The 60948-nt window shown below is 38.8% G+C and overlaps 4 protein-coding genes across 6 annotated transcripts; 2 read left to right on the top strand and 2 right to left on the bottom strand.

Annotated features, from left to right (window-relative positions):
* Positions 1 to 38042: 38042 nt before the first annotated feature.
* rxfp3.3b (relaxin family peptide receptor 3.3b) lies at positions 38043 to 39425 on the top strand. Its single transcript, XM_072673767.1, has one exon. It carries the CDS (start codon positions 38155 to 38157, stop codon positions 39346 to 39348), a length of 1194 nt encoding a protein of 397 aa, XP_072529868.1. The 5' UTR covers positions 38043 to 38154; the 3' UTR covers positions 39349 to 39425.
* Positions 39426 to 41213: 1788 nt separating this feature from the next.
* calml4b (calmodulin-like 4b) lies at positions 41214 to 46175 on the bottom strand. Of its 2 annotated transcripts, XM_072672240.1 has the most exons (5): positions 46128 to 46175; positions 46014 to 46044; positions 45212 to 45352; positions 44342 to 44530; positions 41214 to 41460 (listed from the first exon to the last, which is right to left on the bottom strand). In XM_072672240.1, the coding sequence occupies exons 1-5, from the start codon at positions 46128 to 46130 to the stop codon at positions 41363 to 41365; spliced, it is 462 nt and encodes a 153-aa protein (XP_072528341.1). In that variant the 5' UTR covers positions 46131 to 46175; the 3' UTR covers positions 41214 to 41362. The 2 variants fall into 2 exon arrangements, with proteins under 2 accessions (XP_072528341.1, XP_072528340.1); XM_072672239.1 differs by lacking the exons at positions 46014 to 46044; positions 46128 to 46175 and having other exon boundaries at positions 45212 to 45972.
* A 2562-nt stretch (positions 46176 to 48737) lies between these two features.
* Positions 48738 to 57530, bottom strand: cln6b (CLN6 transmembrane ER protein b). Of its 2 annotated transcripts, none has more exons than XM_072672238.1 (7): positions 57435 to 57530; positions 53888 to 54008; positions 53159 to 53257; positions 51610 to 51798; positions 51410 to 51465; positions 49886 to 50008; positions 48738 to 49059 (listed from the first exon to the last, which is right to left on the bottom strand). In XM_072672238.1, exons 2-7 carry the CDS (start codon positions 53888 to 53890, stop codon positions 48789 to 48791), a joined length of 741 nt encoding a protein of 246 aa, XP_072528339.1. In that variant the 5' UTR covers positions 53891 to 54008; positions 57435 to 57530; the 3' UTR covers positions 48738 to 48788. The 2 variants fall into 2 exon arrangements, with proteins under 2 accessions (XP_072528339.1, XP_072528338.1); XM_072672237.1 differs by lacking the exon at positions 57435 to 57530 and adding an exon at positions 55325 to 56149.
* Positions 56351 to 60459, top strand: fem1b (fem-1 homolog b). Its single transcript, XM_072672236.1, has 2 exons — positions 56351 to 57580; positions 57673 to 60459. Exons 1-2 carry the CDS (start codon positions 57333 to 57335, stop codon positions 59306 to 59308), a joined length of 1884 nt encoding a protein of 627 aa, XP_072528337.1. The 5' UTR covers positions 56351 to 57332; the 3' UTR covers positions 59309 to 60459.
* Positions 60460 to 60948: the final 489 nt, after the last annotated feature.

A 60948-nucleotide genomic window follows, 5' to 3' on the forward strand; every position in this document is an offset into this window, starting at 1 on the left:
GACCTTCTGTGGTCACCTGCCCACCCAGCTTGACCTGCACACCTCCACAACCAAGAATCGTGCAGAGAAAATCACTGCCGACCTAACCCTGTCCCTGACCATTACCCGTTTCAGCTCCTCCCCTCAGGCACACACTTATTTTATTGACACTTCTTTATTTTATTATACAATAAGACAGAATTGACTGCTGCACTCAGCACTTTTTTACCAATGCAAATGTGTGCATTAATTTGAGATGACACATCCGTGGCCAATAAAGCCTGATTCTGATTCGGGGGAGCAGAGAACAGAGTCACTGTTTGGAACCATTGTCACTGTTTCCATCTTTATGGCCAATCCCCCTACCCCCTCTCTCTTATTTTCCATTCTTTCTGTTTCTTTTCCCCTTATTTCTATCTCTCATGATCTCATTATCCCTTTCATTATTATTATTTCTGTTCTTCCCCTATTTCTTTATCTTTTCCCTATATCCCCATATCCTTTTCTCCTTTCTTTATCCCCTTTTTTCTCTAATCTCTCTTTCCTTTTCCAGTCATTTCTGTTTTCCCCTTCTCCTCTCTCTCTCTCTCTCTCTCTCTCTCTCTCTCTGTCCCTCTGTCCCTCATTTTCCCGTTCTCTCTGTTTCTCTCCTCCTCTTTCCTATCTCTCTCTCTTACGTTATCAGTCTTTCTATTCTCTTCATTCTTTCCCTTCTCTTTCTCACAATCTCTCTTTCCTTCTTTTTCAATTCTTTTAGTGTCTCTCCCCTTCTTTCTCATTCTTTCTATTATCTTATATACCTCAATATCCATTTCTCATATTCCACATTCCTCACCATTTTTTTTCCTTTTCAATTTCTTCTATTCTCTATACTCTTGCCCTCTCTGGTCTTTTTTTCCCCATCATTTTATTCTGCCTGTATTTACCTTCTCTCTCTCTCTCTTGTTCCCTTCTTTCTATTGCCCCCCCCCCCTTTTTTTTCTTGAGGGGCAAAATAACATGAACTAGAATGAACCGGAAGACTTAAACATGAACTAAAGAAGTGAATTAATTAAACAAAACCACCAATTCAGACAAAAGCAGATAATCTGCAGAAATGTGCACACAAACACAAGTCCTGATAAAGATGCAGAGAAGCTACACACACACTGAGGAAAGTGTATTCATTGCAATTCAGTTCAGTTCACTCAACAGTTTGTCAGTGTTTTTTTTACTATAAGGTCACTAGCTTGGACGCTGGAGAAGCTTAATTCTATTTTCACTGAGTCATTTCTCCTGGAAGATTGCCTTGGATCATTTTCCTAGCTGAAGATCAAACAACAGTTTCCTTTTAGCCGTCTGCCAGAGATGGACAGATTTTGCTCTAAAATGTCCTAGTGCTTACCCAGTGCTTAACAGATGGCATGTGTCCTAATGTTGCTATAGGAGCTTTGTTGACATTTATAACTTTTTAGTGTTTGTGTCCAAAACACACTGGCTTTGGATCTGAGAATGCATAAACTTTCACATAAACATTACATAGGTTCACTTAACTTAAAAAACCTGCTTACCTATTAACTTAAGCTTTGTTGAACCAATACAAATGTTGAATGCACTTAAAGTAGTAAACACTGCTAGTTTCTAAACAACTACTAGTCTTTTAGCTTGCTAATTGAGCTTTTTGTTAACTTTAAGTTAACTTAAAATCATACAGAATTTATCAACTTCACAATAAAAAACATTTCTTTTTTAATGCATTGACTAACATTTCAACTAACAAAACCATACAATAACACCAGTTTGCCAACAGCAACTTAGCCTTATACAATCAAGAGCAATAATTAAACAATAAAACATATTATGAAAGTATAATAAAGAGAAGGTAGCCTACAGGGAATGACAACACGCTGTAAGTAAAAGGGGAAGACACACCCAATAGGCAAATAGATAGAGCCAAGAAACAATTGGAAATATGTAAATACGTTTTAGTCAATGAGGTTCTATTGCACAAACTGTAAAGGGCACAATATTTTATTGAAGCAGCACAGAAACTTCAACACGAGAGAAATTATTTAATTTAACCTCAGGACATTAAAGAAAACTTAAGCCTTGTTAAGCAACTATAAAGGTTTAAGCCTAATGTAATTAAGGTGCTAAACATTTAATTGAATTACTTAACACATTAATTTAGGTTTTTGAGGTAACTTAAAATCATACTGAACATCAAAAAATGTTCAGTATGACAGTATAGTCTTACCATAGTAATAAACTGAACATTTAATTTGTCCATTAACCAAAACATAAAACAGTATAAAAGTATACCCAAGAGAAGGTTGTTTATGGGGATCCACAATACCCTGAACGTGAGTAAATATAAATATATATATAATGATCAAATTCAGCATCAGTTTTTTAATGTGTTCCATTTAGTAGCTCACATGAGCCAATCATTATCCAGTTACATGTACCAATGACAACAAACTTCAAGACAAATAATTGAATATTTGCTTATCTAAAATAGTTGTGCAACATATGGGACAGGCCTAGTTTGATATGCACCAGACTTTCTTATGACTTACAACAAATTGTGGAATTTCAGTGAATATTGCCAAGGTATATATAAACCTCACAAAAAACAATCGACCAGGAGGAAAAAAAAGGCAATTTCACACACATGACCTAAAACAAAACATCTCAAGCTAATCACTCCCCTACAACTATCAAACCAACTACACCAGAACACAAAATACAAACAGGTTAATACAAAATAACAATGCTTAACACAACTACTACTAACAGTCTTTTCGTAGTAACTACATACAAATTCTAAACTGACCCCATAGGATCATGGGAGCACATGGGAGTAAAATCAGTCACACTACACTACTATTCATTATACAGACATGTTGCATTTTTTAACTAGTGGCATGGTGTGCTCAGTTGTAAATGGGGGACAGAGCTAAGTTTGCTCAGTGTGCATCTGTGGCTTTCTCAACCAGCGGCCTACTTCAAACCCGCCATCTAGTTGGTCAATAGAAGTGGTTGAGAGGTGGCTGAGCTGCCACTGATGGCTGCATGTGAGCCTGGTCACTGTTATAAGATTGTGACTAGTACTGTCCTATCAAATTAACTAGTTTCATTTGTTGTTTCATATTTTTTTTCAATAATTTTAACTATACTGTTAATGCTGTAATGCTGGAGTAAGCACTAGGGATAAGGGTGACTTCCTTGTAGTTCTCAACACTGAGGCATGGCAGCTAGTCAAAACACAAAGTACAATACAGAGATAAAAGCATTGGGAAATCTGTTCATTTATTGTTTCTTCCTAAATAGAAGTATCAAAAAACTGTGAAATAATCCAATGACTGTCAAGGAAAAAAAAGCTAAATCATGAAAAAACAATACATTTATAGAAGTTTTAAATAGATGTTCTACTGAGAAACTCAATTATTTTACATATTTTTCTGATTTCTTGCAATCAAACACCTTCATAAAACAGAAAACACTAAAAGCTCTGCAGGTAAATACCATTATTTAATATTATTATTATTGGCATATTTCATCATTCAGATCACATTCAGAATTATTATGATCAAGCATCTTCAATAAAGTTAATAATATCAAATGTATTATCTGTCAAACACTAACAGAATAATTCTGAGGTAGCATAGCGAACACAAACACACAGCCAAATTAAAATCTCAAAATACTGTGTATAAAGACCCCCAAGTGTAGGTAGCCCCAGGGGAATGACAGCGAGTGTCAGTGACTGGAGAGCACGCCCTGTATGCAAATAGATGGTGCCAGTAGCCAATGGGAAAGACATAAGTTGTAGTCAGTATTGCACAAACAGCACAGCTGACTCTGTAATGTGTACTTGTTGAGAATATCATAAACTCATTTAAACATTTGCCACTAACCGACTGGCAGATGCTACTTGGCTTATAGGTTACAATCAGATGCCAGTCAGCCAGTGGATGTTATCAACCAAGTGGCAGACACCAATGAAATGCATTCTCATGACATTGGAAAAGCATGTCTATAGCTATGAGTAACAACTGCAGTTTTGATCACAACAGCTATGTCAAACATTAAGTTACTATATTACCAATAACTAGAGTAAGACAGTACAGCAATCAGTATCAAGTGACTAAGCAGAAAGAGCCAAGAGCAGAGAGCAAAAAAAAAAGAAAAATATATATATAAACCCAGCAGCTGTGCAGGGTACAGCTCTCAGCTTAGGTAACAACATGATGGTAATAACTCAAATACATCCATCCAACCAAACAGATTGTTGCATTAGAAAAATGTTATAACCAATAGATTGTATAAAATAAAAATCTATTCATATTTCAGATGGGATTTCTTCAACCAGTGGCATGACATGCTTAGTTGGAATTGGACAGAACTACGTTTGCTCAGCGTGTGTCTGTGGCTTTTTCAACCACTATCATTTTGAGATGATAGTGGTTGGGAGGTGGCTGAGCCACTAACAGCTCCTGATTACATTGCTTACTTGCTCATTATAAGAAAAATGGCCCAATGATTGGCAGCAAAGCAACAAGCTCAATGCTGGAGAGGCTTTCTGTTCTTCTAGCCTATGCTTATTATTAGCCATGGTGCCAATAGATTGATGTTCTTCTCAGAGTCCTGTTTTATTAGCAATGTTTAGTTATTAAGATTAAACAAGCTGTGAATGCACATTTTTGAACACCTGTTTCAGCAGTGAATGCAACCTAAAGAAGCTTAGCATATTCATTACCACTGCTGGCAGCTGCCACTTGGCTTGTAGGTTACTCTCTGATGCCAGTTAGTCAGTAGACCTTGCCAACCAAGTGTCAGGTGCTCAACATATGGATTCTTATATCACATTCATAGCAAAAACAACTCCAGTTTCACTTACAACAGTGTCATATGTCATATACGTTACTACATTACCTATAACTACACTTTTACAGTGCTTCTTGTCAACTGACCAAGAAGAAAGAGCTGAGGGCAGACAGCAAAAACCACTGGTACATACAGTCATCTGCAACTTTATCGAATACAATAACAACTGCATTAAGTCAGCTCTGATGCTATATCTCAGCTTAGTTTACAGTGGGGAAAAAAGTATTTAGTCAGTCACCAATTGTGCAAGTTCTCCCACTTAAAAAAAATGAGAGAGGCCTGTAATTGACATAATATGTAGACCTCAACTATGAGAGACAAAATGAGAAAAAAAATTCTGAAAATCACATTGTCTGATTTTTAAAGAATTTATTTGCAAATAATGGTGGAAAATAAGTATTTGGTCACCTACAAACAAGCAAGATTTCTGGCTGTCACAGACCTGTAACTTATTCTTTAAGAGGCTTCTCTGTCCTCCACTCATTACCTGTATTAATGGCACCTGTTTGAACTCGTTAACAGTATAAAAGACACCTGCCCACAGTCACACTCCAAACTTCACTATGGTGAAGACCAAAAAGCTGTCGAAGGACCCCAGAAACAAAATTGTAGACCTGCACCAGGCTGGGAAGACTGAATCTGCAATAGACAAGCAGCTTGGTGTGCAGAAATCTACTGTGGGAGCAATAATCAGAAAATGGGAGACCTACAAGACCACTGTTAAGCTCCCTCGATCAGGGGCTCCACGCAAGATCTCAGCCTGTGGGGTCAAAATGATCACAAGAACGGTGAGCAAAAATCCTAGAACCACATGGGGGGACCTAGTGAATGACCTGGAGAAAGCTGGGACCAACGTTACAAAGGCTACCGTCAGTAATACACCAAGCCGCCAGGGACTCAGATCTTGCAGTGCCAGACGTGCTCCCCTGCTTAAGCCAGTACATATCCGGGCGCATCTGAAGTTTGCTAGAGAGCATTTGGATGTTCCGGAAGAGTATTGGGAGAATGTCTTATGGTCAGATGAAACCAAAGTAGAACTGTTTGGTACAAACACAACTCCCAAAGAACACCATACCAACTGTGAAGCATGGGGGTGGCAACATCATGCTTTGGGGCTGTTTCTCTGCAAAGGGACTAGGACGACTGGTCCGTGTACATGAAAGAATGAATGGGGCCATGTATTGTGAGATTTTGAGTGCAAACCTCCTTCCATCAGCAAGGGCATTGAAGATGAAACGTGGCTGGGTCTTTCAGCATGACAATGATCCCAAGCACACTGCCAGGGCAACAAAGGAGTGGCTTCGTAAGAAGCATTTCAAGATCCTGGAGTGGCCTAGCCAGTCTCCAGATCTCAACCCCATAGAAAACCTTTGGAGGGAGTTGAAAGTCTGTGTTGCCCGCCGACAGCCCCAAAACATCACTGCTCTAGAGGAGAACGGTGTGTGCCAACCTTGTGAAGAAAACATTTGACCTCTGTCATTGCCAACAAAGGATAAATAACAAAGTATTGAGATGAACTTTTGTTATTGACCAAATGCTTATTTTCCACCATTATTTGCAAATAAATTCTTTAAAATGTGAAAAATGTGATTTTTTGATTTTTTTCCCCTCATTGGGTTTAGTAACACATGTTTATCAACCAGTGGCCTACTTCAAACCCGCCATCTAGTTGTTCAATAGTAGTGGCTGAGAGGTGGCTGACCAGTAAAAGGTCTTGAGTGGTTTGTTAACAGCAGTCTCTGAGTCTGGTTATTTTTGTATGGCACAAGTAAGTTTACTCAACATAAACATTTTAAGTGATGAATAAGTAAAGCCTGTTTTGCCCAAATAAAGTCTAAGACAACTGTGTTTGAGGTTTTAAACTTTGATTGTAAGGACATCTGAAACCCATTAGTTAGAATAACTCATCATTCCTGAAACTGTAATTAAAATTTCTGAGTTGATCCAAAATCTCAGTTTCATTCATATCTTTTAAAATTTAATTTCACTAATATTACATCTGTATCAGAAAAAGCTGACAAGCTGACGTTGTCCTACAGTAATGCTGAAGTAAACACTACAGAAAAGGGTAATATCCTCTTCCAGTTTACAAAACTGAGGCCTAGTAGTTAGCTTATAAAAAAAATACACTATGGCTGCGTCCAGAAACTTTTGATACTCCTCTTCTCCTCCTCCTTCTTTCATACTGCTCCTCTCTTATTCTGCATTTGTTTGTTTCAACATAAAAAATGATAATTAATAAATTGTCCAAAAAAAGCTAAATTAATGTCAAAATCTGTAGAAAAACAATACATTTATTGAAATATTCATAAAATTTGTTCTACAGAGAAAAATATTTTACAGACTGTCCCTGAATTATTAAATATCTTTAAAAAATTGAAAACACTAAAATATCTGCAGAGAAATAATCTGCCAAACACTAACTGAATAACTCAATTACCTACAACAAAAACTCCTGACAGAAAATGAAAGACCGTAGCCCTGTAGAAATGACAACACATTGCCGGAGAGTGCCAGTGACTGGAGAACACGCCTTGTATGCAAATTGGAGGAGCCAGTAGCCAATGGGAAAAATGTAAGTTTGCTTTAGGGCTTTAGGGCTTTCACCATCATGATGTAAACTGAGCTGAACTATAACCTCTAAACCTTACTAAAACTTTGAAAGAGTGATGTGTACAATGAGGCTGAAAATGATTAGCTTCTGTTTGGCTGTACAGACTGTAATTTGGTTTAAGAAGATAGAAATGTTTAAGTCGTAAAGTCTCTCCCAAATGGTTTATTAATTCAACAATGGCATCATATCAGTATCAGTCAACGCACAAAGTAGATGAATCATATTGGCTTTAGAACATAAAAAGTTGATCAGTGCATCCCTACAGAAGTTACTATATTACCAATCATTTCAGAAATGTTGGCAAAACAGTGCTTTAACCAATATAAAGTGAATAAACAAAAAACAGTCAAGTGCAAGCAGCAAAAACCCATGGTACATTTACATTTACATTTACATTTATGGCATTTAGCAGACGCTTTTGTCCAGAGCGACTTCCAGGGTTACTCGTATTACAGAGGTGGGGCTATGTAGTGTTAGGAGTCTGGCCCAAGGACTCTTATTGGTGTAGCACAGCAGAGTCACCCAGACCGGGAATCGAACCCTAGTCTCCCACATGGTGTGGTAGCTCACTAGCAGGTAGTGGTGTTATCTGTTGCGCCACACCAACCACCAACCAACATACAGTTACCATTGATTAAAGCTAATAATTGATTATGCACACTTTTAACCTTTCTGTATATATTAAATCTAATAAAAAATATATATTTGAGAGACTATAGCTCAGCGTATTTGACATCATGAAAGTAATAACCCAAAGATGTCCATCCAACAAACCACACCAACCCATTTATTTAAATAAAATAACTCTGCTTAACTAAACTACGACTTCTGCTAGTATTCCTTATTAACTAAGTACAACAAATCCTCAACAAGCCCCAAAGCATCATGGTAGCACTCCTAGGCCACAAATTCATGACGTCACAGTGTGGATTGATCAGTTCTGTCCTCCAACTTGTTGCCACTAATAAACTGATTTCAGGCAGGGGTGGGTTCAGTAAGACATGTTAATCTGCTCCTAAAAGCCAACATTCCTTGTTGTGTTAAAAGCTTATAGCTCAGTTTAATTGGCATTATGACAGTGATTATTCCAAACCCCCTCCCTGCAAACACGCAAACCAAATAGAGTATGAAAACACACTCAAGAGAAGGAAGATTTAGTAGAATGACAATACACTAACGGTGAGTAGGGTATGGTGGCAGTAGCTAATGGAAAAGACCAAAGGTTGTACTGCACAAAGAAACCGAACAGGTCAGTGTACATAATTAAAACAGCACAGCTGACTCTGTAATGTGTGTACATGTTGAGAATATCATGAACTCAAAAATCCCTTAAATCATCAAACCAGACACACCAGAACATCTCTTACAACACAAGTTAATACAAAATAACAATGCTAACTAAATACGAATTCCAAACAACCCCCAAAGCATCATGGGAGAACGTCTGCCACAATATGAGGTCACAGTCTGGGTTAATTAACTAAGTAGTCACCAATTCCAATCAAACCCTCCATGCTGATTTGCTGCCACTAACAAATGGCACTAACCGACTGGCAGCTAACACTTATAGGTTTATCAGGCTTATAGGTTACCATCCAGTGCCAGTCAGTCAGTGGATTTTACAGAACAAGTGGCAAGTGCCAATCAAATGCATTCTTGTGATATTTGAAAAGAACAGCTATAGCAATGAACAACAACTGCAATTTTAAACATGACAGCTACACCAAACATTAAGTTACTATATTATAACTCCAATAAATCAGTGCATTAATGCATAACCCAAAGGATCCAAGGGCAAAAACAAGCAGTAACATACATTGGCCTAGACACTAATCATTCTTTTCTCAAATCTTATTGCATATAACAAAGCAAAAGTTTCATGACAGACTATTGCTCAACTTAGTTAACATCAAGATGCTAAAGACATCCATCTAACCAACCACCGCTTAACACAAATTAACACAAAATAACAATGCTTAACTACTAACAGTCCTTTCTACTAACTACTAACAGTCCTTTCTTATTAACTAAATTCAAATCCCCAACAAGCCCCAAAGCATCATGGGAGCACTCATAGTCCTCAAAATCATGACGTCACAGAATGGGTCACTTAACTCAGTTCGGGCCTCTAACTCCAATCAAACCCTCCATGCTGATTTGTTGCCACTAATAAATTGATTATAGGCAGGGTTTGGGCTCCTCACTAAGTTAAAAGTTTATAGATCAGTTTAGTTAATGATAGTCATTACTCCAAAATCTCCAAAACACCCCACCAACCACACCAGGTTGTTATTTTTAATATGAATATATATATTTATAAGGAAGAGAATACAGATTCCTATTGAGAGATGCTAAAGATCCATAAAAACCCATTTTCAAAAACAGTCTTTTTTCAGCTGTGATATAATTACTTAATTCTTCTAGTAGTGTACATCATTATAGTCTGTCTGAAATACTTCCAGTTTCCAGAAAAACTGCTACACTACAAAATGCGACTGTATATATAACAGTCCATTCATAATACGGACAAGTTGCATTTCTTCAACCAGTGACAAGTTTGCTCAGTGTGTATCTTCCAGACCTGCAGGACATATACCGGTCCCACTGCCTGAGAAAAATCCAGGCGATCCAGTTGGACTGTAGCCACCCAGCACACGGCCTGTTCACCTAACTGTTTCTACCCACAAGCCATCAGGTTCCTTGTGAACCTTTCACCCACACCACTGCACTCAGACACTTTATTATTAATACTATATATATCACTGCTATGGACAACATCACTAAGTCACTTTATACAACAGGAATAGACATAAACATACATATTTATATTTAGCTCCACTCTCACTCTGACTATACCTGTCTCATAAGAATTTCTACAGATCCCTCCTGTCTTTGTATATTCTGTATTTTGTGTATATTTTGTTTGTATTTTGTATTTATTTAAAATATTTTTATATAACTTTATTTTAATATGTTTAGTATGTATATAGTTTTGTCCTCCTGTAGAGCATCAACCTGAGCCTCACCACAAGCATTTCAATGCATAAATGTCCTGACATGTTGTGCAAATGACAAATAAACCTGAAACCTGAAACTTGAAACTTGAAACTTGAAACACTTACATATCTCTATAACAAACATGGTTCTTTATGAACCCAATTGTTTCTAGCAATTCTCATTATTTCATAATGTTACAACAAATGGATTGGTAAAAATGCCCCAAAATGACTTGGAATGAAGACTTTTTACATTGACTCCAAGTTATTTTCCATCATGTAAGGAACCCTTTTTTCAGAATGGCCTGTAAACTACTGGCTTATTGAAACTGTTAAACTTACAATGTAACACACAACTACATACTTCACCCCTTTGTTATGTACATTTAATTCTTTACCTAGGTCTTGATTTTTTATTATATACATATATTATTGCAGTGGAAATGTAGCAAACTGCTCTCTAGTAGAAGGCTGTGTTTTGCCAGATTCTGAACTAAGATCGAACAGTTAGATCCACAAGAAGGATCAATTGAAGATGATAGAGAGCTCTTAGTAAGAAATGACCATTTTTGATCATAGTAAAATTGACTCTACCTCATCTAAGATTGATTTCTCAGAAATATATGAGAGCACAAATAATGGGTAATAGTACTGCAACACAAGGTGAGATTCAATCTGAATGCCGTGTGCTGATCACTAAGAAATTCTCAATAAAAGTGTTACTTTTCTATGATAAATCCCAATGCCCATATTAAGGCCTCTTTATCTTGGATATATTATATATATTATTGTTGTAGAAAAAAGACAAACAGCTCTCTAGTAATATGCAGTGTCCTGCTAGATTCTGAACTAAACCTGAACAATTAGATCCACAACAAGGGTCAATTGAACAGGCAGTCAACTATGTCATCAGTGCCATTAGAGCATGCTATTAATTTCAGTAATTCTATTTGTACATATTAATTCATTATATTTATTCATCAGAGCCACATTTAGAAGTTCATTAAATGCTGGTTCAATGGGGTGATCACCCATAGGAAGCATTTGTGGATCACTATTATCCTTTTAATCTCCTGAGACCAATAGGAGCTTCTCATTTCAGGGTTATCTGGGGAAACATAATTGGATGAAGCACAGAATAAGTTTCAAAGCATATCTGAGATCCCACCTGAGGTGGTTATTTTAGATGCACTTAAGACTTGTGGTTACTTCTCTTTAACTTCTAGATAATTTCGATGGGTTAGCAATAAGAATAGAGCGAGATTTACATAAGACAGATGTCTCATGAGATTTTCATGACACTCTAAATGAAAAACACAGCACCACATTATGGGAATATGGTCTACATTTAAATGGTATATAAAGGTTGACAGAATTTGTCTGAAATGTGTAATGGAAAGTTTTTCAAATACAGTGTTTTTTTATTCTGGGGCAAAGATGAGAAGACAGAGAACTCTTGGTAAGAAATGACCATTTTTTATCTTAGTGAGATGGATTTGACTCTACTCTATCTGAGATTGATCAGAAATGTTTGAGAGCACAAATAGTGGGTAATAGTCCTGCAAAACAATATGAGATACAATTCAGAATTTAGTATCCTGATCACTGAGACAAGGTTTCTTAATAAAATTGTTACTTTACTATGGTAAACACCATGTTATTCAAGCCTTCAAATGAACATGCAATAATAAACAGCCATGTAAAAAAATTAAGCAACAATAAATATGGGGATGTTCTAACCTTTCCCTTACAAACAATGCCTTTCTATTACATTTCACACCTATTACATATATTCCATTTATTACTTTTATTTGTTTATTTATATTGCCTCCCTCTCTTAATATTATTAAATTGATGATCAAACGTCCATATGTTTAACTATGATAAAAAAGACCAATGTTTTCATGAGGTGTACTAATTGTTCAAAAGACTGCATTTAAGAAAGATACAGAACAATATCAACCATTCACTTATCCTGTTTATCTTTTTGTTTATTTTCTATTCAAAAACAAATTATGTGTGTTTAAATATTTAATCAATATGAACAACACTTCAAAAAGCATTTTACATGTTTTGTGCAATAAAGTATTTTGGTAATAAAAAAATAATGATGATCATGATGAAATTATTCATTTAGAATCATGTTGATCATGTTATTTCCCTGAAGATTTTAAATATCTTAGAGCTTAGAGACGGCACAATACCACTTTTTTTCTTTCATAGACGCCCATTCTAATAAATGTATTCAGCCACTTTAACTTTCAGACATTGCTGCTGATGCAAATGTGCAAGTACACACACATGGCTTGTCTAGACACTATAGAGGAGTATTGACAATAGAATAGGACCTCTTGGCAGCATGCCTAATGATAGGTGTGGGCTAGAAGGGTATATAGCCCCCAGTATTGAGCTGTCGAGCATTGGAAGTGTTCTCAGGAATGATGGTGCTCCATCCAATACTTTTGAGATGAGTTGGGGAGTTGGGGGTGAGTTGGTGTGGTGATCATCTAACACTCTGACCTCACTAATGCTCTTGTTGCTGAATGCATTCACAGCAACTCTCCAAAATCTAGTAGAAAGCTTACCCTGGACAGTAGAGACAGTTAGTCCAACAAAAGCAGGAAAAAATGCATTTCTTTGATTTCTGAAGAAACAATGAATAAGCATGTGTCCCAATACATAGTGTAGCTATGTGCAGATTTCTTATATAGCAAAATTATACAAGGCTGTCAGGTTTAGCAAACTGCATTTATAGGGAACCGCTCTTCTGCATAAACAAAGGCTTGATTTAGGTCCTCAGTGGATCTGGCAGTGCAACCTCAAATGTACCTCTGCAGTGGGTTGCTTATACTTCTGATTTAACAAGATGGATTACGACAACAATTTGGCCTATATAAAGTTGGAAGTCTAGTGGCGCAGGGGAAGCAGAATGTCATGTATAACAGTTAGAGGTTATCTGTCAGTGTAGTTTATCACATTGAACACTTAAATGGTTTTCACAAAAATACAGATCTGAATCTCTGGTTCGATTCGCCTTTTAAACAACCCAAAGGTTTCACAGGATTCAGATTTGCAAATATTTGGGTGCATGATTAAGTGTTTAATTAGAAGTTGGCAGACTAAAAACAGATACATTTTAAAACAACTTTTAAGTTCCTTCTCCCCCCTGGTGAAAGAGGATAAAAAGATGGAGAAGCTCTGAAAGATAAGATGGAGCGAGACCAACAAGGAAAGTTCAAATATTTAGCAGGAAGACCATAAAAGAAGGGCATTGCCAAAATCAATATGGGAGCTGATAAAGGCATCAACTAGAAGGAGTTTAAGCCTCATCGACATTCAGATTCAAGTAAAAGTGTCAAATCAGAAAAAATGCCAAGGTTTCTAACAGACTGAATAGGTTTAACACCATCAAAGGGAACGGGAAAACTGGACCAGTCTAGAGATTAGGGACCTATAAGCAAAACTTCGTTTTTATCTATATTTAATTTAAGAATATTCTCTTTCATCCAGGTCTTGAGATCAGAGACACATCCTGTCAAGGCTTGAAGAGGATTATTGGAAAGGGTGGTGAAATCTGTGCTTAGGTATAACAGAATGTTATCTGCATAGCAACGAAAACGAAGACCATGGCAAAGGGCAATTTGTCCAATGTAAAACAAGTAAATAATAAACAGAAGGGGACCAAGTACTGCTTCCTTGGGGAAAACGGGTGTGACTGGGGTTGTGAAAGATGTATGTTTTCCAAAGGGTACAAACAGTGTTCTGGCATGACCTGGATTAGTCTAAAGCAGTACCTTTAATAACAATAGTGAACAGATATCAACACTGGCACTTCCAGCATCATGTGAGGAAATATCTAAGCTGTGTGGCTACCACTTGTTCCATAACTTTATCTAGGAAAAGAGGTTAGATACAGGTTAATAGCTAGTAAGAGAGGTGGAATCAAAGTCAAGTTTCTTTAAAATTGGATTAACAGCAGCAATTTAAAGTGAGCAGTCCCAGAGGACAAACTTGTACTTATCAGATGAACAACTGAATTGCAGGTGGCATACACACAGGCCTTGAGAATGGAATTAGGGGCAATATCAAGCTGCCAAGATGAGGAGCTAGACTTGGTAATGAGTTCAGAGACAAAATGCCTGTGGATCTATGCATGTGAAAGGAGAGAATTCTAGAAAGAGGGATGTTTGATGCACAGATGGATAAATCAAGTAAATCTGGCTTTATCAAGTAAGTGTAAGAAGGTCTGACATTGTATTACAGTACTATAACCATATTTAATGAAAGGAGTTTGATGAGTTTGTCAATAATATATGTCCTAAATAGGGACCTAAAAGGGACCTAAAAGTACTACCATTAATGTTATATAAGTAGTAGAGATCACGAACAGTGTTCCTTTGGAATCTACTGCTGGAACCTGCCTAGTCTTCAGGCATATTTATTGATATGTTAAACAACATCATTATATAGCAAGAGACTATGGTATTAGGACATGGAAAACATAGAAAAAGTTAAATAAAAATAGGATTAGGATTAATATTATACATGACAGCACTTTTTTTCAGAGTGTTAGAGATATACTAAGGCTGCGCTCAACGAAACATCAACAACAGAATCAGGAACAGTGATATTCTTTAGAGCAAGCTACGTTATGAGTAGGAAAATCTACATACTTAATGGAAGAAGTGTCAGAAAACACAGCTTTATTCACTTTCAGAGTTCCTCTATAAACAGCAGCCAGTCCACCCTTTTCTCTTTCATGCGAGGTCTGGATAGACAGTTGTATCCAAGTTGATTCAGCAGATTTAAATGTAAATAGTCCCCTGGCTGCTGCCAGGGTTCAGCCAGCAAAGGACTTTCCAAGTTTTCTGTATGATTATATAATTTATCAGTGTCGCTTTGTTAGCTATGGGACAAGGATTTAAAAGTACTACTGTAGAAATTTCTAGTCAGTAGAGGCCCCTGGAAAACTCAAATAAGGCCAGGGGCCCTATCTTACACCTTGCACAAGGCGTGTTGTGATGCTCATTGCTATTCTACACCCCGCCAACAGCCTGTGTCATTTAAATAGCAACAGTGCTGGTGAATATATCTATGCCGATAGCTGTGGGGGTCTTGAAATGAGGTTTGTTTAGGTAAATTTCTGGCATATTGCTATCTTGGTAATGGAAAACACAGGTATGCCACTGACTAAAAACAACCTAGTCAGATGTCAACAGTCAGACGTTCATTGCTTTCTTGGCAGTGAATTGTCAACACAGACGCATTCCTGAGTCCTCTGCTGTTCACCCTGCTGACTCATGACTGTGTGGCGAAACACAGTTCCAACAGCATCATCAAGTTCGCCGATGATACAACTGTGCTGGGTCTCATCAGCAAAGGCGACGAGTCATCATACAGAGAGGAGGTGCAGTCAACAACCTTCACTGGAATGTAGAGAAGACCAAGGAAATGATTGTTGACTTCAGGAAAACAAGACAAGACCACTCTCCGCTCAACATTAATGGCTCCTCTGTGGAGATCGTTAAGAGCACTAAGTTCCTTGGTGTCCACCTAGCGGAGAACCTCACCTGGTCCCTGAACACCAGCTATACAGCCAAGAAAGCCCAGCAGCATCTCTACTTCTTCCGGAAGCTAAGAAAGGCCCGTCTCCCTCCACCCATCCTCACCCTCTTCTATAGGGGGACCATAGAGAGCATCCTAAGCAGCTGCATCACTGCCTGGTTTGGGACCTGCACAGCCTCTGACCGCAAGACCCTCCAACGCATTGTGAGGACAGTTGAGAGGATCATCGGAGTCTCTCTCCCCTCCGTTATAGACATTTACACTGCCCGCTGCATCCGCAAAGCAACCAGCATTGTGGATGACTCCACCCACCCTTCACACAGACTGTTCTCCCTCCTGCCATCAGGAAGAAGGTACCGCAGCATCCGGTCCAACACAACCAGACTCTGCAATAGCTTCTTCCCCCAAGCCATCAGACTTCTCAACTCAACTCAACTTCTGACCTGATGTCTTTTCTGCTACATGCACACACTCTCTCTCTCTCTCTCTCTTTCTCTCTCTCTCCAACCCATTTACCCCAGATAAAATGGGAAGCATTTCTTTTGCACAAAGCATTTGCACTAATAACTTTACTACCTCACTGGACTCAATATTTATTACACACTGCAGAATTTGCACACTACCAGCAATTATTTATTATTCTCTGTCTGTACTGTGTTGTGTTGTCTGTCCGCACTTGTTTGTGTTGCACTTGTGTTTTGTATGCACTGTCTATGTTGCACCATGGTCCTGGAGGAACATTGTTTTGTTTCACTGTGTACTCTGTATGTAGTTGAAATGACAATAAAATCCACTTGACTTGACTTGACTTGAAGTCAGACTGAACCTGGCTGTTAAAGGGAATGGCAAGTGACACGCTGATTGGTTTATTTAACATTATGCCCAAACACATCCATGATTAATTAAGAGACTTAATACATGTCTTTTGCACATTTCCAGCCATGCAAGGCGTACTTTTCACATTGTTACGATAGCAAAAGATCACTAAAATAGGGCCCTAGGTGTGCTTGAATGCATATTTACCTAAAATCATTCCAAACAATCTTTTATTTTTAATAAGTCAATGAAATAAAACTAGAAATCAAAACAGGTGGCTTAGACTCCTGCCAATATAGGGAAAGTTTATATTGTTTATGTATTTATGTCTCATATAGTATTGCTGTTGAAATGTGACAAATTGCTCTGTACTTGCTTGTAAACATGAGTAAAGTGTCCTGTAGGCATACAGAGTTTTGCTGGAGGTTGAGTTTGAGGGAGGAATGAATCCATTTATTTTGAAATATAAGGTCATTTCATTGCTAAAGCACTGAAATATAGACAGTTGTTTTTCTTACTGTGTGAAAGGTTTTCAAAAATAAACATATCTGAGAAGCACATGTATGCCTATAATGTTTAAAATCAGCAAACTTACAGTGTCATTTTAGAGGGCTCTGCAAGTACAAATGATCCAAATGATGGCATGATTCGACAAAACATTCTCTGCTGAAAGGATAAAATCCCTCATATCATTATTAAAATCTTCCAGCCCATATAGATCCACAAGCAGAGGCCAGGGAAAAGGTAATCAACTCCGCAGTGTAATTGGAGTGTGCTATTTTTTGTAATATATACTATTAATTGACGAATACAGCATTTCATATTTTTTTACACAATAATACATCATATATTTATTCATCAGAGCCACAAATAGAGGTTCATCAAGTTATGGGTCATGAGGTGACTACCCACAGGATGCATTTATGGTTCATTGCAATATCCTTTTGATCTCCTGAGACTAGAGGAGCTTCTCATTTCAGAATTTCTCATTTCACACATGACATTGTCATAGTTACATCCCTTTGACGTCTAGATTTGTGACAGGATGGGATTGGATTGACTTGTTCCTTCTACTCCATAGATAAAAAAATGGTAGAACTTACTCCATAGGTTGAACAGTGAACAGTGTTCTTACATTTTAGGTCAAAATAAATGTGTTATGGTGCATTATAAAAGTTTTGTCAACATAGCATCTACAGTTTATTCTTAATGAATATGATTTAATGTATTTTTTGTGCTTGAAATCACAGATTAAAATTATAAAAAATTAACTGTACATTACCACAATTTACTCTTCTGAAAAATTTAGTTCAAGCCCAGCTTTTGTTGGTAGCTGGTTTTGGATGGTCTAAACTGGTCTTTGATGGTGAAGGTAGTTAAAAAGCTGGTCATCCAGGTAAATTAACCATCTCTTTATGTTGATGTTTGTCATGTAGGTCATGCTGGCAAACCAGCTTGGTGATCCTGCTAGTCATGCCAGTCAACCAGCATGGTCAAACTTGTTCATGCTGGTTGTCTAGTATGATGAGATTGGTTATGCTTGTAGACCAGTTAATCCATCAAACTCACCCTATGCGGGTCCAACTCAACCAGCGTCTGGTGGCCGTAGTTTTGCCTCGCTAGCCGCCATTGTTGAGTTGGTTTTATGCTGCAAAGTGATGCAATATTACAGCCATCAAGAGGGAGATTAAGGGCAAACTCTGTGACAAACACTTCACAGACACTTATGAAAAAGAGTTCCTCTCACAGTACAAAAACAGTCTACTGTAAAAGTTTGCAGATGAAGGTGCTTTAGGAACACGGCTAAGCAACAAAAACCATCATTTACTTACATCTGTTTAGGAGGATATTGTCTGTCTGTCTGTGTGAGAGAGAGACAGAGAGAGTGAGGATAAAATTGAGAAGCACTTTGAACAAGGCAGAAACAGAAATCCTCAAAAAAAAAAACACTGAATGTATACTTTTATATGCTGTAAAATTGTCTGACTGGTGGTTATATAAAGAGTAAAATATACATTACTGTACTATAGAATATTCACCATAATTGTATACTATTATAATTGCAATAATTATTACAAAGCAACCGAAGCTTACTGATACATAGCCTGTACCTGTAAAGAACATAACAGCTAAACAAATCTGCATTATATAGTAAACTAACAAGAATGGACATCAGCTGCCAATAACATGTTGTCATTTTAGAAGATTGCAAATTGTACTGTAAAATTACAGCAAATGTTTAGTGTGTAATCAAGGGTAAAGTAAGGATGAAAGTGTATACTCAGTGACGTCCACTTCACAAAACAAAATCACACAAAAAAAGTTGCAGGTGCCGATGCTTTGGGAACATGACTAAGCAAAAAAAAAGAAAAAACACATGATTTGCTTAAGTCTGTTCAGCAACATAATGTGTGTGTGTGGGTGTGTGTTGAAGAGAGAGAGAGAGAGAGAGAGAGAGAGAGAGAGAGAGAGAGAGAGAGAGGGAGAGAGAGATGTTACCATGCGCCAGATGTTAGATAACTATTTTAATACTGATGGATGAATGCTACCAGAGGTCGAATCTGACATGAGAAGAGAAGAAGAGGAAGCTTCACAGTTACAAACACACACACACACACACACACACACACACACACATACACACACACACACACACACACACACACAAAGTTACAAATGTCTCTCACAGGACCACAGTGGAGTCGACGCCTGTTTCCCTGGGCTTGATAATGACATTAACAAGGTTTTTCAGACTAAGCACTACAGGTCTAATTTGCTTTAGCTGTGGAACTCATAGTGATGTTGAAGTGAAAGCGACTGGAAAGCTGCAGTATTGAATTCAAAAGCTGTGTATTGTGCATATTTTTGAACAGGGTAGCTGTAAACAGGAAGAATTGAAACAAAATAGATTAAAACACTTATCTACACTGAAAATGTTTGCAATTGAAATTATAAACAGCGCAAACATTTATCCGACCTTACAAGCTGTTGTCTTGGCTTTACAGATACACGGAATTTGATTGCCTCTGCCATATCTTAATAAAGTGGCATGTAATAATCTGCGAGCAAAACATTTGCATTCAAATTTGATGGCGAATCACTGGCTGTGCTGCTTTGACAAATATAATGTTATCAGAAATGTTTGCCACCATCAGCCGCCACAGGGACAGAGGTGATAGAGGAGCACAAATCAATTTGAGCTTTTATCAAAGGAATAGTCTACAGGGGTGGGATCTGCTGCTCCAGCTACTGGCTGTGACATTTAGACCCTGCATTAACAAGCAGCCACGGTCTGGCTGAGGAGAGAGAGTGGCCAGAGAGGACTAGCCTTGTTGCATTGCACGGACAGCTTGAGAGAGAGAGAGAGAGAGAGAGAGAGAGACTTGTTAGCTACATTAGCCTCATAGTTGCAATGTAAAACTAAAGAAGCAAACTTTAGACGTCTTGGCTAATCGACTCTACTTGGGGTAAGGGGTAAATTATGGCAATTTGATATTGATCTTTTTAGGACTACATTTGACACTAACTAGGCAGAAGAAAATGTGGACCTCTGGCCTGGAATTCAATTCCATTTATATCCCCTCAGTGTCGGGTCACCCAGTGCACTAAGCAAATGAGAGACTCTCCCATGTCAACGTGACCGGGATTGTTAGTGACCTATGCGGTAAGTAGAAATTGCCTTGGCTTTGGAGGGCAAGAACACATAGGTCTTGGGTTCTGCTAAGGATGATAAACGCATAAAAGTCTTTTTGTGTGTGTGTGTGTGTGTGTGTGTGTGTGTGTGTGTGTGTATGTAATCCTTTGACTGTTGTCCAATTTTCCTGTCTACTGAACTCAGTTCAGACTGTGTGGTGCTCCACAAGAAGCTTATACTGTATTACTGCACATCATGCTTGGAGAAGCAGTGTTGACTGTCAGTCAGTTGGGTTAGAGCTTCGTATGAGCTCATTTTAAATGGACATTGCAGACAAATCCTGCAGCCTGTACAGTGGCTTACACTTCCTCAGCAACTACCAGTATTATTCTTCCAAACTGCATGGGTCAATTATCATCAGACTGAAGAATTGAATATTGAATGAAGGCTCCAATTATATGATTCATTATGTATATATTACATTATTTTATGTGAAAATCCAGATATAAAGGTGTGAAAATAATTTGAGACTTTTGTCTGTCGTCAACACACACACACACTGCAAGTAATGTTCTCTTACTAATGTCTTGCAGTTTTGTAGATTGGTCAAAATAATGATGCCATCTGTTTTACAGTAAAAAAATACATTTAAAATGATTCTGTTTTCTTACAACCAGTCATTGCAAATGTGAAGGTTAAGCAGCAAAAGTTCCTCATTATAAGTTTTCTCTACTTTTTATGTATTTATTTTATTTATGTATCATTTAATTAAATAGTAAGTTATGTAATAAGTCAAATTGACACATTGCTTGGATTTTCTATACAACAGTTATAACTTTCTTCTTTTTCTCTTTTCTCTTTGTGTCAGTGGTAAACTCCTAGAGTGGTAGACTCCTAACACTATACTGGCCCACCTCTGTAATATGAATAACCTTGTAAGCCACTCTGGTTAAGAGCTAAATGTCATACATGTAAATGTAAACTATGATAAAATCGTGGAAATTTTTGCATTAGTTAAAAGATAACATTTAAAATTCTTGAAAATGTTTAACCATCAGTGGTGTTACAGATAAATTGTGAGTTTATATTGTAGGACTGTCTGTGTACTCTTGGTTGGACCCTTGGGTAAAGCACTTATCCTGCACTGCCCCAGCTGGCAGTGTTCCACTGATGACATTGTGCTGCTGCCAGACTGGACACGATTAGGCAGTAAAATGACCAATTTCTGTTAAACGTATGTAAATTATAACTTTATTTATATTGATTTATTCATATTGACTGATCTTCTCACAATTTTACCTGTAGCTCATTTCTGCCAGTTGTAGACATCTGTAACATCTGTAACAGCCTGAAAGAGAAAGGAAAGACACATGCTTTCTCCATAACACACCATCCCTGCAGAGGGTGGTGCGCACAGCCAAGAGCATCATCGGGGGTTCAGCTTCCAAACCTTCTAGATTTATACACCAGCCACTGTCTGAGGAAGTCAAGGAGAATTATTAAGTACTCCACCCAGCCAAGCCACTGCCTGTTCTCACAGCTGCCCAGTGGCATGAAGACCAGCGGTTTCAGAGACAGCTTCTCTACCCTCGAGCAATTAGGCTGCTGAACGAACAATAGTGCAGTGTAACAGTCCTCAGTCCACACACTGCATTCTACACATTCTACTGGAACTCCTATGCTCAGTAATACTGCACCCACATAGAACTTTCCCCCACCCACATGACACCACAATTCACACCCAACCAGTGTCTTTTGTAAATAATGTAAACATTTAAATTATATTCAGATTATATTCAACTGTAAACACAAACCTATATATTTATACTGTTTTAAACTCAACAACACTGTAAATAGAGAGGATGTATAAAGTGTGTATATGTATAGTATAAATTAATGTGTAAATATTCTGTATTTCTATTTTGTAAATATGCATTCTTTTGTTACTACTGAAGTTTTTCACTCACATTTACACCTGTGAAATGTGACGTGACAATAAACGTGTTGTGATTTGATTTCCTGCATCTAGTATAGTACAGTATAGACCAGCTCAGTTTGCTAGTTGGACTAGTTCTCAAATACTTTAAATAGCTCCACTCATGACATGAGTTGCTTTAGCTAGAGGCAGCCAGAGGCAACTAATCCCTATATTTGTAAACAAAAATTAGAGAAGGGCATCATATGACACTGCACAGACAAATGTTCATTTTGTGTCATGCAGATTCACCATCTGAAAGACACACTACCTCATAAATAAAAGGCTGCCCTCTAACACTGATACAGGACCTGTGTTCTTTAATAAGCACACACAGGAACCAGAACAGGCAGAAAAATGGACAGATGGACTTGGAGCCATGTGAAGCCTATCAAATACAAAAAAATGGAGCAAATAAACAGTAATTGTGCATGGGAAGTCAGCATAGGGTGAATTAGCCTAAAGAGCCTACTCCATCCTAACCTAAGATTTAACATTTGAGACGTCAGTTGATTTCCATCATGTCGTCATTGCTTATATTATCACTTTTAAGACCTACCCCAAATAGAGCTTAGATGTCCCACACTAGCCAATATACCACCTTAAAGCAATTTGCCCTACATATAATTTCACAAGGAGTGTCCAAACATTTGCATAGACTATATATGATCACATGCATCTTAATGCATTTTCTTTTTTTTCTCTAGGAGTCACTTAGTGACACGATACACCCATCCAAACATTTCTGGGTCAAGAAGAACAACTTCCCAAAATTAGCAGAGAATAATTAACAGGCTTTTTCCCATTTCCAACCCTCAGTCTGCTATATGGGTCAAACTACAACTATATGGGTCACATGGTGAAACATGAAATGGTGACAGTCTAATAAAGATTGTGTTCATAAGCAAACAATTGCTCACTTGTGCACTTAAGGTACATTCAACACAGACACCAAAGCTCAGAACCATATGGTCACTGCCGCTGCTGCTGGCGGTGCATGTATTGGTTTTATGTTAGTAGCTGTAGTCTACTGCAAATGTTTGTCTTCAGAGCATTTCATATTTCATCAATGGGAGCACAGTGACAGCGCAGTGGGAGCTTTCACATGGAGCTTAAAAGGCTTAGCTAAAGACAGCAGCAAATGGTCTTTCAAAACCACTGAGACAGAAACAGAGATTAGAGAACTACTCCACCCAGACCCATTAGAAAGGAAAATAGAACATAGAGAGAGTAGAGAGAAAAAAGGGGGGTAGAGAGAGAGAAAGAGAGAGAGAGAGGTGAGCATTCACAAATAAACGAAGGCACAATCCTGTGTTTAGCATAGACAAAAAAACAGATTCATACTGGGCCATGTGTTTTTTTGGAAGATGGGTGTAAATAGACACATTGCCAGTGACCACCCTCTGCACAGGGCTTACAAATCAGGGAAATTGCAGATGATGCGTTTGAATGAAATCAGAAAACATACACACATTATAGTGAAAGAGTGCCTACAGTAGAAACAAACACAATCCTTGATGTTGATTTCCCCATGCCAGTGTTAATATATGGTCAACACTGGAGAGTATTAAAAATATGAGCGTATTACTTTTGTTTTATACAACTGTACATTGGATAAAAGTGAAAAGAAAGGGAAAGGGCTATGACTTGTTCATAATCAAGAATAATAATGAACTGGTCAGATGATGCAAATGTCAAAGACTCCTCAAGTCATGTCCCAACAATCAGCAGCCTTGGGCTCCTCTAAGAAGTTATCTAGCACTCTGAAAGTAAAATAATTGATGGCTTTAAAGCAGGAGATGCTATAAGACTATAGCAAAGCATTTCCGGGCAGTTGTTTTCTTATTCACAATGTTATTAATAAGTGGAGCTATGACATTTTCTATGACAAATTTTGGGAGAAAGACCATGCCCAAAACTCCTCCTCCTGTCCCTCAAGCCCCCCGCTTCTCAATTCAACTCTATGTCAAATGAACGTCACACCTACCTCCACCTCCTCTCCTCCCTTTCTTCCAGGTGTGGTCCACACTGGCAAAATGACAGTTGAGGTGGAAGTGGAGGTCAAGTTGAAGTCTGAAATACATGTCAGAGAGAGAGAGAGAGAGAGAGAGAGAGAGAGAGAGAGAGAGAGAGAGAGAGAGAACTGCTCTCTCTCTCTCTCTCTGCAAAAGAACTTCAGTACGATTTAGCGGACTCATTTAGCAGAACACATTTTCAACTGTTAAGCTCAGGGGTGGACCAATCACACTTGTTTTGCAGCCAGGGGCATGGGGTACATTTTGCTCATAAACAGGACAATAGATTCAATTAAAATTTGGACTACCTCAAGAGGCACTAACTGAAGGCTTTGCCACAGCTCTTACAGTCCCTTGATCTAAACATCACTGAATATCTGTGGATGGACCTCAAAAGAGCATTGCATGCTAGACAGCACAAATCTCACAGAACTACTTTTATCTCAGGACTAGGCAAGTGAAAATCATACAAAACAAAAATGGTTTAGGGGAAACTACAATGCTGTGATTCTAGCTGTGATACTGTGATACTAAAATGGTGTTACAAAGTACTGACCATGACCTTCAGGCCTTTTTATTTTTTATTATTTTGAAACTGTAAATATGGAAAAAAAATATTTTTGATTGAAAATATCAAAGAAATGTGCCATCCTTAACCTTCGGAAACCAGGTCATCTTTTACTCATTTTCTGACTAGGGATGTCCCAACCATCACTGTAAATACAGTCAGGACTTTCTTTTATACAGTGAGAGAACACAGAAAGCTTACATTCCACATCCTGATACATTGTGTCCCAACTATTATGGTATCTGTATGGGGCAACACATTAGGATTTCATTGGAGGTCACTTACAGCAAGTTTCTAGGATTTAAAGGGTTAACCAACAGTGGGGCATTTTTCTTTGTCTTTCATGATAATAAGGGTGTACAAGTCAATTCTGTTACAAAAAGCATTGTCCACAAGTGGAATACATTATACATACATTTCCTGAAGCCACTGGCATCAGCAGCACAACACAAAATGGAAAAGGGCCACAGAATTTGTTGTCATTCATTAGTGTAAATAACTGAGAACTCACATTCATTGTCAACACTCCTGTGTTTCCAATCACCCACTGAAGCTCAAAGCGAGACCACTGTTGAATTAGATTAATTTAGCATTCGTCTGGACTCTGTACATGTAAACAGGAGGTTGGGTGAGGGCTAATAATCCTGATTGTTGTCATATTAGCGCATTAATCTGTTTTCCATGGGAAATGTGTGAGTTAACTAGACGCAATGATGAGACAGGAACAAGCACTGACGCCTCATGTCTGAGAGATGGATTAGCAGAGGTGTTTGTGTGTGAGTGTGTGTGTGTGTGTGTGCGGGTGCATGATGGCAGTGAACATTTAGTGAAGGTGCTACTTGTAAGGTTTAGAAGTGCTTTTTGAAGCATCTAAAGTTGTGTGTTTGTAATAATGCATTCAGTTGCATCATGTTTCAGCGTCTGAACTATGTTAGAGCTGAGAGATTTCTCTCATATCTACTGTTGCTGGCTAAAAAAACAAAGCAACATAGCTCGATTGCCTGGCTAATTGGCCAACTTTAGTCAGTTTTCATTTAATTTAACATACACAGTTTACATTATTATAAATATATGTTATGTCTTTTGAGAACAACAAGAAATTATGGACATATGGACAGTTATCTATTCAGATTTTTTTGCCTCAGAATTCCAGAGGCATTCAGGATATCAATTTCTTATAACTTAATTTTCTATAATATAAAATAATAGTTAAAAAGACCATATCTGTCCAAAATATTGCTTATTAGTTAGTTGTCCTGTTAATGTTAAACTGTGAGGGATTATGTAATAGTAATTCCTAAACTATTAGTTCAAAATTGTTGTTAAACTGTTAAAGTCTTAAAGTCTAAAGTTAAAGCTGGAAGTCATCACTTTAATCACATCTTGATTGTGCCTTATTTTGAATCCACTGAGGTGGTGTACAGATGCAAAAAATGTGTCTAACTTTATATAAATTTTATATAAAATTTTGATGAACAATTTTAAACATAACCTATGTAGTAAATATTTTTTTAATAATTTGTTTTTATTTTAATACATAGTCAAAGTAAACAAATAGAAAATAATAATAAAATAAGGATTGCCCTACTGCTAAGTGCTTTGCAATATCCTTTTTGAGCATATCATTATAATTCACACTATGGTTTTGGACATATACACTCCTAAAAATAAAGCTGCTACAAATGGTTATTTGAGCGATGCCACAAAGAACCATGTGATGCACTTTCATTTTTAAGAGTGGAGTGTGAAGGCTTTTTATGGTACACTAGGTTCTGACACAGCTGTTAAACTGCATGGAGCTCCACAGCTGCATAATCTCCATAAACAAAAACACTGGCAGTGGAATATGGGAGCAGCTCTATTGCAGTTTGACACAAGGTTGAGATCTTGATGTGCAACGCCAAGAGTGGCTAGAGTGATGAACTCCTCTCCACTGGACTACAGATCACTGGAAAAACAGATCTCTGGAATGATGAAACAGCATCTCAGACATCTTTTGGATTAATCTGCAGCGCAGAACTAATTGCCCAAAATCTGTGTCTGACCTCAGTAATACTCCTGTGACGGAACAGAATAAAATCCCTGCTGCAGGCTAACGTAACACTTTGGCAGCAGGGATGAGGCTGTTATTTGCTGTAACTGGACCAATATTTCAGAAGAAATGTTAGTAGGCAGAGAGCAGGTGTCTTGATACTATAAAAGACACAGAGTACCTTATCCCTACACCCCACAATGTATTGCGTGTAATATAGCCAGTACTTCCAGCAAAGTGAAGACATTACATTATATGTTCAAACTGCATGCATAAATGCTAATAACAGCCTAACATGACAGAAGTGTGGGATAATATAAAATTTATTTTAATTAAGAAACCAATAAAGCTTGGATTAGCATAGCTCACTGCAACCTTTGCCGAGAGCTGTGAAGGCATGCATACTCATTACACACAAATTGTAAAAACAAAACACAATCAATGTAAAATTAAGCATCTGGGCTCTTTCAGGCATTTACTTTTCTCAGGAACTTCTCATCAACTTTTAATATGCCAGGAAGAGTGGTAAAATTATAAAGATTTTTCATCAAAATACATGGCAAAAATAGGCTGATGTCTGTCTTCTGAAGTGTGCTACTGCTGTAGTGCTGCATGCAACACTGGGCAGGTGCACAAGGCCACAGTGAGCACAAGGAAGAATATTAGGTCTATACTATTCAAAATAATTGTGCTTCAAATGGTTGTTTGGAGTGATGCCATAGAAGACCCACCTTGGGTCCATATAGAACCATGTTCTTTACCAGTTAAAAGCTTCAACATACCTTGCACATTTCTATGGCACCGCTCAGAGAACTATTAGAAGCCCCTTTATTTCTAAGGGTGTACATGCTGCACAGCAAGTGGTAAAATTACCATGTCCGGTGTAAAAAATGGCTTTGGGCTCATTTGCGGCTGCTCTAAAGCATTAGACTGTCTGCACAGCCTGTGTTAGCATGGGTGCATATTAAAGTTACTGAATTCAGTAATTGGAAGGCATGAGTTTTTTAGACATATATCTGAACAAAACTGACTTGTGTGTTTGTGTGTGTGTGGAGAACCACCAAGGCAGAAAGAGACAGTTCTATTAATGTGTGGACAGTGATTGAGTGAAATGCTGCCAGTGTAGCCAGAATAGACAACCTGTCTCCTCTGGAATGAAAATCACAGCTTATCACTTGTGAAATGATGCATAGTCTTGGTCACTGCAACCTCTCTGAAGGTGCTACCAACTCTCCACTCACTGTACACTGCACTGCTTGGATGAAAATTGTTCAATGCATAAAAAAAGCGTTTTGCTAATGTTGCCCTTTTATCACTGGCTAACGCTGACTGACTAAATGTTTGCAACTCTATTTTTTTATTTTGTGTTGCATTATTTGAAACACCAGCTGTCCTTTTCATTGTGTAAACCAATAGAAAAGGTCCAAATAGTATATAAGTGACAAGCTAAGAGTGTTTGTCCTTCACCTAAAAAGGTTTTCATTTAGTTCCAACAGCAATGTTATGCCTCTATGATCTGGGCTAGAAGATACTAGTAGTGTACAACTCTGCAAAATACATTCTATGAAAAGCAGACAATAGTTTCAAATCTTAATTATTAAGATTGGGTTCGATTCCCAGGCTTGGCAAGCTGCCACTGTTGGGCCCTTGAGCAAGGCCCTTTACCCTCTCTGCTCCCCGGACGCTGGAGTTGGCTGCCCACCGCTCTGGGTGTGTGTGTACTCACTGCCCCTAGTTCACTAGTGTGTGTGTGTGTGTGTGTGTGTGTGTGTGTGTGTGTTCACTACCACAGATGGGTTAAATGCGAAGGACACATTTTGCTGTACAGTGTACAATGACAAATACGTGCACCTTTACCTTTACCTTTTAAATCTTATTATTTTATTATTTAAATCTTTAAATACTAAAACATTATTTTTATTGTGTTTGTAGTTTATCTCCATACATATGGAAATGAATAAATATAACTTAAGAACAACAGGAAGTGCTTTAAGTCAATATTCTAAAGGATATTTAATTGATTGTGTTTCAGACATTTTTCTACTGCTTCATTTTAAGCAGCACTGAACTTGAGTTTTGAGGTCAAGATATTTTGTTCTGTTTAATTTAGGACTTTAATTTAGGACTTAAGTTAAACCCAGAGTCAGCTTTTAAGCATGTTCTTTAGAGTTTGCATGCTCACTCACTGCAATTCTAAGCCTCAGCAAAATCATTTAAACCACATTATAAACACCACATACATCAGAGGGGATTATTACGCCTAAGTGATAAATAGGATATTCACACTAAACAACTTCCTGATGGAAAAGTAAAGTGTATTCCACGTCCAGGCATTTGTTAGGCCGTTGCTACATGGCTGCTATGTAGTTGTTAAAGTGTTGCTAAGTGTTTGTCAGATGGGTGCTACAGTGTTGTAAGGTGGTGGCGATGTTATTTTATGTTGGGTGTTACTAGTGTAGTTGAATCATTGTGGCAGTTCAAGGGTGCCAAAATGTTTGTGCCCCATTTATTCCTTATGTGAATCCTATGGAAACTGTGAATCTGATCAATAAGCTGTATACAAGCCTGCATTACACAACTAGACTGAATAATCTGGAGTTTCTCTGGATCTGGAAAAAACTGCTGGATGAGTTACATGGCAAAAATCTGGTGGAAAAATAATAAGAAGAAAACAGAAGAAAAAGAAGAAGAATCTAAATTGGATATTAGTTTTGAATAACATGCTTTAGAATGCCTGACCATAATGATTGTCAGGATTTTATGGTTGCCGTGGTCTGTATTTCATTGTATGTAGTGAGTCTCTAGTCTGGTTCTGAAATAGGGTTGTACTGTGTCTGAAAAATTGTTTTCTAATTGTCAAGGGCATTTGGCAGTCTAACAAGAGACTCCATTGAGTAATATACGACAGATTCTTTTGTAGGGCAGTAGGAAAGTGACAGTGTGCCAACTAGGCAAAAACACAACTGACCGTAACGAGGATGTTAAAAAAAAGAGCATACACAGATTAAAACAGGTCATATACATACACATGAGTTTACTTAACTTTCAATGGCCCAGTCAAACAAAACTGACCACTGGAGTAAACAGTTACTGGAAACAGTACATTACATTCATGAATACCTTTACAGAACTCATATGCATTGTCATCTCTTTTACTTTTATTCATAAACATCTGGCTAGTCATTGGAATGTTAGAATAAGCACACACAAACATCTATAGCCCATCTTTATTTCTTCATTTATTTAAATAAAGGAAATACAACATGCTTTAAATGATGTCAAAGTAATTGTGCACAATTTGCTTAAATTAAAGATGCACTCTTGATAGATGTGAAACCATAACTGCAAAGCTTTTTGAGATGGACCTGCAACCAGCAGCCTACAATCATACACAGCTATTATACATAAGGCACAGTAGACCCTGAAAACAACTTGAAACTATTGAAACTTTATTGGTCAATATTTCAGTCAACCAATCAGAATGTCTGTATTAGCTGGTGGGCGGATCATGATGGTATTTCAGAGTTTGTTCCTCTGTAGCTTAAATATTCCTTTGCATTTTCTGAATGCAAGATCTATCGATTGTTCCATCACATTGCAGAATCTCCACCATTCCTCTAAACTCCTCACAGTCTACCAGAGCAGGATCATTTTGGAAAGACACTGTTTGTTTACAGAACTGGTGTGCTTGTTAGGCAGGAAAGTAAAACTGGAACTAATCTGCTGATGCCGAGAATATATATTTATAACAAGTGTAAAGAGAATCCGGTCAAAGTAGATCCAGATACTATCCAGATAGAAAACGCATGTTAATGCCAGACCCTTAGTGAAGCCCACAGGGATAAGTGAAGAGAAAAGAAATAAAGCAGATAGATGGAGTAAAAGGAGAATCAGCACAGGTGACTAAAAAAAAGTCATCAAACAAAGATACCCACCCAAAGCAAAGGAGAGAGCTTTTAAGTCTGATTGGTGTGACAGTTTTTCCTGGTTAGAGTATTCAGCCAAAAATTATTTCTGTGAACCATGCAGACTGTTTGGCCCCTGTGAATGGGAGGCAAATAGGCTAGGCTTTGACCACCTTAATTCTCTGTATACTGCATAACAATCAGCAGTCTAGAAACTCCCCTGCCTCGAACCACTGCAATCATGGTGTTTCAACTCCTGACAGAAATGGTAATAAAATCATTGCTGCTGTTTTTCACTAGCAGATGCACCAATGCTGCTGTGACTGTTCATCCTTCAAAGAACTCAGTAACACTCCACCAAACCACTGGCTTCAGACATCCTTTTATTAACTACTCAGCATTTGAACTGTTTGCTTAGTTTTGGGAAACTCATGAGAGAACATTAAATGCATAAAACATAAGAATACACCATTTATTCATAAGATCAAACATTCTGGGGAAGCCTCACGCTGAGCTACATGTATAATGTAACTTTTTAATGCACATTTTTGTAGTAGGACCTCATTATTTACAAAGTCACACTTACACATATCATGGCGTGTGCGGGCAGTCAAGACAGGATGAACACTTGCAGAGATGGAACTAAGCAAGGTTGAGCAGGAGATAAGAGATATAAACTAAGGAAGGGGACAAATGAAAACCACAAGCCTAGGGGGGTATACAGGGGGGACGAGAACCAGAGCTGCACTCTGTGAAAACAAAAGGGGTAGCTGGAGAGCCAGCTGCCTGACTAGATAACACTCGTGGACTTAAGCCGCCAAGGAGCATGAACTGGAAGCGACGTAACATGCTTGCCTCTAGAACCAGACTAGGAGGTAACTCGAACCAAATCAGAATACCAGCCAACATGAACATGCCACGGACACTTCACACGAATCAATTTACGGCAGTGAGTAGCAGTAGGGAAGCTCCTTGAATGCTCCCAGTCCCAGGTGCAACACATGAACATGAAATCAACACAAAAGAACTGGAAACTGGGCGGAAGTCCTTATATGGGCCTGTGGGCAGCGACCCGGGATCGCCCCCAGGGAGGGCGCGATAAGGAGGGCCTGACAACACATAAGGGGTAAAAAGAGGGTCCTGACCCTCCCTTCTGGCAAAAAGATAGAGTTGCACTGCCTCTTTGTAAACCTAACTATGTAATTGTGAATAATTTAATATTATGCAATGAAAGCTGCAGGGCTGCATTGAAATGCATTACTAATAATAGATGCAAAACAGTTTGTTTGAAAGTATTAAAAGATGACATTCTGCCCTTCATATGTCTTTCAATGGTTTACTCTACTGCTTACCATCCATAAACCCCCTCACATTAGCCTATAAAATGCCTAAAGAGTAGGCTTGGAGGCAGGGGCAAACTGGCAATAAACAGCAGCCAGGAAATTTGCTGTCAGAAGGAGAGGGGGACTTCGGTGGGATATCATCATCCCCTGCAGACTGCCTAAATCTGTTTTAGCACACTTTGCACTGCCAGCCAGGCATACCTTCTCTGCACCGCCAGCCACGGTTTTCTCTTTTTGTCCATGTTCCAGCAACGAGTGCTTCATACTGTTAAAGTAGTCTGACTAGATACTACCTGCCCAAGTGCTAGATACTTTTTGTTATATTATTAATGTAATATAAAAAGATTTCATTCCAAGTCATTTATTTATGATACAAAATCTCATACCAAATTGTGTATTCTTTTTATAATATGTATATAATATTTAAGACGACCTACCCTATGGTATTAGGTTCTGTAGCATATTATTTATTTTATACCACATGTAAAATGGCTATAAATATGTAATTGAGTATATAACATTTTACATAAATATAATGTGGAAATAAATTCTTAATTAAAAAGAATACAATTATAATAAACAATATGTTAAATTATCAAGTACATTTCTTGCAGGCTTCTCAGTGTTCTGGAGTTTTACACTTTGACAGCCAAACACTAGAAAGCATTTGCTTTGGGGGAACTTAATCTAATTAGGTGTATATTGGTTCAGTTATTGGCATTGTTTCTCACCTACTAATGTGAATAACCTGCATGCTGTGAGTGAATCTGGCTTGAATTTTGATGTAGTTGGCTTATTCACTGAAGAATTTCCTATGCTTTTAGAGCTGTGAATATTTTGAGCAACTACTGTAGTTCAGAGATTAGTGACATAATAATACACTAAGCTGTATTATTCAGCAACTACAGGGACGTCTGTACAAACTGGTGGGGCTATTCTTTGGTAGAAGTTTGCAATAATAGCCCGCCAGCAGTCCGTAGGCTTTTAAGGTGTGAAATACACTTCAAATTTATGCTTAAACAACCCTGCAACCCTTAAACCCTGCAATCACTTTAAACCTAATGTGCACACACGTGCATACACACACACATACACACACACCACCAACTGCTTAAATCTGGCAATCCTCTGTCTTTCAGTTGCTGTTTGTACATTTGAAATATGGCATCCGTTTGTTTGTTTTGAGCTCTTTTCTCTGTGGAAGTGCCTTTAAAATGCTAATCATACACTGCAAATAAATTAATAAATAAAAGAATGGGAGAAAAATATCCAGCCTGTTCATTTTGTGTTGAAATAAATATTGGTGCCAAGCTTGGTCACACTAAATAGCACAGATGCCATAGCAGCCAAGCAACAATGTTCCAGACACAAATCATGCAATACATGTGCTAGAGCCAAAGAGTGCAGTTTATAATAGTGCCTGCCCTCCACTCTAGGCCCAACCAAACACACCTGTCATAGCTGCTGTCAAAAAGCTAAAGTGGAGAAACGTCCAGCATGTGTCTTTGCAGATTCATGTTAATAACACTACTTCCTTTCTACTTGAATTTTAGTGTCCTAAATGAACTGTGACATTTGAAACCCTTTAAAACCAAGTGCATCATGTCTGATATAAAGATGAAAGAAGAAAGAATACATGCATAATAACAAAATATATCATAACTTGAATAAATAATAATTAATTACATAAATAAGAAAATAAAATCAAATACATGTTTTCTGCTCCCTGGTGGTTTTTTCGTGCACTGCATGCGCCATAAAAATACACTCAGCTTTCTCTGTTCAAATGTTCTTCTGTTTATTAAAAAAAATTGTTAAGAAGCTTACATAAACACTCAGGTTTTGAAGAATTTGAATTTTCTTGTATTTGGTTGTGTTACACTAATAAGTTGTTAGACATATTCAGAACATCTGTTTTCCTGCAAATATACAGTCAAGCTGGAAAGTCTACACACCCCTTTACAATTTCCACATTTTATTATATTACAGACTCATACCTACACTACACTTTATATTTTTGCCTCAAACATTACACAACGAAAATATGTCATTTTGTTTATTTAATATTGATTTATTTTGGAGTTACATATCTGTACATACCCTAGCCTAATTCCTGGTTGATGCACCTTTGGCAGCAATTACATCTTCAAGGCATCTTGGGAAAGAAGCTATAAGCTTTTAACACTTGTTAATGGATATTTTTGCCTGTGAGCATCCAACGTTTTAGGTCTGGGCTTAGCTTTGGAATAGGGTTTAGTGAAAATGAAGGCGAAACTGCTAAATGAAAGTAAATATTAAGTCTACAGCACATCTTCAACATATTTATATTTAATGTTTTCAGATGTTTCACTGCTGCGTTGTTGATATGTTACTGATACACTATTACTATGTTATACATCTGTAAAGGACCACTCAAAATAAAGTGTTTCTACTAGTGCCAACACCTTCCTATATAAGGTCTCACAGTTGACGGGTCATGTGGGAGCAAACCCTGGGCCATGGGGTCAAAAAAATATTTGCAGACCTCAGAAACAGGATGTTGTCAAGGCATAGTTTTGGAGAAGGGTAAAAATTGGTAAATAATAATAATAAATAATAAATGGAAGACATTTGAACCAACAAGAATCTTCCTAGACTTGGCAGCCCAGCAAAACTGATTGATCAGGGAAGACAGATCTTGGCCAGGGAGGTGAGCAGGAACCCAAAGGGTTCCCACTTTCTGACAGAGCTCCAGCATAACCATGTGGATATGGGAGAACCTTTCAGAAGATCAACCATCCAGGCAGTGCTTCACAAATCGTGCCTTCATGGTAGAGTGGCCAGACAGAAGCCACTCTTTAGTAAGAGGCACTTAGAGTTTGCCTAAAGGTAACTAGAGGACTCTCAAACCATGAGAAAGATTTTCCGGTCTGATGAAACCAAAATTGAACATTTTTGGCCTGAATACTAAGCATCACGTCTGGAGAAAACAAGGCACTGCTCAACACCTGGCTAATGCCATTCCAACAGTGAATCATGGCGGTGTCAGCATCATGATGTGGGGATGTTTTTCAGCAGCAGGACCGGGGTGATTACTTCTAGAAAACCTGCTCTAGAGAGCTCTGGCCCTCAGACTGGGGCGAAGGTTTACCTTCCAACAATGACAATAACCTGAAGCACACATCGAAGAGGACAAATGAGTGGTCAAATGAGAGTCTGTGGATGTCCTTGAGTGGCCCAGCCAGAGCCCAGACCTGAATCCAATTGAACATCTGTGGACAGAGTTGAAAATGGCTGTGTACCAACACTTATCATGCAACCTGAAATGCCAAAAGGAAAAGGCAAAAGAAAGTGTGCCAAGCTCGTAGCTTATTTCCCAAGACGCCTTGAAGCTGTAAATGCTGCCAAAGGTGCATCAACCAAGTATTAGGCTAAGGGTGTGTAACCCCTTAAAATAATCTACTTTTGTCAGTAAAATAAAATTGCACATGTTCACTTTGTAATTATTAGAGATTGTGTGCAGATGTTTGTAGATGTTTGAGGCAAAATGAACTCTGTAATGTAATGTGATAAAACATGGAGAAGGTGAAAGGAGTGTGCAGACTTTCCTTTATTTTTTATTGTATATCCGTTAAAAAGACAAATTTACAAGTCTATTGATTGACAGTTTGTTTTGTAATGCATGAACACAGCAAGCACTTATCTTTGCTCCTGCTTTGGTAAGCTGTGCTGATGAGATGCACCCCATCATCTTTTAGAAAGTATGACTATGTCTCAATGACTTTCATGCTACATTAAGCAGGCCCACACTGCATGTTTGTGCTGTTTAGCCAGCAGCAGTGCGGTGTAAACTTTAATATAGGTGGCAATTTAAAGCAATGACTTAGCAAAAAAATAGACCTATTTTTTCCCTTTACCACAAATATAGCAGATCCCTCAAGACATGTTTGGTGTCTGAAGTTACTATTCATTTAGCTAAAGCTACAGGATTATGTGGTTAATAGATAAAGGATGGTGCATGCAAATTGCCTAAACTACACTGACCTTAAAATACATAAATTTAAGTCACCTCAAACAGACTTGCTTACATGGTTGCCAACAACACCAACAATGAAAAACAAGCTTCAAGATATCTGCTACTAGCTGCACGTTGGTCCATTCTTGTAGATAACAGTAGTATTCAGGTGGACTGTTAATGTAAAGTTGAAAACATTTATTTACCAAGCCATTAAGTAAGTAGTTCATAGAGGTCTGGTATGTAAAGAAGTACAAAAGTCTCCAAAGTATGAAATAAAAGGTTTGTTGTGAAGTTCACGTGTGAAACATACACATCGTACTTCCTTTGCTGGCAGAATCTCAGAAGAAAATGGACAAAGGTCAGTTTTACTAGCAATCACTTTGTTCATTCGTTCTTTCCTGGGAGAAAAACATGGTTTCCTGTGAATTGAACCATTACAGTGCTCAAGGTAAATACAGAGCTATTACTGGGCTGATGACGTAGACAGAAAACTTTTAAACCAGTCGAAAGAATAAATATATAAATAAATGAATAAATGGCATCACTCATCACAGTTGTTGCTTGTAATCGTTTTTCTATCATTTATGTCGGTCAGTTGTGCTTTCTCAGTCAAATACACTTCTTTATGGTTTATTTTGTTTACCACCTAAACTCATCCCTGTTGGGTGTGAGAACGAGCTACCATCAATGACCCATGACCCGTAAATTGTGTTGCTTCCTTTACTTCCATTGCATAGAAGTACAGTCTAAATATGATCAATTCAGTTAATTAAATAGAATTAGTAATGCACTTTTTATGTGATCTACTTGAATTCGCTTCAAAAAATGCAGTATCCTAGAAGCTAACTGAACCCTCTTGACATAACATTTGTAAATAAATTCAACACTTAAACTTTAGCTGACCTTAGCTAAGAAATACTGTACAACACACAGTAACACCAAGAAACTACTGAAACATAATAAAACCAGCATAAAAAATCCTAAGGAGGCTCAAAAATCAATGATTAAGCTTTTTTTTCCCTACAGCCTAAATCAGCCAGGGTCAAAGTACACCATGTCAGTGTTATAAGACAAGCAGGGCTCTGCGCACAAACCTTTGTCTGGCTCGTAAATGAGCAATAAAAACTGCAATAAAGTGCAAGCTGTTTTTAAGCGTCTTATTTCCACCTTAGGTGCTCCTGTTTGCTGGGCTTGCAACATTTGTGTGTGAGTTTTTGACCAATTCCAGGGACCAAAACAGCTGCAGACCCAGGTCCAACAAAATCTTGACACATAGAGCTACAGACTAATGACTGGAACCCACAGAGCTATTGGCAATAACTAAGACCCAAATAGTAATAGAAACACAGAGCTGTAGACCAATCACTGAGACTCAGAGAGCTATAAACCTATCACTGAGATCTATAAAGCTTTAGACCAATCATGGAGACCCAAAGAGCTATAGAGAAATCACTGAGCTCCATGCACCTATAGACCAATCACTGAGACCCATAGAGCTATAGACCAATCACTGAGCCCCAAAGAGCCAAAAACCAATTACTGAGATTCATAGAGCTATAGACCAATCACTGGGAAACTAAACGTTCCAGACCAGTCTCTGAGACTGAGTCGTCGAGGCTCAAGGGTCATCTGACCAATCCCAGCATTTGTGGAGCGTGCGCGTCACGCGCCACATGCACTAAAGCGCCTGCAGAGAGCATTGGGCGCTTTTTTCCTCTTGCGTGAAAAGGGAAATGCAGCCAGTGTCAAGTAACCACAGCAGAGCTCGTGCGAGATACCCATGTCCTTGTTGCACCGTAACTCAAGTATCGTCTCCACTTTCAGTTTTCTCCGAGTCTGAGGTGGTATGTACCCGGTCCAAAGGCTGGTGCTAGTGAAGGCACCTGTGAGCCAGAGCTTCGTGGAGAGGATGGCGGACGTGGGGAACAACCAGAGCGCGGTCAACTTGAGCACCTACTTCAGCCACCTGGAGGACATCGAGGTGTTCGCGGACGGCTCGCCCGCGCTCAGGTTTCTCGTCTCCATCGTGTACTCGTTCGTGTGTGCCGTGGGCTTGGTGGGCAACATTCTGGTCTTCTTCCTGATGAGGTCAAGACAGAGCAAGAAGCAGTCCTCTGTCAACTTCTTCATCCTCAACCTGGCCGTCACCGACTTCCAGTTCGTGCTGGCGCTGCCCTTCTGGGCCGTGGACATTGCGCGCGACTTCAGCTGGCCCTTCGGCCACGTCATGTGCAAGGTGGTGCTTTCGATGACGGTGCTGAGCTGCTACGCGAGCGTCTTCTTCCTCACCGCCATGAGCGTCACGCGCTACTGGGCCGTGGCGTCTGCCCTGCGGGACCGCACCCGGCGCGCGCGATGCTCCGTGAAGCGCGTGAGCGCGCTGCTCTGGTTGCTCGCCACGGTGGCCACGGTGCCCACGGTGGTGTTCTCGGCGCAGAAGCAAGTTTATGGAGAAACCCTGTGCCTCATCAGCCTGCCCGACCACGTGTGGCTCGCCCTGTACCACCTGCAGAGGATCTTCGTGGGCTTCTTGTTCCCGCTGCTCATCGTGTGCGTGTGCTACCTGCTGCTGCTGCGGCTCGTGCGCCTCCGCAGCATGAACAACAACCTGCCCAAACGGCGGTCCAAGGTGACCCGCTCTGTCACCATCGTGGTACTCTCGTTCTTCCTCTGCTGGATGCCCAACCACGCCATCACGTTCTGGGGCGTGCTGGTCAAGCTGGACCTGGCCAACTTCAGCCAAGCCTTCTACATTTGCCACACGTACGTGTTTCCCGTGGCCTACTGCCTGGCGTACGCCAACAGCTGCCTCAACCCGGTCCTGTACTGCCTTACGCGGAGAGAGTTCCGGAAAATGCTGAAGGACTTGTTCTGGAGGTTCTCGTCGCCGGCCGCGGTCAACAGCTGCCGGGTGCGCCCGTTCTCAGGGAGCACCAAAGGCGAGCCAGACGACAGCCAGGCGGCCATCCCTCTCAATGTGATCGACACGGAGCACTGCAGGCTCTCCGGGCTCAACGGTCAGTGCGGCACCCCGAAGTGAACGCGCGTAAACGGTGCGTAAAACCTGCTTGCTCGGTCTGGAAACTGGCAGCCTGCTGCAAACTGACTACCAACGTTTCCTCCTCTGTGAGTCCTGTATCTGAACAGTGCCGGTGCGTCATGTACATTTTCCTCAATGGTGTTCCACTGCGCTTCTATAACCTATATCTGTGAATACGTGTGCCCAAATTACGCACGACTCGAAGCCATTGCAGGCAGCTGCAAACTGTACGCCAGCGCGGACCTCAATGCATGGCTACTATATCTGCCTCTGTCGACATAAGCTACTTGTAAATACGTTTAGTTAAAATTGACCTACTTATTTAATGTAAGAGAGACGCGCGGTGCCAGTGCGCCCCGACGACACCAGTTTGGTTGTACAGTGAAAGCTTATTAAACGCGGGCAGGCGTAGTTTCTGTGATTTCTCTTTTGACATATTGGAGGAAAAACATGTTATGCAATGTTGTGGAGATGACACAGGACAAGTCTGTGGGAGCCGGATCTTCAGTGTTATGTTTACCCTTCAACTACACCCACTCTGGATCTGTTTCACTCTGATCTCTTGTCTTTCTCCGATGAACTCAAGTATGTGTGTGTGTGTGTGTGTGTGTTTTTTTTTACTGCTGCCCCGCGGAACATGCCCGAAGATTAACATCTGTTACTGTAAGTGTAATTAAAGTGTGTAAATGTTCTCAGTAATTTGATGGTTTTGCCCCCAAAGGAAATGAATGTACACGCCGCGACTCTGCTGTCGATTGTAAATCGAGTAATAAAGTCTTATCTTATCGAGGCAATGTTTGGTCTTTCCATAAGCACGATTAAAAAGGGGGTTATTGAAGGCTTTCGCTAAAATGTTATTCCATTTAATTAACGCTGGCCCACAGTGTTGTGCTTTTTAATGGACTGTGAATGCTAACGTGCTGAGTGAAGGGATGAGTTTTATTGTTTGAATAAAAGCACACTGAACAAGCTTGCAAAAAGCTTGGCAGCAGGGGCAATTTATGAGTAGTGACAGGGAGCGAGAGACTGCAGAAGACAGACTATAAGGTGAACTGAACTTAATGATGTTTACAGTCTTGATGCTCTAGACTTGATCAGCATTATTACATTATTAGAGCTCATTTCGCCAAGCGATTTATTATAGAGGTGGATACATCCACCAATTTCTTCTTGAAACCCACTTACGCAGTTTTTATTCACCAGTATGTTTTCTTATTTGGGATTCAATGGGATTCATCATTATCAGAGCATAGCTGTGATCAATTCTGCGCTTCCTAAGTCTGACATAGACTTTCTGTTAGGACTCATGAATGAACTTAAGAACATTCTTAGGAAGATCCTGATGAATGGGGCCCAAAGGTACTTCAAAAAACTGTAGCAACATCCTCTGCAGGATGGACGTCACCGGTGTTATTGATGCAAAAGAGAGACAACTTTCATTTGACTTAAATGTCTTGCAACATAATTTCCCCAATTTACTTTGAGATGAGTCATCGATCCACAGCTTTGAATCAATGTGATCTATCTGTTCAACAGACAAATCACAAGAGGGCACTGTAATTCTACTGCGGCACTTTATAACAGTTCAGACAAATCCCAAAAATATCAAGTCTAACAGCTTCTAGTTTAAGAAAAGACAAAGCTCCTGATTCTTCACGCTGACCCGTCCTTCACATTACGGTTCAAAGCACACGCAGCACCTACAAGTGGTCGCTCTCAAAAACATCCCACGCTTAGTGAATGATTTGACCAAATGGCATCCAGTCAAGCACTTATCAGTAATAATAGGGTTAGTGTGTGTGTGTGTGAAGCTATAAATCTTCTATTCTACTCAGAGCATGTAAATAATAGCCTAATCAAGCCTCTTGAAAAGATTTAGTGCTTTATTAGTCATCTGAACTCATTATTAGGTTAGGGTATTCTTGTGTTCAGGATTGTTAATGTAAACAGTAGTAAATTTACTCTCCAGTGCGCTGTTAAACTATTAACGCAATTTCTGCCTCTTGGTCATGCTTCAGCATCGCGTTGATTGCAGGGTCACCATCTTTGCAAAATCTTCATAGTAAATGCATTCGTCTTTGCCCACGCCAGCCTCTCTGAAGAGCTCGTCCACTGCAACGAAATGAAACCATATTTTTTTAAAAATGTTTTCACCAAACTGTTTCTATTTTTGTACTTATCCTGCAAGGACACATGCTTCCAGAAACAGTGGAAAAAAGCACAACTAAGCTTGTGTGTTAACAACTTTCACAAGTGAACAATCTGGCTCTGTGCCTATCAGTAGCCTTCAGAGATCTCCAGTAATCTTTAGTTGCTTGTACTTACTGCTACCTGCTGTTTCGTCCTGCATTTCAGAATATGGAACATAAACTGTGGTCACACAAAGTTACATTGAAAACAAATATCATTAACCCTATGAATTTGACATTTTATTTCTGATATATTTGTACAGTTGCGCTGCATCTGAGGGCATTATACAACAATGTTTTAATTGTTTGAATTGCTTACATTTCCACCATATATATTTCAAATATCGAAATCAATATCAATTTTTCTTGTATCTCAGTTTTTTTACTTTTTGACATCCTTTGACATTTTTTGACTTTTTGACATGAATCTGGCAGTTGTAATTATATTGTGTCAAAATTTCATGACCTGACAAATAGAAATACTCCTCAGAATTGGTATCAATTAAAAGTCTTTTTTTCCTTCACTTACAAAATTAAGCTTGGCAAATTTTTAGTAGTCTCTGTAGCTAATCAAACCTGATACAATATTTGAGCAAATCCTCATTTGCAGTTATTCTGTGTTTCATAACATAAACAAATAGGTTTGGGCACCGTTGCAAAGGTCTAAGGGTTTAAGACCTTGATTAGAAAAGCAGCCTTGGTTAGACAACTGGCAACTTTATATATAAATATAAATTATCAGACTCTTTAAACCTTGTACTCAACTCATCTAATAGGGGCTTCTCTAAGCAACTGTCCAAAAATCTCTGAGGGAACATCATCTCATATGCTGGTAAAATCAAAACACCTATGACTGCCAAGAACCTGCATGAAGGTTTCACAGTGTCAAGACGATGATACACCGTTCCACTGTTAAAAGCATAATCTTTATGAGAAGGAAACCTTCTCTGCGACCTTGTCACAAACTCAGTGTTTAAAGTATGCTACATGACATCTAAAGAAGCCAGATGAGATTGGAAACAAGTGCTGTGGACTAATGAGATCAAAATAGAACTAAGCACTACAGAGAGATCAATGCATGGTGGTGGATCATGTTTTGGGGTGGTGTTGCTGCCAGTGGCATTGCCGATATTGCACGGGTAGGGGGATTTCACAAATGCAAATTGATGCAAACCAACACTCTGTTAAAAGACTGAAGCTATAAAGGATGGCTTACAACAGGATAAAGATTCATAATATACCACAAAACCAGCACGGACTACCTGAAGAGACACAAGGTTTTTGGAAAGGCCCTTACAGTCTTCTGACCTATAAATGTTATGAAAGACAATCTAACCATGCATTAGAACTGGCTGAAAATATTGTATTTTATATTTGGTTAGCTATGGAGGCGGTGTTTACTTCTTCTAAATGTGTGATTTGGCCTAAGGTTGCCAATGTTCTGTATTAGACAGTACTAGTGCATCTAAAAAGTTCATTTTTAGTTCATAATTTAAGTCAAAAGGGTAAATTGTCACATTTTATTTATTACACATAACAGCACATATTTCAATCCTTTTTAGCTCACCAACATCAGAAATCCAGTATCTCACATTATTAGACTATTGTATAGGATGTACAATACAACAATGTCCAATGTCTGATCAGTATGTTCATTTAAACACTCAATACTTGGGGCTCCTTTATCACAAATTACTGCATCAATACGGCTTGGCATGGAGGCAGTCAGCAAACTGCAGAAACTTTACACTGGACTTGGACACCTTGGATTCTGTGCCTCTCCACTCTTAGACATTGATTTCCAAATGAAATTCAGAATTAACTTTCATCTAGAAAGAGGACTTTGGACCCCTGAGTAACAGTCCAACACTAATTAGCCCAGCTTCTGACATTGTCTCTGGTCCAGAAGTGGCTTGATATTGTCTGTGTGTGGTGGCTCTTGATGCACTGACAATTCGAACATTAAATATGACAGTTTACCTTTTGGAATTAAATTATGAACAAAAATTGACTTTACTATCTGCAACAAAAATGTGCTCAAAGCTCAACTGCTGTCTACCTGCTGCCTCTGTGTCCTTGAGAAAGTCACCAGCTGACCCTTCTGTTTTAAGCTCGTAATCTATGAGAAGTTCCAATGTATGGAAATACAATTAGGTGCTTTAAAAAAAAAAGCTGTCATTGGTAGTCATAAGCCAAGTTGTAAGTTGTAAATAAATAAATATAGGTTTAATAATTACAGTATTACAGGGAGTTTGTGCATTTATGATCTTATAATTTATGATCTTATAATTTATTTAGGTGCATTTATGATCTTATAATGTAAACAAAAGGTTGTATGTTCAACTTAAAAATCTATATATCCATCAGAGTACTTAAATAAACCTAGTTCAGTTACTTTACAGTGTAACTTTAGCTAGAATCACATATTTCATTCAGTCTTGATCCGTTACTTAACTACATTTTGATGTTTCAGTGTCCCAATGTATTTGAAATGGCATTAGCAATTAATAAAATTGTGTGTATATTATTAAATTAGTGTATTACTGTTTTTATGTTTTATTAGTGCATTCATTTATTACTGTGCACAATTAAATTACTTAGTCTGGTGGCTTTATTTGTGTAAAATAAATTCTTTGGTTAAAATTAAGAACAGCTGAACAAAATTAGATGAACAAAAGCAACATTTAATCATCAGTCCATCTAAACATTTCAATCTAAACCTCAGCTCTGTTTCCTTTGTCACAGTGTGTTCCTTTCCCTGTCTCAGTATTGTACTTCTGTCCAGTATTGCTAGTCCAGCCTACCTTCTTGATCCGTGAGCTTCTCTCCCAACACTCTTAGTTTTGCCCTGAGCTCAGAGGCCAGGACGAAACCATTCTTCTGCTTGTCCATTCTGCTCAAGGCCTGTATAATCTCCACTTCAGGGTTCTCCTGCTGAAGCTGTTCATACATCATGCTAAGAAAAGTTGAGAAGTCCAGCTCCCCACTCTTCTCTGATAAAGACAAAATTACGTGAAGCAAACAGAGAGTTAGAGGTTTTCATATATAATGCTAATTAGCACTTTAACACACACCTCATTTCCTCCACTTCACAATAACATAGCTCACACTGTAGCATTATGATGGTTCCAAAACCCTGCACCTAATAACTACTTAGTAAATAATATATTCATCAGCCTCTTGAAGGCTTAATATTAAATTATTCATCTTAAGATTTGTGTTTCAGTACAGTAAGAACATGTGCATGTTATGCAGTTAGAGTGAGGAACTGAAGTGTGGGCCACATACAGATCTTAACTACATAAACAGACTAGGCATCAAGGGGTTAGGTTGTTGCTGAATGAATATGTTTATTACTAATAAACATTGTGGCGGTCATGCAAAATCCCTGTATATCAGAGCTCGCAACTTTACAGGAAAAGGAAAAAAAAATCTTCTTAGCTTTTAATATAATTCTGTCATTTTGGAGCATTTCTATTGGTCTATTAATCATGAAATGAAAACACAATATAAAGAACAACTACCAAATTCACATTATACCACAACATTAATCAAAATGCATTACAACAATATATACTTTTGTACCAATACTCCTTTGTAAAAAAACTACTGCTACTGCTATTCGATGGCCTGCTTGAAACAGTAGATTGCAGTAGAAATCAGGGACAGCTAACCTATATTATGCATCTTCAGGTGCCTGTCCACTTCTGTCAGGGTAGGACTGCAACCAAGGCATCTCATCACTGTAATCAGGTCCAGGACTTGGATTTTGCCCTTGTGCTTCTTGTCATAGAGTGAAAAGCACTCTTTGAACTCTATAACAACAGTAAAAATAATAACAATGCATACATACTGTGAAATAAACATTTTCAGGATTTTTTAGGTGCTTTCTGACTTTGTTTAATCTACAATTACAAAGCAATTATCACTGTATTACCCATCATTATCCCAATGAATAAGACTGTGAAAAGTATAATGGTTTTATGGGGATTGTTAATAGGAGAGCTGTGAAGCGTAAACTCTCATTAATCTCCAGTGAAGGATTTAAGAGCTCCTCAGGACTGCTGGCTGGCTCCCAACCAAACTGCTTTATCCTTGGGACAGTTTAAGATAAGCTCCAGCACTCAGCGATGCAGCATTCAGCTAGTGCCTAAGACACAGCACAGCCAGTAGAAGGGTTCCGACAGGTTTCAGATTTCAGCTGTTTATTATCCAGGACACTGTAAATACAGGCTTGGCTTTATTCCCACCGCAGCCCCTTCTGCACAATGAGTGCGTTATGTCAGCTTCAGGGGCTGTGCTGCGTGAAGGAGGCCGGACAGTTTCTTGCTTTAGTTGGAGTTTAGTGAGAACTTTTCTGACAGAGATGCTCTGACGGAGGTCTGACAGTGACACCATCTGCTGCGACCTCGTCCTCAAAGCAGCTTCAACTACTGAGGTAAACATCTAGTCTACAGTTCGTTGTTTATCCCTTACCATTGATTTGATCGTGGGACAGAAACTTTGCCTGCAACAACAAACGTTTAACATCAGAGAGACAGCCGAACACGTTTTACAGCGAGACAACACAAACCCATATGCAGAACTTGCCATTTTCACAGTTGCGGCAGGGTGTATCTGTTCTGTATCCTCTCGGCGCGCTCACACACACACACACACACACACACACACACACACACACATTCAGAGCATTCATTCGGCCACGCCTCTTCCGCTGCCTGTCATACGATCGCTTTTTAATTCTTCTTCAGTTTGTGTCTGAAGTCCGATCTACCTGTGTTCTTAATACAAACAGCACACGTGTTTTAGCATCCATTCATTAAAAGAATATATATTTATAACATGACCTATTTCAAATACTAAGTATTTGCAGCATTCATTAATTCAGAAATGTGTGTAGCATGCACTATTCCCAAGATTAAATATTTGTTGCATGCAGTAATTCCAAGATTAAACATCTAAGGCATGTATCACTTCCAAGATGAAGCATTTGTAACATTCAGTTATTCCGAGATTAAGTATTTGTATCATCCACTAATTTCAAGATTAGGCACTTGCAGTGTGCCTTACTTGCACAATGAAGCATCTGTAACATGCAGTAATTCCAAGATAAAGCATTTGTAACATGCACTGATTCCAAGATTAGGTATTCATAGCATGCAGTAATTCCAAGGTTAAGTATTTACAGCATGCAGTAATTCCAGGATTAAGTATTTATAGCATGTGATAATTCCAAGATTACACATTTGAAGCATGCTCTAATTCCACTATTAAGCACTTGTAACATGCAGTAATTCCAAGATTAAGTATTTGTAGCATGTAGTAATTCCAGGATTAAGTATTTGTAGCATGCAGCAATTTCAAGATTATGCATTTGAAGCATGCATTACTTGCTAGATTAAGCATTTGTAACTTGCAGTAATTCCTAGATTAAGTATTTGTAGCATGCAATAATTCCAAGACTAAATATTTGTAACATGCAGTAATTCCAAGACTAAATATTTGTAGCATGCAGTAATTCCAAGATTAAGTATTTATAGCATGCATTAATTCCAAGATTACGCATTTGAAGCATGCATTACTTGCTAGATTAAGCTTTTGTAACATGCAGTAATTCCAAGATTAAGTATTTGTAACATGCAGTAATTCCAAGATTAAGCATTTGTAGCATGCACTAACTCCAAGATTAACAACAAAAAATCCAAGACTAAATATTTGTAGCATGCACCATTTCCAAGATTAAGCATTTGTAACATGCATTAATTCCAAGGCTAAATATTTGTAGCATGCATTAATTCCAAGATTAAAAATGTGTAGCATGTAATAATTCCAATATTATTCATTTAAAGCATGCATTGCATCCTAAATGAAGCATTTGTAACACGCACTAAATCTAAAATTAAGTTTGTGTAACATGCATTATTTGCAAGATTCATCATTTGTATAATGCACTAGTTCTAAGATTAAGTATTTGTAGCATGCATTTATCCAAAAATTAAGTATTTATAGCATGCATTAAGTCCAAGATTAAGCATATGTGGCATGCACTACTTCCAAGATGACATGTTTATAACATACATTTATTCCTGAACATATTTAAAGCTTGCACTTATTCCAAGATTAAGTATTTATAACATGCATTCATTCCAATAATATATTTTTGTTGCATTAATTACAAGAATAAGTATTTGTTGAATGCTTTTTATGCATTAATTCCAAGACTAAATATCTGTAGCATGGATTCATCCCGAGACTAAATATTTGTTTGCTCTAATTACAATATTACAAAATTATAATGTTTATACAATATTTACAGGAATAAAAAGTTTGCAGCATACCAACTTTTTAAAGTTTTGTGCAAAACAAAGACATGCATGCACATTGTTTTTAAAATCAAACTTTTAAAGTGAGAATTAATTACAGTATCAAACGTGATGTTTTCACTTCAAGATCAGTGATGTATTCTGTGCTCTATTTAGAATGTACTTTGGCCCTGCTGACCTTTGAATGAGTAGTTAACAAGGTAATACTGTAGCACAGAAGGCAATACTATGACACAGTAGCCACACCCAGGGATAAACAGATATGATAAAGAGCTATAATAAGAATGACAAGTAATAAATACCAGACATTTTAGGTCATGTCCTTTTATATCCATTAGAAGTATGGTATTTTTATAAACTGAGTGCGATAGATTGTCTATATATATGCGATAAGGACAGAAAGCAACACAGTTGATGGATATTTTAGAGTAACCATCATGCACATAACCTTTAATGACATGAGATTTTATTTATTAAAATAATAAAAAAAAATAAACACATGTCTAAATTGAATGTAAAGTACAATACTTGTAAAGTACAAGGAATAATATATAATCTATATAATATTTAGTATAAACTATATTAATATAGAAAATGATTTTCTGCATGTAAATGTCTACTAAATCTTTAAAATATTGTAGACATTTCTATTGTAAAATATAATTTGAACAACAGTGAAATCTTTAGTAGGTCCAATTTTGTGCTCATGACTGAATGAGTTAGTGAGGATAGTGATAATTTAGACCTCAATTTTTGAGTGACAGTGCTGAAGAGTGTTTCATCACGGAATAATAAAAAAAGAACTGTACAATGTAGATTGTAGATTAAAAAGGAACCATCTGGAAATAGTTAATCTTCACACCTTCTTTATTCACAGGCATTGCAGAGGACTTACACAGTCATAATTGTCACACAGACATCATAGTCATCATAGTTTATCTCTAATATGCAGCGTGTAAAAGGCCCAGGGCTCTGGTATGTAGATGACTCCTGGATATTTTTTACGGAGGATCTTGTCATTCCACAGACAACCAACCCAGACTGTGAGTAAAACCAAAACTACAGAGAAGCTGTACAGCAGAAACAGCCCGTTACAGTCAAGCACAAATCCTTTGCGTTTCTGATGCATTACAGTGGCTGTCATGGCAAAGAAAGTGAAGATGAAGAGGATGAAGACCTGACCTTCGGTCACTAGGTACCTAGAGGAGAACAAAAAAATGTTTTTTTGCATCCTGTTGACGTGCAACTAGATTCTTTTTGGTTAGTTATCACTGACACCCATGTTGAGAAGGGGTACTAAACATGGTAAAACTGAAGCATGACAAAACTAAAATATGTTTTATTTTACATAACACCTAAATGAATAAACTGAACCTATGACATCTTAAAAAGTAACAATTTTAAATGTATATAGGAAAGATATGGACTGTCATTGTTTACTTTGAGAGCTGTTAAAAAACTAACTCCACTGTGCGGTGGCTGTACTTTAGCCTGTCTAGCTTACACTGTGAGTTATTTTTATGCTTCAACAAGACAATAAATGCTTGAATTGTATTGAACAGAGTCCTGGCTTAGCTCAGAGACATTAGTGTTAGCACACCCTGGAAACAGTGTTTAACGGTGACATCGGAGCTTGTTGGTGTCCCCACGTTTTATCTCCTGTCAGATGAGACACTGCTTGGCCCTGCCCCAAGCAACGGTCATGCTGTGGTTCTACAACTGATACCGCCGAACTCTCCCTTTATCATAAATAATTCTGCCTTAACAGTACTGGGTTGGAGGGTTGAGCTTTACAGTAATAAATAATTAAAAGAGGAAGACTGCAATTAGTACAGATGTATCCACATTGATTAACAGCTTCGCAAAAATAACCAGAATTAAGCTAGACTGCTTTTACTGGTCTCACGTCAGTTCTGAGATTCCTCTTTTAATCATAAAGCTTTGCCTTTGCAGAGGGAGAGCTGAACTGGCTTCAGCATTAAAGGGCAACATTCATGCTGTTACATATAAGGGCTGGATACTGACCAGTAGTACAGGGAACTAGGAGCCAAGAGCAGCCATGCTGACAAGGGCATTCTCTTCTCCTCTTTGAGGACAGTGAAACAGCCAGAGAAGTACAGAAAGAGGATGAGGAAGAACGGGATGTACCTATTCAATAAAGAAATTAAAAATAGTTATTATTATTCTAGAAAATGCCTAACTCACAGGATCTCTACAATGCAAATGCACCCAGGCTTTTATGTATGTTGCTAAGTTAATGCATTCAAATACAGAGGTGGGTAGAGCAGCCTAAGCACATCCTCCAGATGCAAATTCATTGTTACCTCAGGGAAATAATGACTCAAGCACTAGTTAAAGTGCTTTCCAAAAACAAGTACAAAATTACAAGGTCAGTTGTATATGCTGTATGTGCTCAAATAATAAGCTCCCCGGGCAAAAAAAAGAGTCACCTTGAGTGTTTAACTTAACTTAAAAATCTGTGTGGTGTGTGACAGCAGTCATAGATTGAGAAAAAGTAATGCAGTGCAGTGAATGTCTTGTTTGATGTGTGAAAAAATGGACTGATTGCATTTGGGTGTGCCAAAGACAAAAGTGTGAGGGAAGTAGCTGAATTTACAGGTGTACGGTCATACGGGTTTACTATCAGTTGCAAAAATCACAGTCAACAAGAACATTCTCCTCCAAATTGTGGTAGACAGACAATACTGATGGACAGGGACCGCTAGCGTGTTTCACAGCTTGTGGATTAAAATTGCTTTGCTTCAATGCAGGTCTTTCACAACCAATTTCTGAAAAGGCAACAGCATACCATAAACACATGAAGCAGAATGGCATGCAAGGTGGCTAGTTTTGGTCCTGGGAGATTATTTTGATGGACTTTCTTTGGTATTTTCAAATAATAACAGTTTTGCACTTTTAAGTATATTAAGTATATTTGTGAGGAATCTATTTTAGATTATTTTTTTTTATTTTACACACCTTTGCAGGTTCATCAAATCAGTTTAGTTTAGACAAAGAGCAAAAACAAGGCCTAACAATTTTGAATTCATATACTGGTTGATGGTAGCTGCATTAAAAGTAGAACTGCAGTGCTATAAGTACAGTAGGGAGTACAGTAGTTGCCTCTGGCTTGTAATCCCGATGTGGATTTTTTTATAAAGCTGCTTTGTGACCATGCCCTTTGTTAAAAGTACCCTATAAATAAACTTGACTGGCTTGACTATTTAAGGAGTGTTTTTTTTTTTCATCTGCCCCTTTGGTAGTTCTACTCAAGTTGTTTTTAGAAAAAGCACTTTTACACTTACTCCTACATTTACTTTTTTCACTGAAGTAACAAAGCTGTTTACTTGAGCATGGCTCAAGGCTTGACCATTCTTCTCTTTTTTGGACAAAATGACTAAAATTAAATGCTTAAATATAGCTTCATAGTGAGCAACAGCAAAGCAGTCTGTGTGATAAACTGAAAAAATGAAATGAAACAAAAACAAAATGTAAAACACCATTAGAAAAGTATAAGTAAGTAAATGCAACTGGATACTTATTACCTACCACAAACACCGTCCAACATTTTCATCATAGTAATAAAGTAGCTCAAATGAGTCAACCTGTTAAAAGAAAAGAGAATTTCATAACTTCTACAGCCATTTCAACACATTTCTACTGACGAAATATGAATTCTAATCTGAAAGTGTGAGAAATATTATGTTAGAAAGTCAGCACATCAATATGACAGTGGAACGTTTCTGTACCAAAGAAGGTGGATTTAGGTTCTTCATGATGGGGTTCTCCCTCACGGACAAGTGCAGCTGGTAGCCACTGAGCAGAAGCCGATGATTCATGGAGTCTCCCACCAGATTTATGCTGGCGCCCATTACAAAGGTAATAATGCAGAGGTAAACAGCAGAGAGGGGTAAAGTTTTCGGACTGCGGTCTACGAGCTACAACAGAAAGATGTGAAAGTGTTTACAAAGGCAATGTAATGTATACAGACACACACACTGAAGATTAATGCACTGACATTATTTGGCCCCACATTAATAAAATATAATATATTAACGCAGTTACACCCAAAAGTAGATCAACTGAAGCAACCTGTGATTTCATGTAGCATGTTTTATTCTTGTAGAAATTAGGTATTTTATTCAGTTCTATTCAATACATTGCTGTTTTCAGTGCAAACTACCAACAGACTTGTGTTAAGGTGTATAGACAAGTGAGTGCAAATTGTTAAAGTAATAGATTTCCATGGAGACGCTTCTCGTCTAAGATCAGAGAAAATGGGCATCTAATGTAAGCCTCAAATGTGAAATTTCAACTGGGAGCCTAAAAAAGAGACTCTTGTGCATTCAAAGAATTTCATATATTAAACAAAGTGCAGTGGGCTAAAGGTCTTGGTTATCCAAGAGCCCAAACACAGCTTAAAAAAGGTCTGCCAGATATTGCAGGAGAAGCAAGAATCAGTAGGGATTATTTCAGACGTCTGGGTCACACATCATCTTCAGTCCGGTACTGCTGACCTCATCTCAGCACCACCCTTTTTTTAAACATACACCTATGATTTTCTGTGTGCCCTTTGTGTCCTGGTAAAACGTCTGAGACAGCTTCAGTCCAGAGAAAATGGAGTTGAAAAGACGACACTGACAAAAAGCTTGACTTTTCTGTAAATGGCCAATGCCAACAAAAGACCCATCTGCTCTGGCAAGTCAATATCTCAGACCAAGGTAGGTTCTAGTGGCTTTTTGGATACAGCGCTACAATTTAGGAGGGCTCTCTTTTAAGCATGAATGTAAACCTCTAAAGTTCATATTTGCATTTTCTCCATATTCTAGTGAGTAATGTTATAAAGTCTGGGGCTATGAGAATGTGTTATTTCAGGATGGAGAACAGACGTTCATCATCTCCATTCATTTCTGCGTCATGCAATGAAATAAGTATACAGTTTGCCATACCAGTTTTGCTGATAGTGGTCGAGCACATCCAACAATAAGTGTATTACATAAGAATTAATGATTTTGGCAAGTTTTTGCTGACTTTCGGGAGAGAGTTAGGACTTAGGATAAAAAAGATCTTTGGATACATAACAAGACTGTAAGGGCCATTGTAGACTATGTCAGACTGCAGGTTTGATCCAGTAAAAAGAGACATTAACCAGACTAGATGAGATTAAATATTTGGTCAAAACACAAGTACACACAAGCCCCTCACAACGACCTCTCACTTGCTTGCTTTGCGATCCTGCCTCTACCGTATCTATGTACCATCAACATCACATACCTACTACCATCAACATTCATTTACCTTCAACAGAAGAAAGGGTGTGATGACATTGTAAGCGATGTGGAAATAGTCTCCAACAATGAGCTTGTTCAGAGGGAACCACTCAAGAGGAAACAGGATCTAAGATAAAAAAAAAACAACAATACAAGATCATTCATGCCTTACTTCAGCCAAAACTCCAATGGGGCTCTAATTCTAACTCCACTTTTGATTTCACGTGCTGTATAGTTTGGGTTTTTTTGAGGTAAAAAGTTGGAATTTATGCATTTATGCATTGTGCATGTTTATTTTTATTATAAATGTGATTTTTTTCACAATGATCATTTTTCATCAATAATCATAATAATCTGGACATAGAACTGATTGACACTTTCAAAAAAGGCTGAAAGCAGTGGAAAAAGGTTATCCAGTGAAATGTTATCCAGTGACAAGACGTTCAGGTCTGTCTGTGAGCTGGGAAATGATTTTCTTCAGTATCTGCCAGGCAACGCTGCTTTTTACATTCAGTTCTACCGTCTCTAATTTCATAAACATATCGTAATGTTTTCATTGGCCAGTTAACAACTGGCTCGTGCTGATTGGTTTAAATATTTAAAATCAGGTGCTAGATGATGAATTACTATTCTAAGATCGGTTTGTTTCACACAAATCAAAGGTCTCATATCTGCTCTGAGAATAAGCACATTGTGTTTAGAGCAACATATCATGTTCTTACATAGCTCAAATTCCTTTCCTCTGCAGTTTACTAACCATAATGATGGACCTCCCAAAGTCCAGCACCCAGTTCTGGATGGTGAAAAAGCACCAGAGATCTAAGTGGAACTGAGGCTTCTTCACTGAAGTGTCTGCGTCCTTGGATCCATGTCTGTCACTATTCGAGAGAACAGATAACAATCACTAACGCCCATGACAAAACAGGTTTCACACTTCTGTAATGTCTATTATAGATGTTAGGTCCAATACATGTTTAAAAATGTCCCTAATGTTGTAATTAGGCAGAGCTGCACAAGGTGAGTACAATATTAGACTGTCATTACTGCTACATATTGCAATATGCCCTGCAGTCTAAAAACAGGCAAAACTTGATGTGACATGGTTAAGGATAGACTTGTCTGCATTAGTGTAACCAAAGTCATTTCAATTTGATTTTATATGACTGCTTTAATGTACCAGAACAGAACACCCAGGGAACATTCCCCCGCAAAGTCTGAGATCACTCTGGACGCTCACATAACACAATGAATAATGTTGTGATCAGCTAAAATGCATGACAACAATGAACTCCTTAGACCCTGCATGTAAGCCCTCACTTCATCACTCTCATAACTACATTACTGTCATAATTACCAGCCCATACTTAAGTAGAGGTAATTTCTTTAAGCTTTAGCTTCATGTAAGCAGTTTAAATCATGTGAGATGACACTAGCGTAGATGACTCTATCAGCTAATTCAAGATTAGACCTCGGCCTGTCTTGAGGTAGGCCTATATAAGGTTACGATTTGCTTAGTAGCAGCTCCATCAGTAAGTTATCTAAGAAGTTATCAGGACTCTGTCAAACGTGTGCATTATGAGCGAGGGGGCAGCGGAGGCTTGAGGGAACCCAATTTCTTTGCTTATTTCCGAGTCAGTAGGAATGCACAGAGGGTGGAGATGCAATGCATCTCCTGTTTTACATAGCCTGCAGAGACACACTAATCTCATCCGATTTGATCCTTTCAAATCCCCACCAAAAATCCTCTCACTGCGGGTTGGTCTCTAAGCCATCACGCAGGCTGCCTCCTGCACTGTGCATGCTGAATATCAGGTGGATGCTGCGCTCGGTTTGACTATTCCATTGTCAATATTATGCCTAAGAAATGCCTTTCCAGTCTTTCTCCAACACTATTACCTAATCTGCTTGTTGTAAAATGGAAGTCTTCATAAAGCATTATTTGTGCTAAAAGTCTACAACATCTCCTTGCAGGGGCTCAGTAAGCCACACAGACTTAGTAACACTGTTGTGATGGTTTCAAATAGGAATCGCACCCAGACGCTCAAACTGAACTTTTTTTAGGAGTCTGAAGCCCAAAGAGAAGCTCACAACTCAACTGAGGTGTTTTGGGGTTGTTTTTTTTTTTTTTTTTTTTTTTTGTTCTGTTTAGTTTTAGTTTTAGTCGAGATCAATGGCCTGTTAAAAAGAGTCAAACCTAGCCAGAAAAGCCAGCTGCAAGGCAGCGCTCTGCCTCTTTCGCACAATGGGTTGCATTGCTCTTCCAGCAGCACCATGAAGATGAGCAGATCCACAGGTATCCCCCTTCTTCCCGTCCTCCGGAGTCGTCACGCCACTTCAGTAGTGACTTCAGAAAGTCAGCAGAAGTGTTAGCATTGACGGGGTCAGCCCAGTCACGGAAGGTTTCCCCACTGTCGCTTGCTTACAAAGCAGCACCACGGCCATGGTTGTCCGGTACTGTCTCACTTTTAGTAACATGAGATGCGGGTCTGGCACCATCGATCCCCTTCGATCCAGCCTCTGCGCTGCGCTGTTTCCCTCTCGCAGTGTTTACTTTCTCATCTCGGCTTCCGAAAAGGAGGCAGAAGTCAGGACTTCAGGACTGACTTGCTCGTCTGAGGAAACTGCAGGCTATTTTATTTTTCAGAATGAACCGTCAATCCCGCCCCTCCCCTCAGTGTTTCAGCGTTTAATCCTCTGCATGTACAAAATACACGAGTTTATATGTATGTAAGTCGCTTTCAATAGCCATCATTTACTTTGTTAATTGTTAACAGCCCCAAATATATGAAAATAAATAAATTAAATAACAATTTAATAAAATAAAACAAAATAAAAAATAATAAATGAATGGATGAAGGCGTAGGCAAGGATTCGATATAGAAATGTTACAAATTTACCCACTACATTTCGGCCTATAGTATGTATGCTTCAATGATAAATTGTAAAATAAATTTGTTAATAATAAAGTGTAATAAAGTATAACTGCACTGTAGTATAATTTGTGTTATAGTACGTGTCCATTTAAACATTACCTGTGTTCCACTAATATTGAACTTTAACTGAAATTAAATAAAAAAAATACATATAAATAAAATAAAATGTATTATTATTAACAACAACAACAACAACAACAATAATAATAATAATGCTGTAATTTATATTCTTTATTATTATTATTATTATTATTATTATTAATATGATTAAAAGTTAATATTCAAAACGTCTGTTGGACACTTTAACCCCAAACATCATTACAAAAAGGCCATTTAGTGACAGGAAAGTGAGAGGATTATTTGAATATATTCATGACCACCGAAGGTTTTTATAGGTGCCTAACTGGATCACATAATATAGCCCACATAGTGTTTTAATGGATGGTAAAGGGTAAGTTTAGTTTTCCTCTTAATGTTAATTTAATTTCCTCTTACTGTTAATGTAACAGTACCTGAATGCTTTACGTGTTACGAACAACTACCAAATGTATTTGTTGCCGCTTAATTCGAGGACTTTTATTATATAAATAACCACAGGAACAGTATTGCTACTATATCCTGTTATTGCTCGCTTGCTAACTTTGCTAGCTAACCGCAGTCCGGCTCTGCTCGGTTTCAACTCATTTGGAGGCAAAGGTTAAAACTGTCTTGTCAGATATTGTGCTAGATTTTGCGGGCTTATTTCTTTTGGGACAGCGCTCATAAACATACCTCGATTGTGTTTCCAAGGTTAGATATTAGCTAACAGTAGCTAGCTACCTTAGCCGGGCTCAACCCGAGATTCATCGATGTTGACTCAGCTGTAGCAGCTAAATCAGCTAGCTGGCAGTTCGCTGACTGACCGAGTCTGACGCGTGAATCCGATGGGCATGTTTATTGGAGTTCATTGTAGATCATATGTATAAGTAACATCTCGCTAGTTCACCTATGCTTGGTATTTGCCATCGTCGCTTGTTACCTAGCTTTAACGTTACCAGCAGACCACCCCACCTGTATGCCAGCCAGGTCACGGTATTAAAGTTGGGAAGTCTTCACACTAGATTCATAAAATAGCTACCAGGCAGAAATGAGTTTCGGTAAAGTCGATCCTGGATATTTCCTTCACATGAGCTTGTGAGCTCAAACTGGCATTTTAATGGGAGGCGGGCCGTGTTGTAGTGAATCTTGTGGGCGATACTTGCGAAAACGAAGGAGGCACCGGTGGCCCGAATGGAGTCACTGGCAGGGTACGTTTACAAAGCGGCTAGTGAAGGCAGAGTCCTGACACTGGCCGCCCTGTTGCTGAACCACTCTGTGACTGAGACACGGTACCTGTTGGATTATGTAACCCAGTTGGGCGGCCAGCGATCAACTCCCCTCATCATTGCTGCAAGGAACGGTCATGACAAAGTGGTTCGCCTGCTTCTGGACCACTATCGAGTGGACACTGAGCAGACGGGGACGGTTAGGTTTGACGGGTAAGTGCTTTCATGTCAGTGTTGACTGGTATTATAAAGAAATATTAGGCCTGTCTTGTGAGCCAGTAAGAAAGTGTGTATTTCTTTCCCAGATACGTCATCGATGGAGCCACGGCTCTTTGGTGTGCAGCAGGTGCAGGGCACTTTGAGGTGGTACGGCTTCTTGTGTCACACCATGCCAACGTGAATCACACCACCCTCACCAACTCCACTCCTCTCAGGGCTGCCTGCTTTGATGGCCGACTGGACATTGTGCGCTACCTGGTGGAGCATAGTGCCGACATCAGCATTGCCAATAAGTATGACAACACCTGTTTGATGATCGCCGCTTATAAGGGCCACACAGATGTGGTGCGCTTTTTGCTCGAACAAGGGGCTGACCCTAATTCAAAGGCTCACTGTGGTGCCACCGCGCTGCATTTTGCTGCTGAGGCTGGTCATCTGGACATTGTAAAGGAGCTGGTGAGATGCCAGGCTGCCATGGTGGTGAACGGCCACGGCATGACTCCCCTCAAGGTGGCAGCGGAAAGCTGTAAGGCAGACGTGGTGGAGTTGCTTCTAGCCCACGCTGACTGTGACCCTCACAGTCGCATTGAGGCCTTGGAGCTGTTGGGTGCTTCCTTTGCTAACGACCGGGAAAATTACGACATTCTTAAGACTTACCATTACCTGTATCTGGCTATGCTGGAACGCTACCGTGACCCTGAGAGGATTATTGCCAAAGAGCTCCCGCCACCTGTGGAGGCATATGGGGGCCGTGCGGAGTGCAGGACCCCACAGGACCTAGAGGTCATCAGACAGGATCGGGACGCGTTGCACATGGAAGGACTGATGGTTCGTGAGCGCATATTGGGTGCGGACAACATAGACGTTTCACATCCAATAATATACAGAGGTGCTGTCTACGCTGACAACATGGAGTTCGAGCAGTGCATTAAGCTGTGGCTGCACGCGTTGCGTCTGCGTCAACGAAGCAACCGCAACACACACAAGGACCTCTTGCGCTTTGCCCAGGTGTTCTCGCAGATGGTTCACCTGAAGGAGCCGGTACAGGCTTCAGATGTGGAACAGGTGCTGCGCTGTAGTGTTCTGGAAATCCGGCGCAGCATGGCGCGCGTGGAATCTGCCTCTGAGGCCGAGCTTCCGGCTTGCACTGACAATTACGAATCCAACATCTTCACGTTTCTTTACCTGGTATGCATCTCCACCAAGACTCAGTGCGGCGAGGAGGACAGAGCGCGGCTCAACAAGCAGATCTATGACCTGATTCGCCTCGATCCACGCACCAGAGAGGGCTCCTCGCTGCTCCACCTGGCTGCCAGCTCAAGCACACCTGTGGATGACTTTCACACCAACGACGTGTGCAGCTTTCCCAACGCACAGGTGACAAAACTTCTGCTGGACTGTGGTGCTTTGGTGAACTGCGTAGACAACGAAGGCAACAGTCCCCTGCACCTCATAGTGCAGTACAACCGACCCATTAGTGACTTCCTCACCTTGCACGCCATCATAATTAGTCTAGTGGAGGCTGGAGCTCACACAGACATGACCAACAAACAGAAGAAGACTCCGCTGGAGAAGAGCACAACGGGGGTGTCTGAGATCCTCCTGAAGACACAGATGAAAATGAGTTTAAAGTGCCTGGCTGCTCGTGCCGTTCGACAGCATCATATCACCTACCGAGACCAGATTCCTAAAAGTCTTGAGGAGTTTGTTGAGTTTCACTGATCCTTATTTACATATTTTATTTTATTTTATTTTATTTTATAGTTACTTTTTCAGTTTCCTTTCTTTACCAATCCAACGGTGCTGGGAATTATTGATCAAGTATATATTTTTTAGTAATTTTCCTTTTTTTTTTTTTTTAATAAATCCTTTCCTTTTGTTGAAAGTGCGAGTCATAAGGTCCTATAAATGGATTTTACACCCCTCCTTAAAATCTGACGTACCTGTTCATTTAAACTGATGCAAAGTGTCTGTCACATACTTCTGAAGATGGTTCTAAAGAAATGGGGAAACATCCTCGTTCAGCACTGGCCAAGCCATGGACTTCAGTCAGTTTTTCCTGATTCTTTTTCATATGAAAAACATCTTTGTCCGTAACAGCTATATTCTTTGTCTAGTCTGGCAGTGGTTTTCATGTTCCACATACAGTGTTTGGGTGTCTTTTGTAAAATGCTGTGAAATAATGCACTGGTGCATTTTGGGGCCATTGCTAAGGATCTGAACAGACATTGAACTCTGTGTGAGCTTCAGTCTTTTTATGCGAATGACCAGAGACTTGACAGAACGCTTGTTTTTTTTTTTATTGGCTGCACTTTGCTCTTATGAGGTTTTTTCTTTGTTTGTTTTATTAACATATTTTATAAAAGAAAATATTATTTAAAAACAAAGCTAGAAGATCTATTTTCTAAAGAATCATTAGCAGAGGGTTTGATGTACTAAAATTAATTCCTTTTATAAATACACTAAACTGTGCCTGTGACAGGTTGTTTAAAATCCCTTGTCTTTTTTTTGTTTGTTTTTCTCCAGACTTTTCCTTTAACCACTATGCCAATTTAAAGTAATTTATAAAATCTTTAGTGATTACTTGCTTTAAGTACAGTTTTGGGGACAGAAGCTCAATTTGTGTGGGCTGTAGTGTCTGACTGGCTTTACTTGGGCTGGTGCTCAGATGTTTTTATTCTGAGAGTCTGAGAGAGAAAGAGCATGTCTTCCCTCTTCAGTTGCATATGCTTGTCTGTGTGAGTGTGATATGAAGATTTGAGTCTGTAAGCCTGACTTTAAAAGTTTGAATGATGACTTTGCTTCATGTCCTTGAGAACCAGTGATTGTAATGTGTCAGTGAATTTTTATTTCCAAATTGAATAAACCAACATTAAACACAAACAGCTCATCACTTCTGTGCTTTAGTTCTTTAAGATCCATGGTGCATGGATAATGATGTCGCTGCAGGGAGTGCCTGTGTTTGACAGCTCCACGGACCTGGAGTCATGGGTTCGATCCTCGCTTTGGTTGCTGTTTGGAGTTTGGTGTGTTCTCCCCATGTCAGTGTGGGTTTCCTCCGGCCACCCAAAAATATGGCCATGCTAAATTGCCCTGAGTTGTGAGTGAATGGTTGTGTGCAAAGGACGGGTGCCTGATGACAAAAGACTCTTCCGGATAGGCTCCGGAACCACCACAACCCTGACCAGGAAAAATCTGATAAAAAGGTGGAAGGATGGATAGCTGGTACTACTTTTGTATGCATGTCATAATCTTGTGATGTAAACAGAGTACTGTGATTTATTTCTGTAATTTCGCCCACTTTATATGCACATCTCTCCACTAGTATCTGCTACTTTTCCAAAACAGCTATATTTAATTAA

The sequence above is a fragment of the Salminus brasiliensis genome, chromosome 2 (genome assembly GCF_030463535.1).
Source record: "Salminus brasiliensis chromosome 2, fSalBra1.hap2, whole genome shotgun sequence".
NCBI lineage: Eukaryota > Metazoa > Chordata > Actinopteri > Characiformes > Bryconidae > Salminus > Salminus brasiliensis.

Bases quoted from the DNA above. Each gene is read 5' to 3' on its own strand.
- rxfp3.3b (XM_072673767.1), top strand. From the start codon at position 38,155: ATGTACCCGGTCCAAAGGCTGGTGCTAGTGAAGGCACCTGTGAGCCAG.
- calml4b (XM_072672239.1), bottom strand. From the start codon at position 45,404: ATGTTTATTTCACAGTATGTATGCATTGTTATTATTTTTACTGTTGTT. The intron at 44,531-45,211 runs GTTAGCTGTCCC...TGTCTTTATCAG, and splicing joins CCTGAAGATGCATAATATAG to AGAAGAGTGGGGAGCTGGAC. The intron at 41,461-44,341 runs GTAGGCTGGACT...ATTTCGTTGCAG, and splicing joins GAAGCTCACGGATCAAGAAG to TGGACGAGCTCTTCAGAGAG.
- cln6b (XM_072672237.1), bottom strand. From the start codon at position 55,383: ATGCAACCCATTGTGCGAAAGAGGCAGAGCGCTGCCTTGCAGCTGGCT. The intron at 53,258-53,887 runs GTTAGTAAACTG...TTTTTATCTTAG, and splicing joins TTGGGAGGTCCATCATTATG to ATCCTGTTTCCTCTTGAGTG. The intron at 51,466-51,609 runs GTACAGAAACGT...TTCTTTTAACAG, and splicing joins ACCTAAATCCACCTTCTTTG to GTTGACTCATTTGAGCTACT.
- fem1b (XM_072672236.1), top strand. From the start codon at position 57,333: ATGGAGTCACTGGCAGGGTACGTTTACAAAGCGGCTAGTGAAGGCAGA. The intron at 57,581-57,672 runs GTAAGTGCTTTC...TTTCTTTCCCAG, and splicing joins GGGACGGTTAGGTTTGACGG to ATACGTCATCGATGGAGCCA.